We start from the raw sequence: 72,089 nt of genomic DNA on the forward strand, positions 1-72,089 counted from the left end.
AGCTTCCTGCCCATTCATCCCTCTGCTGCCTCGCATCACTCACGGTTTCACCGTTTCACAGCCGTGTGCGCAGAGAGTGATCCCACCCCCAAGAAGAACACCCCCCCTAGGAGGTGCAAGAGACCCTTTGCGGATGCTGACTCAGTCGTGTAGACCCCTTCACCGATGCCAGAGCAAGGTGCAGCTTCCCAGACAACATGCGGCCCCCAACAGGAAAGTCCGCTCGGAAAGGTATTGTGCTCCTCTTCCATGTCTGCTGCATGCACATATCCTTCTTACACATCTCCTCCATTGGCTTTTGTTTGCACATTTTTTCCCTGTCAATGCATGCTCCCCTTGAGAACTAACGTTTGCTTGTTCTCTTATTGATAGCGTCATCTGAGTACGTAAAGCTCTCCCGTTTTTGCCACTCAGCAGCTGAGTTGCATGCTGAGTACGGCTTGAGCATGGAGGGCAAGCTGCCCAAAGACCTTACTGTCGAGGATTTGACTGACTGTCTTCAAAGTTCCTGAAAAGAAGAAGACAAAGGTCTTCCTGCATATGGTGCAGGATCACCTATACGACGCTTGTCGTCTTTTGTATCAGAAAGTGTACCAGGCTGCCCCCTCTAATGGGGAACTAATGACAAAGTTTGCTAGGGGGTTTGCCTTTGAGAATTGTGCAGCTGCTAAAGCTCAACCCGAAAGTCACAAGATTGCATGGGCTGTGGTGGGTGGTATGGTCTTGGAGAATGTGAAGGCTCAACGGGGAGGTTTGAATCGCAAAGTCAGGAAGTTCATGTCCGATTACGGTGTTTCTGTCTTATATGGACAAACAGAGCATGCTGTTGACTCCTACACCTTGACAGTGTCTAATCACCCTGCAAAACCGACTGAGGTTGCATCCCAGCCTCTATACATAGAATGGTTAGGTAGAATTGCTGAAGATCTTGATGAGCAGGCCCATATTGCTGAAGCGAAGGTTGGTTCTGCTAAATTGGTCTTAGCAGAGAAGAGGGATTTGTGGCTACACAACGAAGGCACCTATTCGGCCTATGCCCCGATTATAGTAGAGATGGAGAGACTTAGAGCAGACATGGAGATATTAAAAGCATCTCTCCTAGAAAATGAAGCTCTCATTCTGAAGAAGGAAGCTGAGATAGGAGTGCTGGAGAGGGTGGTCTCAGTGGCTTCCGGTGCTGTGACGTCTCTGCAGAGATGAAGGAGGAGGTGTCCACTATGCAGGTACTTTTGAAAACTCAAGCATTTTTCTGTCCTTTAAGTAGTGGTCCAAGCACTTGAAAGTGATATATGCACTTGCAAGTGATTTAAGCACTTGCAAGTGGTTTAAGCACTTGAAAGTGATATATGCACTTGCAAGTGATTTAAGCACTTGAAAGTGCTCATACATTTACACCACTTGCAAGTGCTTGTTTCACTTGCAAGTGCTTAGAGGTCATCGAGTTCATAGACCACTCATAAGTATTGAGACCACTTGCAAGTGCTGTGACCACTTGCAAAGTGTTATACCACTGTAAGTGCCTACATCACTAGCAAGTGCATAGAAATCATGCAAGTGCTTAGACAACTTGAAGGTGCTAAGACCACTTGCAAGTGGTCATACCATTTGCAAGTGGTCATACCACTTGCAAGTGCTAAGGCCACTTGTAAGTGTTCATGCCTTTTGCAAGTGCTAAGACCACTTGCAAGTGGTCATACCACTTGCAAGTACTAAGGCCACTTATAAGTGTTCATGCCTTTTGCAAGTTCTAAGACCACTTGCAAGTGTTCATACCACTTGCAAGTGCCTAGGCCACTAGCGAAGTTCAAGACCACTTGCAAGTGTTCATACCGTTGTCAAGTGCTCATACCACTTGCAAGTGCATAGACCACTTGAAGGTGCTACTTGCAAGTGCTAAGGCCACTTATAAGTGTTCATGCCTTTTGCAAGTTCTAAGACCACTTGCAAGTGTTCATACCACTTGCAAGTGCCTAGGCCACTAGCGAAGTTCAAGACCACTTGCAAGTGTTCATACCGCTTTCAAGTGCTCATACCACTTGCAAGTACTTAGACCACTTGAAGGTGCTAAGACCACTTGCAAGTGGTCATACCACTTGCAAGTGCTAAGGCTGCTGACAGTCGGTTATATTCGCAAGTACTACCACCTCTCAACGTGGTCCTTGTTTACACATCTCCTCCATTGGCCTTTCATGCACGCATGGCAAAAGCAGGACAATGGTCTGCACTGTAGCCCGTGCATATCTAATTGATTGTAGCCGTTGACATAGTGGAAGGATCGCGACCCTTTGATTCGCATGCAATCCCACTCTCTATCTCTGTCTACATCACCGAGCTTGACCTCCCAGAATCTACGATCGACTTTCTTCCCTATCAATGGACATTCTTTCCAGAGGGTTGCGTTGAGGAATGCCACCACACTTGAAGCGTTATGTAACACCCATCCGTCAGATTTCAGCTGCTCCTATGTGAGAGCTCTTTTGAGCACCGCACCAGCCCCATCGTGCTCGTCCTTCCCATGGCCGGATGCGAAGAAACTGTGCATCATCTCAATACCTGTCATATTGAAGTATCGGGCTACAAAATAGAAAGGGCACCTTGCTTTGAATTGTGAAGTAGCGCCATCACACCCAGTGTCGCTTGGCACTACATCCTTGAGCTTTCAGCCACTCATTGTGCAAAATAAAGCAATGCTGCACAAACAAAGAGTCGTGGATTTTGTCATCAGAGATGTAGAAGTGGGTTGTCTTCCGAATGGTACCAAGCACATCACGCAGGTACGAAATGTGGACCAAGATTGTCACCTGAGTTGAATACCAATGCATTGACTGAATTTCATTCTGCACCTTGAAGGAGTAATTCTCTGCAAAATCCACTACCGACACCACTACATCATCTGGAAATTTATCCAAACACTCTTTGAATTGAAGGAGTAATTCTCTGCAAAATCCACTACCGACACCACTACATCATCTAGAAATTTATCCAAACACTCTTTGCATTGTTCAGCTTGCCATCTGTACTTATAATTGTGTTTGATGAAGTTTCCCAATTTGCTTTGAAGCAAGGAAGTGAAAGTCCTCGGGCTGACTTGGTGAACAACAAGATCTTTCCGAGTTTTTGATTGACCGTTCTCATCCACTTCCTGTGTAGGAACGTCATCAAAAAGCTTGACAGTCATCATAGAGATGTCATCGCTTTTTTCATGTGGACACAAGGAGATCTGTTTAATGCCACAATGTTTGCATGTACCCAAAAGACATTGTCTACGGTGATAAGCACAATCAATGGGTTTTGGGCACAATACAGACTCCCACAGGTCTGTTAAGCTTGGAAATGTGGCATTGGAGGCCGCGCACTGCGCTGTTCCATCATGAGAACTGCAAACAAGGCACCTGCAACAACTGCATGGCCGGCCATGTAGCCCATATCTTCCTTGGCGCATCTGATTTAAGAGCTTCCTTGAAGTAGACAAGATGCACATGGTATTCACAGCAACAAGTGTTGCGGTCCTTCAACTTGCGTACGAAGTATGGCTTTAGACCCTCAAAACATCTGAGGGACTTATGTTAGGATGAGCCACTTGGAACTGCATATAGAAGTCCCTCTGTGATGACAAAGAAGACAAATTTAGACACACTATCAAGCATTATAAATCATTCTGAAGCAACCTATAACATTGGTAAGCATTATGACACACTTTCAATCAGTGTAAAGCTATGACACTCATTGGGTAAAGCTCTTAGAAGCACTTAGTAGCACTTTCTGCACCTGGCAGCACTAGTAAATCGTTGTAAAGCACTATAAAGCACTCTTAGGCACCTGCAAGCACTTAGAAACCTGAGGATCCATTTAGATGAACTTGGAATAACATAACAACTCATTATTTGAATGGGGTGTCTTCACCTCACATAATGTATGACAAATGTTAGAGAAAATGAGTCTCTCAACTGTCTTTGACGTGTGCTGTAACATTGAGAATGTTGGATGACGGAGGAGCTGTTGTAAAATCTTTGTTTGAAGGCCCTCGGAAAGCCCGTTTGTTTGTTTGCGCCAGCACTCAGAAATTGCTCTGCAGATTTTCTTTGCCTCTCGCTCATCAATGTCACCATCTTTGCGCGTACGTGCCATCCTCTTCTCAATGCTTCTTTGTTTCCTCTTCTTTGCAACCCAGTAGTTTCGAAGACTTGGCAGAAGTTCTCTCGGGATGTGTTGTGTGATAGACAATGGGGGAAGATATACAGAGCCTGTATTGCCATTCTGTACACTATGAGACTCCATGTGGAGCCAGTTATGAGGGAGCTAGGAGGCTGAGGTTATTGCAAAGAAGACCATTAAAGCAGTTATGAGGGAGCTAGGAGGCTGAGGTTATTGCAAAGAAGACCATTACAGCACAACTGTAGTCTTCATGGAGAGAGAGAGAGAGGGAGAGAGGGAGATAGTACAGTTGAATACAGCTTGCGCTCAAGCGGGAAGAGAGGCCCTTTTGTGTAGGCAGGAAGCAAAGGCTATGCTATGGCAGAGAGAGAGAGAGAGGCGGAGAGTGAGAGAGAGAGAGTGATTGCAGGACGAGTGTAGACTGAGTGGAGGAGAGAGAATATTCAGAAGCGTTTAATGGGCACGCCATTCCCTTCATGAATGCTCAATTGCATTTTCAATCCCACCTCTATTTCAAATTTAAGCCTCTTTCTCCTCCCAAAGGGGTGGCTAAAAGGAGTGTCCAAGACACTCCTTTTTGGTACCACCTATACATGCTTTCACCCGGCAGCAATGACTTCCATTTGGCGGTAGATACAGGTGTAGATAACGAAGAGGCCATATGGAGATTAAGGGAGGGAGGGCGTGTGGAGAGCTCTGTAAGAATTGTAGATTGTTGTCCAGCTGGGTAGATCTAGGTAGGCGAGGGCACTAAGGGATTTAGAAGAGGCATAGGGGTACAAACAAAGCTTTGCCAGTGGGGGGGACTATAAAATTGATGGAGGGGTTGGTGTTTGTTGCTTGTCCATACGCAAGGAGGGTGTCCCAGTTAATGGTGAGTGTAAGACCCCTGCCCTCTCTGCACATCGATCTCCGGAGTGCTAGCAGCAGGCGGAAGTAGCAACCTCTTACGCAGGGCAGAGCTTCCCACTCGGGGCCTCGTCCATGAATGTCCGGGAAAGGGACTAGTCCGACGGTTCTTCCGAAACCGAGACCGAAAAAACGTTCCAAGCCTAGAAAGCACGAGCGACTCCTCTAGGAAAAGCTTCTAACGAGAATTTATCTAACGGGGTTAAGAGCCTTAACTATCCTTTGTAATTTGACCAAGCCCACGGGTCACATGGCCGAATCAAGGAAGGGACTTACAATTGGTTCATAGAGATCATCGCTTTTTTCCCCTCAAGCGAGGCACATCCGTTGATTCTTTCCCATAGAACAAGAATTACCCTGTGACTTACTTCAACTATCGTAACTTGAACATAATTGAACTTTATTGTAGGAATTTACCGATCCAATCCCAACCGGCCCATGGGTTAGCCAACCGCCCAACCACTGTATTGGTGGGATCCCTCTTTATAAAAATTAGTTGTGTTTTGTCCCGGCGGGTACAAGGGAAAAGAGTTCCCAGGCCTCCTAGCCGGCACTCATGCAAAAATATAAAATAGACACACCACTTACGCACCCAATATGAAATTTACCTTTTTCTTAGATTCAACTATTTTCAAGACAAAATTGCAATAAAACCACAGTGTTTCCATCATAATCCTCAGTATTACAGTTTCATTTTTTTACAATCAAGTGTTATTCGGAGTCTCCGTTAAAGACCAGCTAGTCAACACCAACGAGGTCCAATTTCAAAGTTCCCAGTTCACTTAAATGAATTTCTCACCAATCCATGAGGATCTCCCTCGACATACACATGGGTATCCTAGCAACCGCGAGCCCGTGCAGTGCCTGGTCAGAACCCTCTAGGATCCTCCTTAGGTGTCCTAGCACTTCACTCAGGGACTGCTTTGTTAGCCCTCACCCATCGTACTGGAAGCGCACCATTTTTAACCATACCGAGGCTGGTCAAGACCTTGGCAGGCTTTGCCGCGAGAGACGTCCTTCGATGACTCCCCGCCGTGTAAACTCTCCTTAGATTAAACAATAAACCAAATGCTTCCTCTAGCATTCTGGCGTAAGACAGCTGGTGTAAGACAGTCCTTTATAAAAAGCAGAGTTTCTATGCAAGTAAGATTTTCCCATTGAGTTTGATTTCCTCTCACAAAAAACTATTTCACGAGAAAACATCTCTAGTGTTGGTTTCACAAGACCCTTTTTTCAAACCCAGTCTTTCTCAATGAAAATCACAAATCTCGTACCTCGGTGATCCATCCATCAATTACAAACAATTTTCTAACTTATTTCTAGACGATTTTGGGTCTTAGGGAAAATTCTCTAAATCAGACAGTTATCCCTTCTTCGTACTGAAGAAATGGGAATGGTCACAAGTCTTGGTTTAATTTTTTATTCAAGAGATGGGCAAGCATCTTACTAACCCACCTTTCTCACGAGGTCATGGTCAACACATAATTTCTTGAATTTATTCCTAGATTTATTTCCTAAAGATATTTCTCTATTTATCTCATACAATAACTGTGATTTCTAGTCATAAGGATAAACATCCAATAATATGAAAATTTATTCTTCCTTGGACATATTAGAACTATAAATAACTCTACTGGTGGTGAATAATGAAATTTAACAAGGATATTTCTTTTTCTAAATAATCCTTTAATAAATATGCATACATCATTTTTTTTAAATTATTCACCTAGAAATATTCTTAAATATTCTCTTCTCCATTTGAGCCTAGGCATCAACATGCCATAATTATCTACATAGAAGTATAATGAAACTTTCTCTTTTTGATACCAAAATTAATTATGCATATTCCTATTTCAAGATACGATGAAAATTCCTTTTTTTAACAAATAAAAATATCCATGTATATACATACCATGAATATACCTATTTAAAATATAACAAAAAATCATCTTTTAATATTTAAAATATTTATGCATATAATATCATGAGAATTTCTCTTTTTGACATCTAGAAATTTATGCATGCATATACTATGAATGTATATTCAAAAATGTAACAAAAATCCTTCTTTTAGCATTAAAATGTTTATGCATAGAATATGATGAAAATTCCTCTTTTTGCATTATCAAATTTATGCATAAACATAAAAATATGGTGATACCTTCTCTTTTAATATAAAATTTCTTTATGCATAAACCTAAGCATAATTGCATCTAAGCATCTTGCTTATTAAAAAAAAATCCAAATATAACTTCCTTATAAAAATAATTATAAGAATGTTAGCATAAGCTCTCTTTCATCTTAAAATGAATAAATATAAAATTTATTAACATAAAAACAAGCTTAAATGAATTAACCTCATTTTTAAGTAGATTAAAAATCATAAAAATGTTTAATCTCCATCTCTAGCTTGTTAGGCCTAGAGTTTTGGGTAAGAAAATGAGATTAGAATTAAAGCTTATCCTTCCAAGAAGGATTTAACCATAAAGTGAGTATTCTTTCAAAAAGAGAGATTATAAATAAAAAACAATACATTTAAGCATAAGAGATTAACATTAATTCTACAAAATAACATTTAAGCATAAGAGATTAACATTAATTCTACAAAACAATATAAATCAATAAGGGCATAGTTTTAAAAAGAAACCATGAAATAGAATGCTTCCCAAGTATGTAGAGAGGTTGGGAAGAAGATTGCCATCCAAGAAGAGAGTAAAACACCATTGTTTTGGGCTTACCCTTGGTTTTTAGCTTGATTCTTTAGGGAGATGTGTAGCACTCAAAGAAGAAGCTTGGCCACCAAGAAGAAGAGAGTAATCTCCACCAAAAGAAGAAGACGATTAGTGAAGCTCCAAAGCTTCACAATGGAGAGGCAAGGTAGAGGGATAATAGAATTACACTAAAATAAAAATTACACTAGCATGTAAATACACTAAGATGAAAATACAAAGGAATGGGATTCTATTTATAGGTGAGGGAGGCCACCAACCAAGTCCAACTGGGATCTAGAGGCTTCTAGCTTTAGTTTGATCCAATTTGGAAGACAAGTTTTGGACCAGTTAGGTCCACTTTTCTGATCTAGTTAGGTCCAATTTGGAAGACAAGTTTTGGACCAGTTAGGTCCACTTTTCTGATCTAGTTTGAAAGAGGAGAGAGGAGAGATAAAATATCACTTTTTTATGAATTAAAAATTGGGGGAAATGATGAGATTCTAGGTGCCTCCTTTATGAGCTCCACTCACCCTCTTGAGGTATCAAAATTCCCATTTTCATACTAATAAATCCCAATACTAGTCAACTCTTCATCTTATGTGAGAATTTACTCTTTTTTTTATGGATTTTCTTTTATTCTTGCATTTTTCTTATTCAAACACTTGGATTAACCCCATTGGCCCTTTAGAACACTCTTTGGACCTTAATCCATAATTTTCTAAAAATGGGTACCCTTAGGCTAAGGTGTCCAATGCACATATTCAATTGATTTCTAATGCATATTGAAAAACTCTTTTTAAACTTCAGTTTCAGGGGAATTCATCTTAAATTTAAAGGTTAACTTTATATCCAAAAATATCTCAAAACTGTATTACCTCTCTCTAGAATATTTTATCTCTCTAGGTCAAAAACAAAGGAAAATAATGTTTTCTTGTATTCTGAAATGGGGGATGATTACAGGGGACTGAAAGGAGAACTTATACATCTTTAGGGGTTGAGGAGGAATCTTACATCCTCTCCTACTTGAAAAATGCGAGATGTCCTCATCTCGCAAAGTGGGGGTAGTCCTTTATCAGTTGATCTTTTTTTTCCCAAGTGGCGTTCTCTAAAGGATAGAACTTCCACTTGACCAAAAACTCTCTAAGGACTTTATTCCTGAGAGCCTTCTCCCAAACATCTAGGATTTCTTTGGGTTGTTGGAGTTTCATCTGGCCTTGAGTCGGAAAAGTCAACTGCTCATCATCTAGCACATGACTCAAGCTGGGTACATACTTTTCAAGCAAACTGACATGGAACACATTATGTACTGGTAGAAGAAGTTCATAGGCTAGATCTCCTATTTTCTTTGTAATGGTGTATGGTCCACCGTATCTAGGAGACAACTTTTGTACTTCCCTAGAGATAAAGAACTTCTCTTGGGTCGTACACGAATGAAGACCATATCTCATTCTTTAAACACTCTCTCGGTTCTCTTCTTATCAACATACTGCTTTTGTCTATCCTGGGTAGCCTTAATATCTTTGTGGATTGCCTGCATTTGCTGCTCCATATCATCAAGCATCTGTCTGGACATCTCGATCGTGATCAATGGGTTGGACCAAGTTAATGGTGTGAGGTAATCTTGCCCATATAGAGCTTTGAAAGGGCTCATCTCGATACTTCGGTGATAAGAGGCATTATAAGCAAACTCAACTAGATGTAAGTAGCTTAACCACTTCTTGGGTTCTCTACCACATCATGACCAAAGAATATATAAATCTATTACTTGGTTCACTCTTTCTGTCTGTCCATCTGTCTCGAGATGATAAGCAGTACTGAGATCTAAGGAAGTTTTCGCTGCTTCAAAGAATGCAGTCCAGAACCTTGATGTGAACTTAGGATCTCTATCGCTTACTATCCTTCTAGGTAAGCTATGCAACCTGAAAATCTCCTTGAGGAAGACTCTGGCAACATCCACTGCAGTGTAGGTTCCTTTTTTTGGAATCACATGGGCAACCCTGGCAGCCTGTTATGTTCCCATCTAGATTAAACTGAATATGGTCTGTCTCGTGGTGTGTGAAAAGAATCTTTCCACTGGCCAATTCTACTTGCACAGGTTTTCCTATTTAGCACAAAATTCATCTTCGATTCTTGAGTTTTCAACAAAGCTCTGATAAGAGCTTTGAGACCCCTACCCTCTCTGCGCATCGATCTTCAGAGTGCTAGCAGTGGAAGTAGCAAACTCTTGCACAGGGCAGAGCTTCCCACTCGAGGCCTCACCCACAAATGTCCGGGCAAGGGACTTCCAAAATTGAGATCGAAAAAACTTTCCTCGCCCAGAAAGCACGGGCGATTCCTCTAGTAGGAAAATCTTCTAACGAGAATTTATCTAACGGGGTCAAGAGCCTTAACTATCCTTTGTAATCCAACCAAACCCATAGGTCACATGGCCAAATCAAGGAAGGGACTTGCAATTGGTTCATAGAGATCATCGCTTTTTTCCCCTCAAGTGAGGCACAGCCATTGATTCTTTCCCATAGAACAAGAATTACCCTCTGACTTACTTCAACTATCATAACTTGAACATAAATGAACTTTATTGTAGGAATCCACTGATCCAGCCGCCGCCTAACCCCCAACCGGTCCATGGGTTAGCCAACCGCCCACCAACCATTGTATTGGTGGGATCCCTCTTTATAAAAATTAGATGTGTTTTGTCTCGGGTACCAGGGAAAAGAGTTCCCAGGCCCCCTAGCCGGCACTCATGCAAAAATATAAAATAGACACACCACTTACGCACCCAATATGAAATTTGCCTTTTTCTCATATTCAACTATTTTAAAGACAGAACTACAATAAAACCTCAGTGTTTCCATCATAATCCTTAGTATTATAGTTCCATTATTTTACAATCAAGTATTATCCGAACTCTCTGTTGAAGACTAGTTAGTCAACCAATGAGATCGAATTTCATAGTTCCCAGTTCACTTAAATAGATTTCTTACCAATCCATGAAGATCTCCCTCGACATACGCATAATCACCTAAGTAATCTTGTGAGGGCTTGTTGCTGATCCTACTCTTGATTTTGAAGCGGTGGCCAACCACATGAGGCATTCATAAGTCTCATTCATCAAAATGTCATCAAGCTTCCTCGTCATCTTCAAGTTCACAAAGCCTTCAAAGTGTGCTTATGAGCACTAATAGTATTGATTAACACTAATGAGGCTTCTAATCTAGCAAAGGGGAGTTATTCCAAAGTGTTTTTAAACACTAAGAGTGTTCTTAAGCACTAATGGTGAATCTAATCACCAATATAAGTGTCATTAGATGCTAAAAATATGCTTTTAAGCACATTTTTAGACGTTTAATCACCAATATAAGTATCATTAGACACTAAAAATGTGCTCTTAAGTACTAATCATGTTTTTAAACACTAATGGTGATCTTAATCACCAAACAAAGTGCTCCTTAACACTAATGAAGTTAATCTCCATCAAAATTACTGGCTGGGCACAAGCCCTAAGTGCTAAACCATAAAATTTACCATCTTAATCTCCTATTTATGCAACATCCTTGGCTTGATTAAGGGTTGTCGCACTCTCATAAGCCTTTCTCTTTCTAATTAAGCGTAAATATCATAAATTTCTAGTTTTTTCTTCTTCATAAATCAGCCCATTACTCTCTAATAACCTCCTTCAATACCAATGTCAAAGGAAAACACCCAAATCAAGAAGTTCTTGGGAGAGGGCTTCCACACTTAGCAAGTCCTTGTCAAGTACAAGATGATGTCCAAAGGTTTTTGGCCATTCATCTCCGGCACTAAGGCTATTGATCGAACTAAGGCTGAAGATATTGAAGATGATGAGAGGGCACAAGCCATTATCATGCTTCATCTTGATGAGGCTCTCATTCACCATGTGGACCAGCTTCCGACTCCAAAGGAGAAATGGGATGAGCTTGATAAGCTCTATGGAGCTCGTGGTGGTAAGAATTCCAAGATCTCACTCAAAATTGAATTTTTCATCTTGGAACTCAAAGAGGGAGATGGCATTGGAGCCTTCATCTCTCACTTGAAGGGCCTTATGGCTCAACTTGCATCAGTGAATGCGAGAATGGATGAAGATGATGCAGTGGCTGTTTTGCTAAAAGCAGTCAAGAAGGTGTACCCCACCTTAGTCACCACTCTGAAGAACATACCTAATCCCACCCTCGAAGGATTCATTCAATCTTGTCTTGATGAAGAAAAGAGGCCAAAGGGAGGAGCTGAATCTTCAAATGCAACCACTTCATCGAATATCAAACAAGCTTTGTCACATCAAGTGGTCAAAGTAAGATGTGCCCATTGCAAAAAGGTGGGTCATTTGGCAAATAATTGTTGGATCAAATATCCCAACAAAATGAAATGTAACAAGTGTAAACAAATGGGACATATCACTTCTAAATGTCCTAACAAAGAGTCAGAGGCTAACTTTGTATCAATCTCTAACTCCTCTGAGCACCTATTTTAAAATGTAACAACACCTATATTCCTAAACCTTGTATGCCTAATGTTATAAAGGCAACCTATGTCCAATACCACCTATTCCAATTCTTACATAGTTGGTATTGAGGGAGGGTATTAAAAGACTAAGGTCATGTAAAAGGGTGGGAGAAAGGTGTGTGTGTGAAGGGACTTAAGGTCCACTAGCTCACCTATTTAAAGGTGGAGCTATAAGGCTTTTATGTATTGAGCAAGAAGCCTAGTTGTATTTGAGCAACTTAACACTAGTTTGGTACCAAAAAAGGACACTTAAGTGTCCTTTTTTGGACGATGCAAATAAAATGCTACTTGCACTAGGAAAGACATATTCAAAATCCCTCTTGAGGAGTTTGAATATGTGATCTAGTGTGTCTTTAAAAAATGTAACCTTGCAATTTGGATGCTGGCACGATAAGGAATTACACCCATAAATAGGACTTGCATGAGACTGCAACTTAGGTTTGAGAAAACCGCCTTATAAGCTTAGAGAAAAAAATCACTAAGCCCCGTGAAAAATTCCAAGTAATTATTTCATATTTGTGTCAAAGATTTTACCAAGTTTCACATGAAATAAAATTCAATTGAGAGTGTCTAAAATAGTAGGAAGTTGTGTGTGTTTGATACACCACTTTTTAGCATCCATTTGTATCCAAACCAATACATGGTTTTAATGTGTTTGCAAGTTTTTTAAGGTGATACAATGCTTAATCTATCCATTGAGATCTTAAAGTTATATGTAAAAGCCCCTTAGTAAGCTACAAATATTAATTGTTTCAAAATGTCAAAACTGCACACAACAAAAATTCTGGATTTAGATTCTTGAGTCATACGCATTGCATTCCTTAGTAAACTTGCAACATTTTGTCTATATAGAATAATTTCGCTAAGGTACATTGTACAAACATAATTTGGGCACCTAAAACCTTTGTTTCATGGTTGTTGAGAGAGAATTTAGAAATTTTGAAAAATGTAGCACGATTGAAAAACTAAGGTAGCAAGATTTACTTGAGCTTGGGACCCCAAAAAATCTGTATTAACTTGGTTTGGAACTATATAATCATTTCCGATTACCAATTTGCACTAACATAACCCTAGTTTTATGGAAGTACCTTTGAAAGGCCAAAATTTTTCTCTTTTTCAGCATCTTGGTAATTATGAGATTTTTGTTATAGTTCACAAGTAGCTTAGGAACTAGGACCTAAAGGAGATTGTGTTGTTTTGAAACCCCAAGTTCTACCAATTGACTTTTACAAACATGAAAAACATGATTTATTCAAGAAGTTATAGGCATTTTATGGGATTTTTGACAAAACAGCTTCAAATTTCAATGAAAATTTCAAGTGAGTTTTTTTTGTCAAATTTTTAATATAGCTTGTGATTTGACATCATGAAAAATCCCCTTTATTTTTTGACTTTTAACCGACCTATGGTTGAAACAAGGTGTAGAAATGTTGTTTCTAGGTTCCCCAAAAAATTCCAAAGTTTTGGTGAGAAACAAGACACTAAAGTGTCCTCAAGACACTTTAGTGTCCAATTACAGAACTAGTGTTAATAAGCAAGATATTTTCTTGTATTTTGTGAGTCCCTCTCCTCCACATACTTGATCTATCATGAGCACCACGAATTCTAACACATACATGGCTTGGGAGGGACCTTACAGTCCGACTGATGGTGGCAGAAAGGGTTAAGGAGGAAGATGCGCTGTCTACATCATATGATGGCCTGACTGAAGTCAAGGAAGTTGATATTGCAAAACCAAGGGAGGAAGCCAGACCTGTATATATTGCTATAAGGACTTGACTTCCGCTGAAGAAAATGAGCTCGTTACCCTCCTTAAGGAATTTAAGAATTGTTTCACTTGGAATTATGTGTAGATAAAGGGTGTACCACCTGAGGTGGTGCAACATACGATCCCAATCATGGAAGGATGAAGACCAACCAGGCAAAAACCATACCAGATGAATCCTAAGTATGCGGCAAATGTAAAGGAGGAAATCGATAAACTCATTAACTGTGGATCTCATCTATGAGATAGAACATACAGATTGTCACCAATCATAATAGTGCCAAAAAAGAATGGAAAACTTAGGGTATGTGTTGATCTTAAAAAGGCCAACATAGCTACTAGGAAATACCATTATCCATTGCCCTATACGGAACATGTTTTAGAAAGAATGGCTGGTGAAGAAGCTTACAGCTTCTTGGATGGATTTTCATGCTATAATCAGGTGTCAATAGCACCAGAGGACCAGCATAAGACAACTTTAAACACAATGTGGAGGACGTTTGCATATAGAGTCATGCCCTTCGATCTCACTAATTCCCCAGCAACATTCCAACGCATAGCCTTCAAAGACTACTTGCAGAAGTGGTTGGAGGTATTCATTGATGATCTATGTGCACACTCTCGATGGGCAGACAATCTGGCTTGCTTAAGGAAGGTGTTTGAGCGATGTTCCCTTACTCTTCCCTCAGCATCTTCCTCTTCTAAGCCTATGGCAGCTCCAGGGCCAGAGCCATTGGCTACTGTCCTTAACTGCATGCAAGTTAAGCTACCAACCTTCAAAGGTACCATCACTAAAGATGTGGAAGACCATGTGCGGCGGTTCCTCACTATGTGTGGCTCAAGAGGTCTCAACTGAGATGATGCACACTTGGTCTTGTTCCCAACAATGCTAGAAGAAAGTGCCGATCGGTGGTACAGTCGATTTCTCATCAACCACTTCCCGGATTGGGCCACCCTCAGGCTACTTTTCTTGGTTACCTTTTGGCCAGGGAACTACTTCAACCTCATCACTCAAGAGCTCAACCAACTCTCCATGAATGCAGGGGAGTCAGTGGCCCAACTTGTCACAAGAGCTAAAGCTTTGGTCGCTCGGCTACCCCAAGATCCTGGAAACTACATGCTACAATAGTGGGTGCTTCGAGCACTCCCTACTCAAACGGCGATGAAGATGAGAGACTTTTCCACCCCAAGGCACCCTGCAAGACTTCCAAGACAGAGCTACACAATTGGAGAATGCTTGCCTCATGGCAGAGCATAGTACCTCTTGGTCCCCACTTATCCTCGGCATGTCTTTGGCTCCTCCAATCGTTCCTCTAGCCCCGACGATAGCGTCTACATCTGCTTCCATGGAAGAGCTAGCCAAGCTCAAGAAGGAGCTTGAAGATTTCAAAAGGTCACAACAAGAAGACGCGGCTATGGCAGTGCTTAGGAAGGAGATCGAGTAGCTCAAGGTCAAAGATCCCAAGACGAGTCCATGGTGCCCGGTATGTAGCTTGCAAGGCCATCTTCCAAATGATTGTCCATCCAAGAAATATTTCTCATTTTGCTCAAAGGCGGGCCATGAGGACAAGGAGTGTTACTACCTCAAGGGACTTTGCCTTATGTAACAACAACTTAAGCAAGGTGCCTCCCCGCTTAATCCCTTTGCCGAAGACTACATGCTGACCCCAACCAGTAGTGGTTCAACTTCTTCCCAGGCTCCTAACCACCAACAAACCCAACACCCTTCTTGAACCCTCAATCAACCCCCCAATCCCAAGCTTATATTAACCCTGCCCCGCTGGTCCCTCCTACTTAGCTACCCCACATACCCTTCCCTCCCCCATGGCTACTTTTGTACAAACCCGTCCACCGCCCCAAACCAATTCATCTTAGTAGTAGGGAGCTCAAGTAGCCATGGTAGCATACACCAATACCCCTCCTTCCTCCAGAGCAACCCTAACATACAACCCCCTACCTATGAAAATTCCATATCAAGCAAGCACTCTCCCAACCTATCAGCAGTACCTCCCATCGGTCCCACAAACACCTCAAGTCTATCAAAACCCACCTCCAGTGGTCTATGCGGCAGCCCCTCCAGTACCTCCAACGGCTAACAACACGTATGGCTAACCAAAGGTTCCCCAATCACCATCCTCCCAACAACCCCACCCGACCTCTTATATGCTACCATTGTGGGGGGAGCGGCCACATGCAAGCTCAATGCACTATACTAGAGGGCTCGCCCCCATGCCTCCATTGCCTGGAGAGCCAAGACCACTACACCCGAGAATGTCCTAGACCCCCACTGGTTAACATGGTGGAAGCTGTGGTGCCATCTCCTAAGGTTGACATTCCAATAGTGGTAGTGGTGCCACCTCCCACTACTGGCACTCCAATAGTGGCAGTCATCACACCACCCAGTCCCAAGGAGCCCCAAAGACACCAGCTCCTCTCCCTGATGGTGCAATCTACCCATCCATTGTGGAACCGAGCTTATAAGGAGGCCGTGGAGGAATTCATTCAAATGGAGAAGGAAGCGGCGCCTACCTTGGTCATTCCCCCAACCACCACACCTTCAAAGTCTACCCAACCCAAGGTTAGTAATTTAAGTTGGGAGGAAAAGTTGGCAGGAGTAAAGGTGAAAATCACCCTTCCTCAGTTATGTGGTTTGAACCAAGAAATAGGAGAGCAACTGTTAGGCTTGGTCCAGCATTGGATGGATCCGAAGGCAACTAGGGATAAAGCCACATCTAGTAGTAGTGGGCGACGGCCCAGGAGGCAGCAAAGCAAGGGTATGCCTCACTGTCCCAGGAGTGGCCGATCACCGAAGCCCAAGGGTGACAATCTCCGTGGGAGGAACTCAAATTACAAGAGCCATTGTGGATGGTGGTTCTGGTGTTAACATCATGCCCGAAGCTACTAGGAAAGTCTTGGGTCTCCACCTCCCACCAACTCAAGGGGCCTACAGCTTACTCATTGGAAGGCCTTGGTTGAGGGCAGCTCAAGTGATCCATGATTGGGGTCGGGACAACTTGCATAACCCTAACCCAAAGGGGACACCGGAAAAAGGTCCCGAAGATGAGAGTGCTTGGGGTACTGCCCTACATGACATGATTCTCATTCGGGAGAAAGGACCCAATGACGAGGAAGAACACCAGCAGATGAGGCCTAGGATCCATTCGGTTCAAAGGGCGAGGAGACAGAACCTCTATGAAATTGGTTAAATTCCTATGAGGGATTCCAGTAGTGCAACTTGGTGGACATAGTGGAGTTGGACCCATACCCTATTCAAGAGCTATCCCAAGAAGAAGAGCTCTCAAAAGAAGCAGGAGTACGGGATTGGACAGAATCTTTGCTCACTCTGGCCTCCTCCTCTGCAACACTATCTCAACAGGAAGCCATAAAGGTCATAGGTCTAGGGGAACCTGAGTTTTTTTGACAACCTCGCAAGAAGGTCTCTCAAGAGGAGTCATCAGAGAGGCACCTATAACCCCTCCCAGATGCACCTATAACCCCTCCCAGACGCATCTACAAGGTGAGGCGGGTAGAGCACCTCAAGGGTTGGGAAGAAGCCTTGCCAGTAGAAGAGATACCCCCTAACTGGACAGAGAAACGCATTGGTAATTTCCATCTGGACAACACCCCAACCCATGACCCCTTATGTCTCCATCAAGCAACACTCGGCACCGCTCCTCTTCCACCCACCACTTACCATGAGGAGGTGAGAGAGCTGAACCTGGGCACATCAGAGGAGCCACACCCCCTCTTAGTGGCAGCTTGGGTTGGGAGGACCTTTCCACTCTTCAGAGAATCACCAACTTTTTCAATGAACACCAAGAGGCATTTGCATGGACTCACAAGGATCTTCCAGGGATAGACCCAGCCATTTGCACTCATAAAGTTTCACAAAAAGAAGGCAGTTGGCCGATCAAGAAGGGCATCTACTGCGTGAATCTAAAATATTCTGAAGTGCAGAAGAAAGAGCTAGACAAGATGGAAGAGGCAGGTATCATCATTCCCATTGAGCACTCCGAGTGGTTGTCACCTATAGTGGTGATTCCAAAAAAGAAGACCAACAACATCAAGATCTGTGTAGACTTCAGATCCCTCAATCAAAGCACTTCAGAAGATGTGGCTGGCCAAGGGTGGTGGCTCAAGCGAAACACATGTCTCAACTCACTCTGGTGTTCGTGAAGTGCCAAGTATCGGGTCTCCGTCTCCAAAATAAAAAATAAAAAAAATCCCCCTCTTCGGTTTCTTTTTCCTTCTTCTTTTACAAGAGATGCAAAAAAAAAAATCTCTCTCACACAACCTCCTCACCGACCAATCTCTCACTCGTCTCACCCACCCTTTTCCTCTCTCTTCTCCCCTTCCCTCTCTCTTCTCCCCTCAACTCTCATCATCACTGACCAACCCAACCTCCCCTTCTCCCCAATCAAGCAAAAATTTAAAAAAAATAAAAAAATCCCCCCTTTGTAATTTTTTTCTTTCCCAAAAAAAACCCTCCCTCAATATTTATTTTATTTTATTTTTCCAAAAAAAATCATTTTTCCCCAAAAAAATGACTCCCCCCTCTTAGTTTTCTTTTTTCTATTAAAAAACAAAACAAAAAGCCCAAAAAAAAACAAAAACACCCGCCACCTCTCTCTTTCTCTCTTTTCCCCTTTACCTCACCCACCACTTAGGGCCCTCTCACTCATCCCACTGACCACCCGCTTCACACTCAACTCACCGACCAACCGATCGACTACCCCTCTCTCCCTCCCTCACCCCGCCGACCACCCCCTCTCTCCCTCCCTCACCCCACCGACCACCCCCTCCCTTCACTCCTCACCAACCACCCCCTCCCTTCACTCCTCACCGACCACACACTCCCTTCACTCCTCACCAACCACACACTCCTCACCCCCTTACCTACCTCTCACCCCACCGACCACCATCCCTCTCCTCTCCCCCTTCCCTCTGGCAACCCCACCACCCTCTCTTCCTCACCCTCACCTGACCGACCAACCTCGTCTCCCTCTCCCTTCACTCCCCACCGACCAACCTCACTCCTGAGTCCCCACCTTCTCATCTTGTACTCTCCCTCACTCTCACCCCACCGACCACCATCCCTCTCCTCTCCCCCTTCCCTCTAGCAACCCCACCACCCTTCTCTTCCTCACTGTCACCCTACCGTCTAGCGCCCCCCCTTGTTTGCTCACCCCCGGCCGCCCCACCCTCTCGCTCGACCCCCCTCGTCTTGCCCTTCCTCTATTGTGTACTCACCAACCGACCCTCCTCTCCTCTCCCCCTTCCTTCTACCGACCCCACTCTCCTCTCTTCCCCACTTTCCTCGCCCCCCCCCCCGGGCCCCCTCAACCTTGTGCGCAACGGTCCGTCACCCCCCCCCGACTTTCTTCACCGACACCCCCACCTCCTCTTCCTCACAAACCCCCTCTCACCAACTAGTCCCCCCCCCCCTCGCTTACCCATTGTGCGCCCAAGCCTCCCCCCTCTCTCACCTCACAACCCCCTCGCCTGCTCTTGGGTGTACACAGCAGCCCCCCCTTCGTTTACCCTTGTGCGCCCTCTCTCACCTCACCACCAGCAACCCCCCCTTCATTTACCCTTGTGCGCCCTTCTCTCCCCTCACGACCAGCCCCCCTCGCTGGCCCATTGTACGCCTAGGCCTTCCCCTTCTCTCACCTCATGACCCCCCACCCCTCCAGCGGTGCCTCCCCTGTGCAACAATCACCCCCCTTCGTCCTCCTCTCTTTCGCAGTTGTGCACCATTGTTGGAGCTCGTTTTGGCACTACATCCCGTCGCAACAGTGCTAATGAGCTATCCTCAACCTTCGTCCTCCTCTCTTTCGCAGTTGTGCACCATTGTTGGAGCTCGTTTTGGCACTACAGCCTGTTGCAACAGTGCTAACGAGCTATCCTCAACCTTCCACCCTCGACGATCATCATGGTTCTCTCTAATGACATTGACTTACTGCACCCTCCAGTAGAGGTGGGGAAAAAAACACAAATTGAAACCTCTTGTGCAGTCTCCAAATTCCTTCTTCATGGATGGGAAATGTCAGGATGTTTCAGCCTCACCATGGTGTTTAGTAACTCCCAGAGTGTTGTGCTATGTGGAAGCCATTCTACCGTCTTATGCCAGCCAACTGGAGGGTGTCGTGCTCGACTTATTGAGGGCAGTTCATTTAGAAAGAATCACATTGTCAAGCTGAGTCCTTTGACTAGCCTCTTGGATTTGTACTCTGGGCAAACCTTCCTGCCACCCCCACCACACCATTCCCCCCCTTTTAAAAAAAACACAAATATGATAATAATAGTTATTAAAAAAAAACAAACCAAATGGTTGCCCCCCCTCTTACTTCACCCCTCATCGACCATGCCTTTTCCCCCCACCCCAAAGACCAACCCCCCCCACCATGCCTTTTCCCCCCCCACCCCACAGACCAACCCCCCCTCTCTCACCTTACTCGTCTCATCAACTTACTTGACTCCCTCCCCCTCTCTCACTGCCCTCACTTCCCTTCGTGTGCGATCATCGTCCCCCTCCCGTCACTCCCCATTGGCACTCTCTCTCGCAGCCACCTCTCACCTTTGCATTATGCTGCCTCACATGGCCAAATCCTAGGTACTTTTGTTGCTGTTTTGGAGAAGGGTGTGTCGTTGAATGCAATGAATCATCGTAGACATATGCCTCTCATGCTTGCTTATAAAAATGGAAGGGTATTTTGCATTGAGCGGTTTGTGGCATGGGGAGCTGATATCCTCGTGTTTGATGCTCCCAATGGGAGGACATGCCTCCATTATGCAGTAAAGAGTGGCCACTTTGATTGTGTCCAACAAGTTTTGGATGTTGTCCAGATGCCCATAGTGGCAGGAACATGTGGAGCTACACCTCTACACTTGGTAGCCCGGTCCAGCCATTCTACAGTAGTTTGCTTGCTTTTAAGTAAGGCATCTCTCATGTGTGCAATGCCTACAAGATCTAGTGGAAGCGGCTGTGGTTTTGGCAGCACATCATTGCATTTTGTAGCACATAGAGGATCATCTAAATGTGTTAAAGAGCTCTTGGCATGGGGTGCAGCTAGGTTGCAGCAGCGAAACTCTCAAGGGCACACCCCTTCTTCATCGCTCTACAATACCATAACATAGCATGTACATGTGTAGCTTTCCCCTTTGGCTGTAGAGCCCTTGGTATGGCCATCTTCGTGGCAATTTATGAGCAGTATTGGCCCCCCTGAAGCATACGGTCTCTTGGAGGCTACCGTGGCACATGCTACTGATGCTTGGGAGCATCAAACCTTTTTTGTTAATGAAAAGCGGATCTCTTATATACTGGCCATGGCCAGATCTCATTTTGTATCTTGTATGCCTAGACTTCGTGCCAGAAGTTTTGCCCAGACAAAGTGGCCAGTGATGATTATTGTTTAGATTGGTTTTGTGCTTTTGTTGAGGTAGCCTTCTATCGGATGCTTTGCCCGGGGGATGATAGTTGTAATATAGTTAGTGATAGCTTGTTGGATGAAGTGCCTAGGAGCTCTCAGAAATAGCTTGCTAGATGAAGTGCCCATGAGCTCCATGTTCAATCATTTTTTTCTACAGCTTGCTGGATGAAGTTGCCCAGGAGCCTAGTTGATTCATTTTTATTTATTTTGTATCTCTCTAGAAGATTTTCCTGCAAGGATCGTTGTATGAGGTATGCCTGGCAGTCTCCTTTCCGGATGTTTTGCTCGAAGGCTCACCTGTGTTTTCTTGGCATTCACCGGGACGGCGGTGAGTTGAGTAGTAGTGGGGGACCTATGGACGGGAAGCCGGTTCCTCCACACCCCATCGACTAGCATCACTACCGGTGCCCTCCGATGACTCTGACCACCGTCACCGCTGGTGTGCTCCGACCACTCCGACCGTTAGTGCCGTCCGACTACTTCGACCACTCCGACTGCTCGACCTGTGGACGGGAATCCAAGTCCTCCCCACACTCCACCAAGAGTTTCCACCATCACCTCCAACATCTCTGACCATTGTCACCACCAGTGCCCTCCAATCGCCAATGCTCTTTGACCCCTCTAACCGCTGGTCCCCTTCGACATCTCATACGTGCATGGCCAACTTCGATGGCACTCATGGAGGCAACACCCCTCTCCCTTTCCCAAGGCAGGGAGAGATCCTCTTCGAGATCCTAAGCACCATCTTTCTTTCCCCTCTCCCTTTCCCAAGGCAGGGAGAGATCCTCTTGAGCATCACCCGAGGAGAAGGACACCCAAGGAGGAGTTAAGGGGAGCACTCTCTCGCGGCAGCATACAAACAGTCTAGAACACACTCTCACAGAAGAGGACACTCTCTCATGTATCACCTTGAGTTTTTCCACAGTCCTTCTACTATCGGAGAGCAAAGTCTCCCTTGTATCACTCTTTTTGGTATTGTGATAGTAGTGGTGCGCTCTGTTTGGTGTTTTGTCTATCTCTTTGTGTGAGCGAGGTGAGTGAGGTGTGTGTGGTGTGAGTGAGAGGCCTATATGTTGAGATATCGAGCTCATCTAGTGAGGTGTGTGTGGTCTGAGTGAGAGGCCTATATGTTGAGATATCGAGCTCATCTAGTGAGGCGGTGGACATTGGGGGATAGGCCCCACACTAACACCACTGGCATGGTTAGTGAGATCATGGGTGATATGCAGCCAGTGGGATGACAGGCTATGTGACAGTCATTCTAGAGACTGGCATAGTTATAACGCCAGCTCATTTAGTTGGGTTTACACTATAGAGAACCCGAGTATGTATTGGTTGAGTACCTTTCATATTAAGTGTACTCTTATCTTTGTATATGGTGTGTTGAGTGTTGTGAAGAAGACGAAGAAGATTTTCAACCTCTCACCTTGTGTGTTCTCTTTTAGGGTTTTGTGAGTGTGTGTGTGCTTGCAAGAGCTCAAGCTCTCTTCTCCCCTGCATCTTTTCATGGTATCAAAGCCTGGTTCATGCTAAGGGCTGAGCTGCAAGCAAGAGAAGCACAAGAAGCGGTACGAGGATAAGAGCTTCAACTACTCTTCCCTATTTGTGTTGGCGATGACTACACCCTTGTCAGGAGCTCTACGAGAGGAACCGGCAAACGATCTCTGATTGAGGAGCTTTCTTCGTGAGAGTAAAGCTATAGGGCAACTATTCTGTCCTATTGGACAAAATTGTCCTATCGAATAAAATTTTCTAGGTCGAAAATGCATTTCGGGCGCGTTACAACCTTCGTTTTTCAGAAAGCAGGCAATTTCGAGCACTGCGGGTAAGTCATCAATTCTCTGCAGAACTCTGTTTTAAGAACTGCAGGAAGACAGATTGGTTGTGCAGACACTGTGTGTGCTGCAAGGAGGTCAACAGTTTGCCATTGGGTGTATGTATGCTCATTGAGGTCATTGTTTGTGACGTTTGAGTGTATTACAGTACCGCTGTGCAGAAAATATAGCAGTTTGTGCAAGACAAACCAGAGTGCTGTTTCTGGTAAATTTGTGTGTCTAGCAAGATGTCAAATGATGGCATAAACCAAATTGTCGCTCATTGAGAAGCTTGATAAGAAAAACTTCCATTCTTGGAGGTTCATGTTGACAAATTTCCTAATGGGAAAGGGTTACTGGGACTATATAGAAGGTGAGCATGAAGAGGTACCGGAGATACCAGAGATCAATCTGACTACTGCAAGAGTTCAAGGATTGGAACCAAGGAGCCAGAAAAGTTATGTATTGGCTCTCAATCAGTATACAAGACACTATGATTGGGCACATACAGGATGCCAAGTCCCTCAAGGAGGCGTGGGACACCTTGGTAAAGCTCTATGAAACAAATACCAAGGCACGAAAGATACAGTTGAAGAATGAACTTCATACTGTGGAAAAAAAGAGCATGTCTGTGAATGACTATGCATTGAAGATCAAGGGTATTGTGGAATCCCTTGCATCTTTGGCATTTCAGTAGATGATGATAATAAGGTGGAAGTCTGTCTATGTGGTCTCGGGCCACAATATAAGGCGTTCAAGACGTCTATTCAGACTTGGGAAAACATTCCCAATTTCACAGATTTGGTGTCTATGTTGATTATAGAAGAGAAGAGCTTGGGTGAAGACCAACAGTCTTCACAAAACAAAAATAGTTCAGAGCAACAGGCCTTCTACACAAGTTCAGCAAGAGGACAAGGTAGAGGAGGCCATGGACGTGGCCAAGGAGGTGGCCGAACAGGTAATCAGAATTATGGCCAGCAGCAACAACAACAACAGTCCCAAAATTCACAACAACAACAACAACAACAACAACGCAGGTGGAAGAGGCCAATTCAGAGGCAGGGGGAGTCAAAGAGGTCGTGGAAATTAGCAAAGGCAGTATAATGATACATGTGGATGATTTGATTGTGGGTAAGCCTGGACATGTGCAAGCAGCTTGTTATATAAGAAGCAAGCTGACATGCAAAATGGAAAATTGCAGTAAAATAACTATGCATCCTCGAGCAGAAACAATGAGGATAATGAAAGGTTGTTTGTTATGCAGCATGTCGTTAATGCCATGTCTGAAAATGATAAAGTATCACATAAAGATGATGTATGGTACGTTGATTCAGGTGCTTCGAACCACATGACAAGTCATGGGGAGTGGTTCAAGGAGATGAAAAACCTTGAAAGACCAGGTTTTGTGGAAACAGGGGATGACACTGCTCATCCAATTGCCCAAGATGTGCCATTGTCTATGCAAGATGGCAAAGTGAAGTACCTTGCAGATGTACTTCATGTTCCGAACATAACAAAGAATCTGGTTTCAGTTGGCTAGATGATTGAGCAGGGTTTGTAGGTTCGGTTTAACCCTGATGGTTGTTATGTTGAAGACTTTAAAGACAAGTGCAGGTTGGTTGCAAAAGGCAATAGAGTGGGCAGAATGTTTACATTGGATGTAAACATGCCTGAAGTGAGTACTGCGATGTTTGCAAATAGTTCACGAATTGTTGCAGACACAGACATTTGGCATAAAAGAATTGGACATATGAATGTGCAGAGAATGAAGTCTATGCAGACTAAAGGAATTGTGATAGGGCTGCCAAAGTTTAAAGTTGAAGGTATGCAGAAAATATGTGAAGCATACCAATTTGGAAAGCAAACAAAGCATGTATTTTTTTCTCCCCTGCATCTTTTCACTATAGAAAGCCAGATCTAGCAATTATCCTTAAGTCTGAAGGAAGCAGAAAGTAGGGCTACTCACTATAGAAAGCCAGATCTAGCAATTATCCTTAAGTCTGAAGGAAGCAGAAAGCAGGGCTACTCACTTAATCTGTTGTTGGAAAGCTACTGGAAAGCTACTCGACTAAAATCTGTTGTTGGAAAGCTACTCGACTAATCCGGTCCACCCGTCCGCGTAAGGATGGTGCCATCGGGGCATTCCATCCTCCCACTTTCCACCCTACTCACGTGTCAATTTTATTTTCTAATTAATTCTACCACACTGTTTTGACATAAATAAACATGTTCCTTAATTAAGGCCCTTTTCACAAGGTTTGTTAAAACAGCCCTTTGCCATAGTACCCTAATGCCAAAGATAAGATTTATTAAAAACGTTTATACATGAATCAATCCCATACAAGCCAAACCGGCTCTCTTATTCTTTCCTTTATACTGCCGATGATCTAGAATTCGGCCTTCCAGCCTCTACATGCTGGGGAAAACACTCCGGGACCATACACCTCATCGTCGGCCGAAGTAGCACTTCATACGTGGGGCAGGGTCCCTCACTCGGGGCCTTGCCCATGGATATCCGGACAAGAGACTAATCCCTCGGTTCAACCCGAAAAAACTTCCCTGCTCGGAAAGCACGGGCGATTCCTCTAGGATAAATTTTACTCTAACGTAGTCAAAAGCCTTACCTAACTGAATTGATCTGACCAAACCTGTAAGTCCCATAGTCAGATCAAGGAAAAGATTGCACTTGGATCATAGAGACCAACGCTTTTTTCGTCATTGAGAGGCACAGCTATTGATTCTTTTCCATAGAATAATTTTTATCCGGGATTCACTTCATCTATCGTACCATAACAGAATTGAGTCTCATTTTAGGGATCCATCAGTCCAGCCTAACCCCATCTAGTCCAGTGGGTTAGCCAACCACTGTAGTGATGGGATCCAATTAAGAATTTGGTTAGGTATTGTCCTGGGTACCAGGAAAAAGAGTTCCCCGGCTCCCTAGCCGGATATTCATGCAAACTTAAAATTAGTCACACCACTTACACACCCAATATGAAATTACCTTTTTCACAAAATCAACTGTCTTTAAAACAATCATTTAATGAAACCATAGTGTCACTTATCATAATCCTCCAAAATATCCGGTTGAATCCTAATTTCCTATTTTTCCTTCATCGATGTACCTATGGCATCATTGGCAACCAAAACGCTCACCACCTGTCCACTCAGGGACCTTTTCGATAGTTCCTAGCTCATAGTAACCACCAATATATTCACATATCAAAATGGAATATCCGTTGAAGATCAGCAAGATCAAGCAACAGATCCATATAAAAGAGCCATGGACTCATCCGTTGAGCACCAGCAAGGTCAATCAACCAGATCCATGCCCGAATTCAGAAAACAACTCTTACTCCTTGTTCCAATATCTTCCTCAACGCACGCGTGGGTATTGTCGTCGACCTAGAGACCGAGCACCGTATGGTCAGCACCCTCTAGGATCCTTTGCACGTGACCTAGCGCTTCACTCATAGGCCGCTTCCTTGGTCCCTCATCCATCGTATCGAAAGCTCACCATTTTAATCGAACAACTGAGGCTGGTCAAGACCTCGACCAACCTTGCTACGCGAGTTGCTACGCGAGACGTCCTCCATTGACTCTCCGATTAGTTAAAAAAGAAGAGATATTTAGAGGAAATGATGCATTTTTGACACCTCAGTGTGGGCAATGCCCCTCATCAAGGAGGCACCTATTTCACATGTGTGGATGAGTTTTAAACTCAAAAATAATGAGATATTTTCATCTCTCCTCTCTCCTATTTCAACTAGATCCAAAAAGTGAGCTAAACTGACCCAAAAATGGTCAAAAATCGACCAAACTGATGTGGAAAATTCTAGAATCAATTTGCTTGGTTAGAGGCTCATTTTTTCCTATAAATATAGAAGCCTCTCCCTTTGTAAAAGGTTAATAGTGTTTATGCACCGCTACTCTACTCCTCCGAGAGTCAAATACATTGAATTCAATTGATAATTCAATTGTTTTTGACTAAATCCTCCCAAAAGAACTGGTGGCCACTTTTGTTGTTGCAAACAAGAGTAGAACCCTCAATCCCTCAAGCCAAAGGAAAGCTTACAAGTTCCTTGATTTAAATCTATGGTTTTCTTAAATTTTATGCCTTGATGGAAAGGCCACCCTTTCTCTTCTTTACAATTCATCCCTTCTTAATCCTAGAAAGTTCAATTAAAAGATTGATTAAACTCTTTTCATTATTTACTCTCTTGATTTTTGAAAATGGAAGGCTTTGTGAACTTGAAGATGACGAGGAAGCTTGATGACGTTTTGATGAATGAGACTTATGAATGCCTCATGTGGTTGGCCACCACTTCAAAATCAAGAGTAGGATTAGCAACAAGCCCTCACAAGATTACTTAGGTGATTAGAGCAAAGTGGAGAGGATTAGAGCAAGAAAAAGCATAATTATGAAGCTTTTATGCAAGCTTCCATGGAAAAAACCAATAGCCGCCTGGTCTTTTGCATCCCACGCACATTTTACGCCTCCATTGCAGCTCAAAATCAAGTTGTAGACCCGTGAGGCTTAGGGCTTCAAAAGCCCTAAGCTAATGTGGCTTAGGATGTACCACAGCAGGCGTATGCGCGTACAACCTCCAGCTCTGCAGAGAAAGTGTCATCATCTTCTTGCATAATCTTCGATTCTAGCTCTTGCTGAGATCTTTAATCTCAGCAAGAAAAACATTTATGTCATCATCTTCCTGCATAATCTTCGATTCTAGCTCTTTACGCAGGTAAGAGATTTTTGCCTCGTTATTACGACCTGCATACAAACCAGCTATACAAACCAGCTAGAATATCCCAAGCTTATTTTGCTGTTTTAGCTGAACGAATATGTGGAGTGATGTTACGTTTGACAAAAAGTGCAATCAAGGCATGAGCCTGCGCATCTTTACCATCCTAACGAGCTTGTTCAGCAGTGGGTAAAACAATAGCAATAGTAGAGCTGCTAGAACCTGCAACATCCTCAACAGATCCTACATCCACAGAACTTGGACGTACATCCATACCCTGCACAATGTTCCACACTCCTTTTGCAACCAAAACATGCTGCATCATGTATGCCCAAAGTGGGTAGTTGCTGTCTCCATCCAATTTGTCATCAGTAGAGCAGACAACATGCGAAATACATCATTGCTGTTATCAGCCATGGCCACTGACTGAAACTGATGCAAAAGCTACTTATAATGAAGCAAAGACTCAACAGAAAACAACTCGTGCTATGTAGCATGGTCCACAATAGAATACGTATGCCTGTTTTGCAAAAAATTACACTGTCAAAATTTCTGCACAAAATGACGAAAACACGTGTACAGAACTTGTAATGCATAAACGGAGACCGAAACGACCTCAGATGCAATTTCTCAGAACGCAAAGCCCTACGGGTGAATCTGCAGAGTATAGGAACCTGCAAGCGCTCGTGAAAGCTCACCTCAATCGGAGAACGTGAGTTGGAGGGTGCTAGCGGTGTAGCCCTGGGAGCCGATGCCTGCTCTGATACCAATTGTTGGAATTAGGGTTGCAGGAAAGCACACAAAGCTTAGAGAAGAAGAAGCAAGAATGCACACAACACAGTGTATTAGATTGTGTCGATGTACAAAGATAAGTTAGCCCTAGAATAATGGGCGTATATACAAGCCGGGGGAAAAAACCTCCTAAAGAGGGAAAAAGTACCTCGGTGGTTCTAAGTGTGTTCACACACATCACTGCCTATATAAATGGCAACATGGTGCTGGCTTTGGTGGGACCTTGACATCAAAGGCCTTGGAGAAATCCTTCGCCATCTACACCTTTTAATCAAACCGAGGCTGGTCAAGACCTCGGCTGACCTTGCTACGCGAGACATCCTCCATTGACTCTCCGTCAGCTGTTGCAACTTTATCAGCTAGGTCTCCACGACCTTAATCATAAGACGGTCAAAATATTTTCCCAGCATTCTTGACATAAAACAATCATTCAAAAATAGGCCATAAATACACTTTCTATAACAAACTCTCGTCTTTCCACAATAATCAACATTACTTAATCCACATTCATTTCATATAAATTTCCATTCTCATTCAATCGCATCATTTTCCATCTCATCACTTCTTTCCTCAAATATCCTCAGATCTCATCCACTCGCATCATTTAGCCATATCCACATCTCATCACATCATATTCATTCACATCTCATCCATTCATATTTACCCGATTCGCAATTCATCACATCTCGATTCACATGACATCACATCCATTCTCATCCCATATCATTCATTCACATCTCGATTCACATGACATCTCATCCATTCACATCCCATATCATTCATTCACATCCCGATTCACATGACATCACATCCATTCTCATCCCATATCATTCATTCACATCTCGATTCACATGACATCTCATCTATTCACATCCCATATCATTCATTCACATCCCGATTCACATGACATCACATCCATTCACATCTCATATCATTCATTCACATCCCGATTCATGTGACATCACATCCATTCACATCCCATATCATTCATTCACATCATCCCGATTCACATGACATCACATCCATTCACATCTCATATCGTTCATTCACATCCCGATTCACATGACATCACATCCATTCACATCTATCCATTTTACATCACATCACCTCCATACATTCACATCCATTGTTTAGGCTAGACCTTAGGAGGAATTACTTTTATCATATGTATGAATCCTTAGTCTATTTTGGGACTTTTCATTATCTTAGAAGTTAAAAAGTCGTTTGGCTCTTGAAAAGGGAGAAGGCTTTTCAGTTATGGACGTTCTTGATACTAGGCGGATTTTCAGTGTAGCTATGGGGGATTTCTGAACGCAAGATGCAGTTTGTCAGTCTATCTGTCTTATTCCTGTTTCGTGTACTTTGCATATTCAGTGTCTTGAGTGTAGATACAATGTAGTAGTGATCTGAGAGGGGAATGTGTGTGTTTTGAAACTGAAGTTCTATGTGTGTGAGGATTTTCTTGGTCTGACAAGAGTAGGAGTCATCTAAAATGACAGTTCCTGTGTGACAATTTCCTGTGCAAAAAACTGCTTGGCTATGAGCAAAAGTAAACACTGGCGATTCACGGTGGTTTCAACCACAATGGTTGATGGAGCCTACAATAGGAGCATGCAAAGCAAGTGCTGTAGATTCAGGCAGATTCAGGTGCTGTTTCAAAATCAGATTTAGGAGGCGAAATCAGATTCAGGTGCTATTTTGAAATCAGATTCAGGATGCCAAATCAGATTCAGGAGGCGAAATCAAATTTAGGAGGCAAAATCTAATTCAGACATAATCAGGCTGAGCAGAAGATTGAAGAAGAATCAGATTTAGGAGGCAAAATCTGATTCAGACATAATCAGGCTCTGCAGAAGATTGAAGAAGAATCAGTTTGTCTATTTTTAAGAAAGGGTGTAATTCGAATGATGGTGCTTATGAAGGGTGTTCAAGGTTGAGTATGCTTTCTTCTGTAAGGGGGATGAGTGCCAACAAGAAGATGCCAAGCAATAGTTATGGTGGCGATTACAATGGTAGTTATGGTTCTTGGAAGTCAGATGCTGAATGGTAATACATTCTAGGGAATTCACAATAGCCTTCATATTCTTATTTTGTAAGATCAGTAGTAGTAAGGCGGCAAGGTTCATAGTAAGGAGGATCATGGCAGATTTTGACAGTGCAGTTTGACAACACAATTTGACAGTTTTTTTGATTTGCAGAGACTGGATCTGCTTTGCAGCCAGAAGGTAACTTTTATGTGGTAATTTTTTCAAGGAGAAATCATAATATTATCAATTTAAAATATTTCAATCAATTTTAAGTAGCCAATTAAATGAACTTTGTGGATCTCGGTACAGCATCCGTGGCTCTCCGTTTAGCAAATTTAATGGGTCTCAGATTGGTGTGGTGCATCTTTCTTGAGGACTGAATATGATTGTTGTATTTTAATTATGTGAGTGTGTCATGGGCGGTAAGAAGAAGAAGAAAAAATGTGAGGTTTGCATGAGTCGGAAGCATGAGGTAGATGATTGTCCATGTGCAATGGATGAGTGCTCAAATAAAGATGCATGTAGGAAATGGTGTATGGTTGACCTATGCACAAAGTTTCATAAAATCATCCATAAAGTGCATAAAGCATCATCTTGGGAGGAAATGGAAACTACATTTGAAAGGCTGGCGGATTTTGAGGATGACTTAGAGAGTGCATATGAATGGTTAGCTGATCACAAAGGAGACAAGCGAAAGTCATGTTCCAGTAGGAAAAGCATTGGGAAGTTACAAAAAGCATGTGAGAAGTTGAGGGATGCACATGAGGATGAATTCAATGGGTAATTGAGTGATGATGATGACAGATGGGTTGGCATGGAGATTGAAATCCATCAAGTAGGGATACCAAAGATGGAGGAGAAGGAGGTGCAAAAGGAGGTTGGCCAAGAGAGCCTAGAAGAGCCCCTAGATACCCCTAACCTACCACTAGAGTATGCTCATGGAGTGGAAGAGGAAGATTCATTGCTCAACATTAGGTTACATATGTCACTTGCATCTGAGGAATGTTGTGAGGAGAAGCAGATCATACATAGCAATGATGTTGTTCATGTCATTCAAAGCGCAATTGAAGAGGCGGATACCAAGATGAATGAAGAGGAGGATGTGATTTAGTTGTTTTTAGGTTCCATGGATGATGTGTGTGGAATTACAGAGATAAAGAATCAAATCAGGAGGAATTCTCTGAAATCAGATTTGTTGAAGAGGAATTTTTGGCAAATATGTCAGTTCAAGAAGAATTTCCACCAGAAAGATCCGCACAGGAGGATTTGAAGCCAAAAGATATTGCAGAATTGATATTTGAACCCTATAAACAGATTTTGCAATCAAAAAACCAGTGGGAGGAATTTCCAGCAAGCAAGTGTATTTCAGAGGAATATGGCGGAACAAGAGCAAAATCCGTTCTTGTACATCAAAGCATGGTTGTTGCTGGTAATTGTTATGGTCACATTTCAGGTGCTGCAGGAATACCAGAGGAGTTTCCAAATGCTAATTTTGATAGTTGGTGGATTCAAGTGGATTTTTCGACTGATATAAGTGATATTGCGGATGATCAAGGAAATCACAATTTTGACTCTGAATGTTTTGAAGGACATATTTTGATGTCACAAGTTGATATTCAGCAAGGAGATGTTTCAGTTGCAAAGAATTTGAACAAGTGGATTGATTGACACATTTGGGGGATCAGTATATGATGCCTAAAATGCGGGCTGATGAAATTTTAAGCTTAAGTTTGATGGATGTGCATTCTAAAATGGATGTGGGAAAAGTTGTTCTCAATTCAAATATATTTTTGTTGAATGATGTGTGCTTTCAAGTTGATGACAGAATGGAGGTGAATTTGTGCAAAATGGGTTGTCAGATGTGGATGACAAATTCTAAAATACAGATGATGGCAGATTGTCAAAATTTAGATATTCATGTGTTGCAGATTTTGGAGTTGCTGATTGGGCAATGAAGAATGCATTATAGGATGCATAGTGATCAGTTTTTATGGTTTGTGGATCAGATCACATCTAAATAGGTTTAGAGGATTATATGTGGATTATTTTCTTGATTTTTATGGAATTTTCATATTTCAGAGCAAACTTGGTTTATATACATCTCAGTAGGTTTCTTGCATATTGGTGTCACACCAAATAAACCTACACAAGTTGATTGAGATTGATTTTGATCGCTGGAGGATTCAAACGGAATGTCAAAATCTTATGAGGGAAGTTGCAAAAGTTATCAAGGGTTAAAATTTTGGTTTTGAAGTATCTCAATCTCTGATGTTGATGAGAAATGTTCTGTCTAACTTTCAAAATGTTTTCATTGTGAACAAAGTTGGTGATCAGTTTGACTATTTGGTAGATTTGGGTTTAGATTTATTTGACAAAGGTAGTTTTGATAGCATTCAACTTGGAGGATGTCAAGTGCAGATATTTGATGAATGTGAAGCAGGTTTTACAAATTTGATTATGTCAAAACAGGTGTGGAGGATTAGATCAGATTCAAGGTAGAATTATGATGCAAAATTTTTAAGTATTCTGGAAGTGTTATCTAATTTGACAGTCAGGTTTCTTTCATTCTGTTTGACAAGGGAGTATGGTCCAATTTTCAAAATGTGGAGGAAGCATGATTTCAACGTCAAGGTAGGAAGTCATATCAGCAGTCGGCAGTGCAGCAAATTAGTCAAAAATCAGCAGTGGAGCATTATGTTTCAAATGGAAAGTCAGCGGATATGCAAAATTTCAAAGAGGAGGATGTTCTGATGGCGTTTATGCTTATCTTTGCAAGATTCTTTGCCTGTCTAGATTACGGATCAAGGGATTGTGGGTCCGATGTTAGCCTTTGGCTCAAGCCACCGAGTTGTGCCAGCTGTTTAGGCTAGACCCTAGGAGGAATTACTTTTATCATATGTATGAATCCTTAGTCTATTTTGGAGACTTTTCATATCCTAGAAGTTAAAAAGTCGTTTGGCTCTTGAAAAGGGAGAAGGCTTTTCAGTTATGGACGTTCTTGATACTAGGTGGATTTTGTGTGTAGCTATGGGGGATTTCTGAATGCAAGATGCAGTTTGTGAGTCTATCTGTCTTATTCCTGTTTCTTGTACTTTGCATATTCAGTGTCTTGAGTGTAGATACAATGTAGTAGTGATCTAAGAGGAATGTGTGTATTTTGAAACTGAAGTTTTGTGTGTGTGAGGATTTTCTTGGTCTGACAAGAGTAGGAGTCATCTAAAATGACAGTTCCTGTGTGACAATTTCCTGTGCAAAAAATTGCTTGGCTGTGAGCAAAAGTAAACATCCATCACATCACATTCAATTCATATCCATCACATTAAATTCATATCCATCACATCACATTCAATTCATATCCATCACATTCACATCCACATATATTCTTTCACATACACATCTATATCCGTTCTTTCACATACATCCACATCCATTCTTTCACATACTCACTCATATCCCATATCATTCATTTACATTCTGATTCATATGACATCACATCTCATCCATTCATTCACATTTATCTGATTCACGTCATATCTCATCACATCTATCCACATCACATTCTCATCACTTCTCTTCATATCACATCCATCCATCCATTCATTCACATCTATCTGATTCTCATCACATCTATTCTCATCACATCTATTCTCATCACATTTGTTTAAACATAGAATTTAAGAGAATTTTTAATTTTTGATATAAAGATTCTTTACGCATCTATTTATGCATAAAATCAACTTCAGTGGGAATAACACTTTTTACAAAATCCTTTTATGCATAAATTCAATTTTAAGGAAAATAACACTTTAAAAAAAATAAATCCTTTATGCATCTTTCTATGCATAAAATCAATTTTAATGAAATTAACACTTTTAGAATAAAAATAAATTCCCTTATGCATCTTTCTATGCATAAAATCAAAATTAATGAGAATAACTCTTTTGAAATAAAAATAAATTCCCTTATGCATCTTTCTATGCATAAATTCAAAATTAATGAGAATAACTCTTTTGCAATAAAAATAAATTCCCTTATGCATCTTTCTATGCATAAAATCAAAATTAATGAGAATAACTCTTTTGAAATAAAAATAAATTCCTTTATGCATCTTTCTATGCATAAAATCAAAATTAATGAGAATAACTCTTTTGAAATTAAAAAAAAAATCCTTATGCATCTTTCTATGCATGAATTTAATTTTAATGGGAATGACACTTTTGAAATAAAAACAAATCTTTTAGAATGCACAAATGGAAGGAATTACTCTTTTAGAATAACCTAATGATAAACTTTAGTTCCACAAAATTTAAGAAAATTTTGCCATAACCTCCTTTGTATGGCCGACCATTTCTCAATTTTAACATTTAATTTATGACTTGAATTAATCTAATTTGAATTCTAATATCTCTAATCTACTCCATTTTCTAAAAATCAAGAGAGTAAACAATGAAAAGAGTTTAATAAATCTTTTAATTAAACTTTCTAGGATTAAGAAGGGCTGAATTGTAAAGAAGAGAAGGGGGTGGCCTTTCCATCAAGGCATAGCATCAGATTTTTATTCAAACATTTACAAAGCATAAAATTTAAGAAAACCATAGATTTAAAATTCATAATAAGTAAGAAAAAAAATTTCCCGAGAAAAGATCCTTTCATTAGTTATATAAAAACGCCCGTAGGGCCACAATAAGTAAGAATTAAGCTTACATGGAACTTGTAAGCTTTCCTTTGGCTTGAGGGATTGAGGGTTCTACTCTTGTTTGCAACAAGAGTGGCCACCAGTTCTTTTGGAGAGGATTTAGTCAAAAACAATTGACTTATCAATTGAATTCAATGTATTTGACTCTGGCAGGAGTAGAGTAGCAGTGCATAAACACTATTAACCTTTTACAAAGGGGGAGGCTTCTATTTATAGGAAAAAATGAGCCTCTAACCAAGCAAACTGATTCTAGAATTTTTCATGTTTGTAAAAGTCAATTGGTAGAACTTGGGGTTTCAAAACAACACAATCTCCTTTAGGTCCTAGTTCCTAAGCTACTTGTGAACTATAACAAAAATCTCATAATTACCAAGATGCTGAAAAAGAGAAAAATTTTGGCCTTCCAAAGGTACTTCCATAAAACTAGGGTTATGTTAGTGCAAACTGGCAATCGAAAATGATTATATAGTTCAAAACCAAGTTAATACAGATTTTTTTGGGGTCCTAAGCTCAAGTAAATCTTGCTACTTGAGCGCTGTCTTAGTTTTTCAATCGTGCTACATTTTTCAAATTTTCTAAATTCTCTCTCAACAACCATGAAACAAAGGTTTTAGGTGCCCAAATTATGTTTGTACAATGTACCTTAGCGGAATTATTCTATACAGACAAAATGTTGCAAGTTTACTAAGGAATGTAATACGTATGACTCAAGAATCTAAATCTAGAAGTTTTGTTGTGTGCAGTTTTGACATTTTGAAACAATTAATATTTGTAGCTTACTAAGGGGCTTTTACATATAACTTTAAGATCTCAATGGATAGAGTAAGCATTGTATCACCTTAAAAAACTTGCAAACACATTAAAACCATGTATTGGTTTGGATACAAATGGAAGCTAAAAAGTGGTGTATCAAACACATACAACTTCCTACTATTTTAGACACTCTCAATTGAATTTTATTTCATGTGAAACTTGGTAAAATATTTGACACAAATATGAAATAATTACTTGGAATTTTTCACGGGGCTTAGTGATTTTTTTCTCTAAGCTTATAAGGCGGTTTTCTCAAACCTGAGTTGCAGTCTCATGCAAGTCCTATTTATGGGTGTAATTCCTTATCGTGCCAACATCCAAATTGCAAGGTTACATTTTTTAAAGACACACTAGGTCACATATTCAAACTCCTCAAGAGGGATTTTGAATATGTCTTTCCTAGTGCAAGTAGCATTTTATTTGCATCGTCCAAAAAAGGACACTTAAGTGTCCTTTTTTGGTACCAAACTAGTGTTAAGTTGCTCAAATACAACTAGGCTTCTTGCTCAATACATAAAAGCCTTCTAGCTCCACCTTTAAATAGGTGAGCTAGTGGACCTTAAGTCCCTTCACACACACACCTTTCTCCTACCCTTTTACATGACCTTAGTCTTTTAATACCCTCCCTCAATACCAACTATAAAAGAATTGGAATAGGTGGTATTGGACATAGGTTGCCTTTATAACATTAGGCGTACAAGGTTTAGGAATATAGGTGTTGTTACATTTTAAAATAGGTGCTCAGAGGAGTTAGATATTGATACAAAGTTAGCCTCTGACTCTTTGTTAGGACATTTAGAAGTGATATGTCCCGTTTGTTTACACTTGTTACATTTCATTTTGTTGGGATATTTGATCCAACAATTATTTGCCAAATGACCCACCTTTTTGCAATGGGCACATCTTACTTTGACCACTTGATGTGACAAAGCTTGTTCGATATTCGATGAAGTGTTGCATTTGAAGATTCAGCTCCTCCCTTTGGCCTCTTTTCTTCATCAAGACAAGATTGAATGAATCCTTCGAGGGTGGGATTAGGTATGTTCTTTAGAGTGGTGACTAAGGTGGGGTACACCTTCTTGACTGCTTTTAGCAAAACAGCCACTGCATCATCTTCATCCATTCTCGCATTCATTGATGCAAGTTGAGCCATAAGGCCCTTCAAGTGAGAGATGAAGGCTCCAATGCCATCTCCCTCTTTGAGTTCCAAGCTGAAAAATTCAATTTTGAGTGAGATCTTGGAATTCTTACCACCACGAGCTCCATAGAGCTTATCAAGCTCATCCCATTTCTCCTTTGGAGTCGAAAGCTGGTCCACATGGTGAGAGCCTCATCAAGATGAAGCATGATAATGGCTGTACTTGACAAGGACTTGCTAAGTGTGGAAGCCCTCTCCCGAGAACTTCTTGATTTGGGTGTGTTCCTTTGACATTGGTATTGAAGGAGGTTATTAGAGAGTAATGGGCTGATTTATGAAGAAAAAACTAGAAATTTATGATATTTACGCTTAATTAGAAAGAGAAAGGCTTATGAGAGTGCGACAACCCTTAATCAAGCCAAGGATGTTGCATAAATAGGAGATTATTAGAATTCAAATTGGATTAATTCAAGTCATAAATTGAATGTTAAAATTGAGAAATGGTCAGCCATACAAAGGAGGTTATGGCAAAATTTTCTTAAATTTTGTGGAACTAAAGTTTATCATTAGGTTATTCTAAAAGAGTAATTCCTTCCGTTTGTGCATTCTAAAAGATTTGTTTTTATTTCAAAAGTGTCATTCCCATTCAAATTGAATTTATGCATAGAAAGATGCATAAGGGAATATATTTTTATTTCAAAAGAGTTATTCTCATTAATTTTGATTTTATGCATAGAAAGATGCATAAAGGAAATTTTTTTATTTCAAAAGAGTTATTCTCATTAATTTTGATTTTATGCATAGAAAGATGCATAAGGGAATGTATTTTTATTTCAAAAGAGTTATTCTCAATAATTTTGATTTTATGCATAGAAAGATGCATAAGGGAATTTATTTTTATTTCAAAAGATTTATTCTCATTAATTTTGATTTTATGCATAGAAAGATGCATAAGGGAATTTATTTTTATTTCAAAAGAGTTATTCTCATTATTTTTGATTTTATGCATAGAAAGATGCATAAGGAAATTTATTTTTATTTCAAAAGATTTATTCTTATTAATTTTGATTTTATGCATAGAAAGATGCATAAGGGAATTTATTTTTAATCTAAAAGCGTTAATTTCATTAAAATTGATTTTATGCTTGCATAGAAAGATGCATAAAGGATTTTCTTTAAAGTGTTATTTTCCTTAAAATTGAATTTATGCATAAATAGATGCATAAAAGGATTTTGTAAAAAGTGTTATTCCCACCACTGAAGTTGATTTTATGCATAAATAGATGCGTAAAGAATCTTTATATCAAAAATTAGAAATTCTCTTAAATTCTATGTTTAAACGAATGTGATGAGAATAGATGTGATGAGAATCAGATAGATGTGAATGAATGGATGGATGGATGAGAATAGATGCGATGAGAATCAGATAGATGTGAATGGATGGATGGATGGATGTGATATGAATAGAAGTGATGAGAATGTGATGTGGATAGATGTGATGAGATGCGACGTGAATCAGATAAATGTGAATGAATGGATAAGATGTGATGTCATGTGAATCAGAATTTAAATAAATGATATGGGATATGAATGAATGTATGTGATGATATGGGATATGAATGAATGTATGTGATGATATGGGATATGAGTGAATGTATGTGATGATAATGGATGTGAATGTGTATGAGAAGAATGGATGTGAAAGAATGGATAAGGATATGTATGAGAAGAATGGATGTGAATGTGTATGTGAAGAATGGATGTGAATGAGTATGTGAAAGAATGGATGTGGATGTATGTGAAAGAACGGATATAGATGTGTATGTGAAAGAATATATGTGGATGTGAATGTGATGGATATGAATGGAATGTGATGGATATGAATTGAATGTGATGTGATGGATGTGAATGTGATGTGATGGATGTGAATGGATGGAGGTGATGTGAATGTGATGTGATGGATGGAGGTGATGTGAATGTGATGTGATGGATGTGAATGGATGGAGGTGATGTGATGTAAAATGGGTAGATGTGAATGGATATAATGTCATGTGAATCGGGATGTGAATGAATGATATGAGATGTGAATGGATGTGATGTCATGTGAATCAGGATGTGAATGAATGATATGAGATGTGAATGGATGTGATATCATGTGAATCGAGATGTGAATGAATGATATGAGATGTGAATGGATGTGATGTCATGTGAATCGGGATGTGAATGAATGATATGGGATGTGAATGGATGAGATGTCATGTGAATCGAGATGTGAATGAATGATATGGGATGAGAATGGATGTGATGTCATGTGAATTAAGATGTGATGAATGTTATGTGATGTGATGTGAATCGGGGAAATATGAATGGATGAGATGTGAAAGAATATGATGTGATGAGATGTGGATATGGGAAAATTCGAGTGGATATGGGTAAATGCGAGTGGATGAGATCTGATGAGGATATTTGAGGAAAGAAGTGATGAGATGGAAAATGATGTGATTGAATGAGAATGGGAAGTTATATGAAATGAATGTGGATTAAGTAATGTTGATTATTGTGGAAAGACGGAAGTTCGTTATAGAAACTGTATTTATCGCCAATTTTTGAATGACTATTTTATGTCAAGAATGCTGGGAAAGCATTTTGACCATCTTGTGATTAAGGTCATAGTGGAGACCTAGCTGATAAAGTTGCAACAGCTGACGGAGAGTCAACGGAGGACGTCTCGCGTAGCAAGGTTGACCAGCCTCCGTTTGATTAAAATTATGAGCTTCCAGTATGGTGGATGAGGGACCAAGGAAGCGGCCTATGAGTGAAGCGCTAGGTCACCTGCAAAGGATCCTAGAGGGTGCTGACCATACGGTGCTGGGGCTCTGGGTCACCAACGATACCCACACGTGCGTCGTGGAAGATATTGGATTAAGGAGTAAGAGTTGTTTTCTGAATTCGGGCATGGATCTGGTTGATTGACCTTGCTGGTCCTCAACGGATGAGTCCATGGCCCTTTTATATGGATCCGTTGGTTGATCTTGCTGATTCTCAACGGAGTTTCCATTTTGATATGTGAATATATTGCCGATTACTATGAGCTAGGAACTATCGAAAAGGCCCCTGAGTGGTCAGGTTGTGAGCGTTCTGGTTGCCAATGATGCCATAGATACACTGATGAAGGAATGACTCGAATTAAGGATTCAACTGGAGATTTTGAGGATTATGATCAGTGAGACAATAGTTTCAGTAAATGATTGTTTTTAAAGATAGATGATACTGAGACAAAGGCAATTTCATTTTGGGTGTGTAAGTGGTGTGACTAGTTTTAAGTTTGCATGAATATCCGGCTAGGGGAGAATATCTCCACACTTCCTAAATCTTCTCATGCTACCCTTTATTCTCTCCTAGTATATTCTTCTCACCTTTTCATAGGTTCTTTCACATTTACACATCCTCTTTTATAGCCTCTAACCAAGGGCTTGTTCCCGCACACACCCTATTCACTTGTATATTTCAACACCTCCCCTCAAGTGAATACTCTCTAGCACACTTGGACCCTATACCAAGTTTCCCTCTTGATAGTCCGCGACCAGTGTCTAGCACACCTCCCCTCAAGTTAACTTAGCACACCTGGACCCTATACCAAGTTTCTCTCTTACTTGATAGCCCGCGACCAGTGCCTCAAGTCCCTAAACTCATAGTCCTTGACACTCTCTCTCTCTCTATGTATCCAAGGCTTATTATAGTTGCCGGCGACCTTGACTAAAGTGCTCACACATACATCTACCATGTGGCCTACATCATCGGTGGCTCAGAGATGGTTTTACTTTATTGGGGCAGGTTACATTGGGGCAGGTTACATTGGGTTGTGGGGTCTCTCTCTCTCTCTCTCTCTTTCTCAGAGATTTTCACATGGCTCCTCACTCTTTGGAGCCTCACATCTTCTCTTTTCTTCAGTCTTCTTGTCGTGGCAGCTTCTCTCCACGCGTCCATGTCTTCTTTCAGTCTTCTTGGGGCAGCTTCTCTTCTCGTGTCCGTGTCTTTCTTTATATCTTCTTGGTGTGGATCTTCTTCTTAGAAGGAGATGTTCTTCTTCTTTCATGGCTGGGACCATGAGCTTGTCCGTCAGGTCTTCTTGCTCCATGTGAGCAACATGTTCAAATGTTTTGCTGACAGTTTCTTTGGGTTTTTGATGTTTATCTTGTATCATTATGCAATGCAAACCCAAATCTATGCGGGAGGTCTTACCTCTTGCCTTATTCTAGACAAGGGCAGTGTCTGATCCCATATTTACACTGATGTAATGTGCCCAATACATAATGCATATAGCATGAATTCTTATGCACATTCCCAAATGCAACTGTGGCTGTGAATAATCTTGAATTTGAGTGAGATTTACAAGCATTAACCAAGGGTTAAATGCAAAATGATGATTATCACAATTTTATCAGCACAATTTTAGCAGAAATTACATTAAATCAAGGGTAACCAATTTGTACGGAATGGTTGGAGTATCAAACCAACTCCGAATTACAATTTGAAGTTATAGGGATCTGTATCAGATACCTAATGGTTAATTTGAACCCTCAATTGCACCAAAATATAGTGATCAGCATTGATTGTAAATTAATCACTGATTAGTAAATTAATCCATTATTTTGTGTGCAGAAAACAGAGTATGCGGGGAGTCCAGATCTGATGCCTTAGACTTCAAATGAGCTCAAATTCTTTCAAGGCCATCAATAGCAATGAGTCTAGTAGAGGATTAAGCCAAGAAACACAAGATTTGACCAAATATTGAAAGCTTAATCTCTGTTTTACCAAAGTCACCTGCAGATTTGATGAAGAGCTTGGAACTCACCGTAGACTTCATCAAATTGAATTCTGTCTTCACCAGCTTGTAGAGCATGCTTGAAAACCCCTGGAGCTATGAGGAATTAGACCAATTTGATTTGGAGCAGCTGCAATGTCAAATTTTCTCAGAAAAAAACATGCCTTCAATCCGGGCTGTCGCGCCGGCGTTCTGCACTGATTTGCTTCAATTCCTTTGAGGTGTGTAGCCCCTTGAGTCTAGTTTGAGTACCTAAAAGGGCTTGGGCTAATTTGATGTGTGCAAGGAGAGGGAGCTCCTCCACTGGCTGGGGGTGCAGAGGTGAGGTGAAAAATAACTAAAATTTTGATTAATTTCTAATTATCTACTAATCTTAATTAATTAGATAATGGGCTCATAAACCTAATGGATTCTAGGCATGGCTCTGATACCATGTTGAAATTAGAGCAATGTGATGAGCTATGGTGGATCAAATACTAGAATCAACATCATTAATAAAATGATTAGCAAATAATTAAGACGTAAGACATAATTAGTGAGTAATTAGTAAATAATTAAGATATAATTAGTGAGTAATTAGTAAATAATTAAGACATAATTAGTGAGTAATTAGTAAATAATTAAGATATAATTAGTGAGTAATTATCAAATAATTAAGATGTAATTAGCAAATAATTAAGATGTAATTAGTGAGTAATTAGCAAATAGCTTAATGTAGGCGTGGATAATAAAAAACCTGAAAATTCTCATTAGGCCAATGCCTCAATTTATAGTTTACAACATCAAAGCATCTAATCCCATTGATTTCTCCTTGATTCACTCCACCTCTCCCAGAATATCTCCACCTCTTTTGCTTGATTCTCTGCACCTCTTCACTTTTCCCATAATATCTCCACACTTCCTAAATCTTCTCATGCTACCCTTTATTCTCTCCCAGTAGATTCTTCTCACCTGTTCACAGGTTCTTTCACATTTACACATCCTCTTTACAGCCTCTAACCAAGGGCTTGTTCCTGCACACACCCTATTCACTTGTATATTTCAACATTTGATACATTGTTGCCTCTGTTTATAGGTGGGAATTCAAATGTAAGTCCTAATGAGGCAAATATTCAGCCTATGCAGATTTCAAACGACATCATAGATCAGCCTATTTGTGATGCAGATTTATAGGATGTAATTTATGAGGATAAGGCTGAAAATGAGCAGGCTAGAGGTATGCCTAAATGGCTGGTGCAAACCTTGCCTAATAGTAAAATTGATGCACCTATGTCTAGTCGTACTCGTTCAGGTTTTCAGCATGCCTCTTATGCATCAGATTGTTATGCTTTGGCTGTGTCTAGTATGTGTGAAGAGGAAGAACCTCTTTCATTTGATGAGGCACAAAAATCAAATAATTGGTTGGCTATAATGCAAAGTGAATATGATGCTATAATGAAGAATGATACATGGTCTTTGTGTGATTTGCCTATTGGTAAAAAGGGCATTGGATGTAAGTGGGTTTTTAAGTTGAAACGAAAGCCATATGGCAGTGTTGATCGCTATAAGGCTAGACTTGTTGCAAAGGGTTATGCTCAAGAAAAGGGCATTGATTTTGATGAGACCTTTGCTCCCACTTGTCGTATGACTACCATTCGTAGCATTTGTGCATTGGCAGCTCATAATGGTTGGCATGTACATCAGTTGGACATAAAGACTGCATTCTTGAATGGAGATTTGCATGAGGAGGTGTATGTATCGCAGCCTTGTGGTTTTGTTCAAAGAGGGCAGGAAAACAAAGTGTGTAGGTTGAAAAAGGCTTTATGCAAGCTCCACGAGCTTGGTATGAAAAGATACATGCCTATTTGACTGCACATGGTTTTCAGAATAGTCCAATAGAAAGCACTTTGTATGTTAAACGTGTGGATGATGTACATCTAATCATTGCTCTCTATGTCGATGACATGCTGCTCACAGGACCAAATGAAAGTCATATTGCTGATTTTAAGGCTGATTTGAATGCCTCTTTTGAGATGTCAGATTTGGGGCATTTGCATCATTATTTGGAGATACAATTTAAGCAGTGTGATGGAGGTATTGCTTTGTGTCAGACAAAGTATTTTGAGCCATTGTTGTTTAGATTTGGCCTTGAAGACTGCAAGCCTATTGCTACTCCAATGGAGACAGGTTTGAAGTTGAGTCTTCATGATGCTGGAGATCACTTTGATGTCACACTCTATCATACAGCTGTTGGTTGCCTCATTTATGTATGCATTACAAGGTCGGACATTCAGTTTGCAGTCTCACAGGTGAGCATGTTTATGCATAGCCCAGGGTCTCAGCATTGGAAGCGCATCTTTCGTCGCTACTTGAGTGGCACCATACATCTTGGGCTGTTTTATCCCAAGGGGGGATCGTTACCGTGCCAGATTTACGTGCTTTTTGGGCTGGTTGCTATGACACAAGAGTGTCCACAAGTGGTTTGTGTTTCATGCTCGGTAGCTCATGCATATCTTGGTTGAGCAAGAAGCAACCTACTTTGGCCACTTCTAGTTGTGAAGCTGAGTATAGGGTAGCTTTCACAGCAACGGTTGAGTGTGTGTAGCTCAGACAGCTTATGGTTGACTTGGGTGGTGTTGGACAAGAGTCTGCCACCTCTATCTACACTGACAGTCAGAGCGCATTGACAGTTGCGAGAAACCCAGTTTTTCATGCTCGCACAAAGCACATTGAGGTGCATTATCACTATGTCAGGGAGAGACTCTCAGCAGGAGAGATTAGCTTGGCCTATGTGGCAACAAAGGGCAACCTCGCCGATCTTTTCACAAAGGCGCTTCCTCGTGAGAAGTTCAAAGCTTTCTGCAAAGCTTTGGGCTTGCTCCCCTTTGTGGACTGATCTACTTTGGGCATGGCACTTCCCTATACATGAGTGCTAGCTCTCATTCACACCATCACTTCAGGGGGGATTTGTTGCCATATATAGGCAATGATGTGTATGAACACACTTAGGACTGCTGGGGCACTTTTTCCCTCTTTAGGGGGTTTTTTCCCCCGGCTTGTATATACGCCCATTATTCTAGGGCTAACTTATCTTTTATACATTGACACAATCTAATACACTGTGTGTTGTATGCATTTTCTTGCTTCTTCTTCTCTAAGCTTTGTGTGCTTTCCTGCAACCCTAATTCCAACATTAAAAGTCTATAAAATTGAAATCCCCCATGGAGTACTGTTTAGATGGACATTTTGGTCTAATAGACCATTTTTCTGTGAAAGATATGAATGATATGTTCTGAATGAATTGTTATCTAATAATGCGAGTATCTTTATCCCACGATTCTGTGGGGAGCCGACCTATCTAAAGAACCCCAGAATCAAATGAATCAAAAATCGGATTTGAATCATAAATAAGAGACTTAACAAGATTTTTCGTATTGATAGGAACATGGATCAAGGTTGTCGTGGTAGAGATGATAACCCCCAACTCAATGAGGAAGAGCTTGACTTGGATGTTTATAAAACTCTTCATAGTTCGCAGCTTGGACCTTTCAAGGGTGAAGGGGAAAACTTGGGCGAGGTTGTGGAGAAGTGGATCGAAGCAATGGAAGAGTACTTTGATGTCACCGGGTACAATAAGAAGAGCAAAATGGCTCTTGCAAGGCTGAAGATAGTAGAAATAGCCAGAGTGGCATGGAGAAACCACTGCGAGACAAACCGTCTGGATCGGAATACCCAGACATGGAATGATCTCAAAATTTACCTAAGGACGAGGTTCTGTCCTCCTAGCTTTTTGGAAACAAAAATGAACGAATTTCTAGAGTTAACCCAGGGGAGCATAACTATTGAAGTATATCACCAAGCAATCGCTCTCCTCCTCAAATACTCGCCACCCACCGCTGAATGAAGAACAACTGATGGCCAGGTTCATTCAGGGACTGAACGAACCTTTGAATATTTTGGTGAAGAAAGCCAAGCCAGTTTCCATGGCCTAAGCAGTGCAGATGGCGAAGGATTTCTCCAAGGCCTTTGATGTCAAGGTCCCACCAAAGCCAGCACCATCACCTTTCAAGAAGGTGATTCCAACCTTCCACCGCCTAAGAGATATCAGGATCAAGCCCAGGATATGGGAAGTTTCAGAATGGAAGAAATGTCCTTTTCCCGAAACTCAATCCCCTGGAGTTCAACTTCAAAAGTTCCACCCTTGAACAAGGGAGTGAAATGCTATAACTGTCAAGGATTTGGACATCGCAGTATGGATTGTCCAACTCCTTTTGGATCAAGGTTTTCGGGGGTAGGGAAATCAGGGATCAAGATTCCAGACTCCAGCTCCTTCCTTCCAAAGTAATCAAGTTTCTATCCGGCAAAATCAGGGATCAAGATTCTAGACTCCAGCTCCTTCCTTCCAAAGTAATCAGGTTTCTATCCGACAAAATGCAAAATTAGGGAAATCCTAGAGGTAGACCCTCTAACCAACCCGCAGTTTCAAACCAAAATAATGCAAGACCTCTACCTCAGAATAGGGGAAGTCAAAGAGAGTTGTTCCCAAATCGGCCGTCCACTTCCAAGGCAGTAACCCTAGAAGTGATTGAAGAAGAAGAAGAAGATGATGATGAAAGAGATCATACTCCACCTGCGAGATGAGGACATCTCGCGTTTTTTAAGTGGGGTAAGATGTAAGATTCCTCCCCTAGTCCCTCAAGATGTCAAGTTTCTCCCCTATAATCAATCCCCTTTTCAGAATAATAACAGATCTTGTTTCTATCTATTTTGGCCTAGAGAGAGAAAATATTCTAGAGAGAGATAATTCAGTTTCTAGATATCTTTGGATGGAAAAATATCCCTTCTTATTAAATTGATTTCCCCTGAAACAGAAATTCAAAAAGAACTTTCCAGTGTGCAATTGGAATAAATTTAAAATAGGTAAAAAGGACCTTAGGGTCCAGACTTTTTAAAAATTTTGGATTAAGGTTTTTATGGACCAATAAGATTAAACCAAATGTAGGGAGGAGATAAATTGAAGAATAAAAGAAAAATCCCCCAAAAATGAGTAAATACTCACATAAGATGAAGAGTTGACTACTAAGGACAAGGTTTATTAGTTAAAAAAGAAGAGATATTTAGAGGAAATGATTTCAACCTTCCACCGCCTAAGAGATATCAGGGTCAATCCGAGGATATGGGAAGTTTCAGAATGGAAGAAATGTCCTTTTTTCGAAACTCAATCCCCTGGAATTCAACTTCAGAAGTTCCACCCTTGAACAAGGGATTGAAATGCTATAACTGTCAAGGATTTGGACATCGCAGTATGGATTGTCCAACTCCTTTTGGATCAAGGATTTCAGGGCAAGAAAATCAGGGATCAAGATTCCAGACTCCAGCTCCTTCCTTCCAGAGTAATCAGGTTTCTATCCGTCAATATCAGGGAAATCCCAGAGGTAGACCCTCCAACCAACCCGCAATTTCAAACCAAAGTAATGCAAGACCTCTGCCTCAGAATAGGGGAGGTCAAAGAGAGTTGTTCCCAAATCGGCCGTCCACTTCCAAGGCAGTAACGCTCGAAGTGATTGAGATGAGGACATCTCACGTTTTTTAAGTGGGGTAGGATGTAAGATTCCTCCCCCAGTCCCTCAAGATGTCCAGCTTCTCCCCTGTAATCAATCCCCTTTTGAGAATAATAACAGATCTTGTTTTTATCTGGCCTAGAGAGAGAAAATGTTCTAGAGAGAGGTAATTCAGTTTCTAGATATCTTTGGATGGAAAAATATCCCTTCTTATTAAAATGATTTTCCTTGAAACAGAAATTCAAAAAGAACTTTCCAGTGTGCAATTAGAAGAATAAATTTAAAATAGGTAAAAAGGACCTTAGCCTGAGGGTCTAGATTTTTTGAAAATTTTAGATTAAGGTTCCTATGGACCAATAAGATTAATCCAAATGTAGGGAGGAGATAAATTGAAGAATAAAAGAAAAATCCCCCAAAAATGAGTAAATACTCACATAAGATGAAGAGTTGACTAAGGACAAGGTTAAAAAAGAAGAGATATTTATAGGAAATGATGCATTTTTGACACCTTAGTCTGGGGAATTCCCCTCATGAAGGAGGCGCCTATTTCACATGTGTGGATGAGTTTTAAACTCACAAATAATGAGATATTTTTATCTCTCCTCTCTCTTGTTTAACTAGATCCAAAAAGTGAGCTAAACTGACCCACAAATGGTCAAAAATTGACCAAACTGATGTGGAAAATTCTAGAATCAGTTTGCTTGGTTAGAGGCTAATTTTTTCCTGTAAATAGAAGCCTCCCCCTTTGTAAAAGGTATATAGTGTTTATGCACTGTTACTCTACTCCTCCCCAAAGTCAAATACATTGAATTCAATTGATAATTCAATTGTTTTTGGCTAAATCTCTCCAAAAGAACTGGTGGCCACCCTTGTTGCAAACAAGAGTAGAACCCTCAATCCCTCAAGCCAAAGGAAAGCTTACAAGTTCCATGTAAGCTTAATTCTTACTTATTTGTGAATTTTAAATCTATGGTTTTCTTAAATTTTATGCTTTGTAAATGTTTGAATAAAAATCTGATGCTATGCCTTGATGGAAAGGTCACCCCCTTCTTTTCTTTACAATTCAGCCCTCTTAATCCTAGAAAGTTTAATTAAAAGATTGATTAAACTCTTTTCATTGTTTACTCTCTTGATTTTTAGAAAATGGAGTAGATTAGAGATACTAGAATTCAAATTGGATTAATTCAAGTCATAAATTCAATGTTAAAATTGACAAATGGTCAGCCATACAAAGGAGGTTATGGCAAAATTTTCTTAAATTTTGTGGAACTAAAGTTTATCATTAGGTTATTCTAAAAGAGTAATTCCTTCTATTTGTGCATTCTAAAAGATTTGTTTTTATATCAAAAGTGTCATTCCCATTCAAATTGAATTTATGCATAGAAAGATGCATAAGGGAATTTATTTTTATTTCAAAAGAGTTATTCTCATTAATTTTGATTTTATGCATAGAAAGATGCATAAAGGAATTTATTTTTATTTCAAAAGAGTTATTCTCATTAACTTTGATTTTATGCATAGAAAGATACGTATAGGAATTTTTTTTATTTCAAAAGAGTTATTCTCATTAATTTTGATTTTATGCATAGAAAGATGCATAAGAAAATTTATTTTTATTTCAAAAGATTTATTCTCATTAATTTTGCTTTTATGCATAGAAAGATGCGTATAGGAACTTATTTTTATTTCAAAAGAGTTATTCTGATTAATTTTGATTTTATGCATAGAAAGATGCATAAGGAAATTTATTTTTATTTCAAAAGAGTTATTCTCATTAATTTTGATTTTATGCATATAAAGATGTATAAGGGAATTTATTTTTATTTCAAAAGTGTTAATTTCATTAAAATTGATTTTATGCATAGAAAGATGCATAAAGGATTTATTTTTGTTTTAAAAGTTTATTTTTCTTAAAATTGAATTTATGCATAAATAGATGCATAAAAGGATTTTGTTAAAAGTGTTATTCCCACTGAAGTTGATTTTATGCATAAATAGATGCTTAAAGAATCTTTATATCAAAAATTAAAAATTCTCTTAAATTCTATGTTTAAACGAATGTGATGAGAATAGAGGTGATGAGATGTGATGAGAATCAGATAGATGTGAATGAATGGATGGATGTGATATGAATAGATGTGATGAGAGTCAGCTAGATGTGAAGAATGAATGGATGGATGTGATATGAATAGAAGTGATGAGATGAATGTGATGTGGATAGATGTGATGAGATGCGGTGTGAATCAGATAAATGTGAATGAATGGATGAGATGTGATGTCATGTGAATCATAATGTAAATGAATGATATGGGATATGAGTGAATGTATGTGATGATAATGGATGTGAATGTGTATGAGAAGAATGGATGTGATTGAGTATGTGAAAGAATGGATAAGGATGTGTATGAGAAGAATGGATGTGAATGTATATGTGAAGAATGGATGTGAATGAGTATGTGAAAGAATGGATGTGGATGTATGAGAAAGAAAGGATATAGATGTGTATGTGAAAGAATATATGTGGATGTGAATGTGATGGATATGAATTGAATGTGATGTGATGGATGTGAATGGATGGAGGTGATGTGATGTAGAATGGATGGAGGTGATGTGATGTAGAATGGATAGATGTGAATGGATGTGATGTCATGTGAATCGGGATGTGAATAAATGATATGAGATGTGAATGGATGTGATGTCATGTGAATCGAGATGTGAATGAATGATATGGGATGTGAATGGATGTGATGTCATGTGAATCGGGATGTGAATGAATGATATAGGATGTGAATGGATGAGATGTCATGTGAATCAGGATGTGAATGAATGATATGGGATGAGAATGGATGTGATGTCATGTGAATCAAGATGTGATGAATGTGATGTGATGTGATGCGAATCGGGTAAATATGAATGCATGAGATGTGAATGCATATGATGTGATGAGATGTGGATATGGGTAAATGCGATTGAGGAAAGAAGTGATGAGATGGAAAATGATGCGATTGAATGAGAATGGGAATTTATATGAAATGAATGTGGATTAAGAAATGTTGATTGTTGTGGTGGAAAGACGAGAGTTCGTTATAGAAACTGTATTTATGGCCTATTTTTGAATGACTGTTTTATGTCAAGAATGCTGAGAAAGCGTTTTGACCATCTTGTGATTAAGGTCACCAGACCTAGCTGATAAAGTTGCAACAGCTGACGGAGAGTCAGTGGAGGACGTCTCGCATAGCAAGGTCAGCTGAGGTCTTGACCGGCCTCGGTTCGATTAAAATGGTGAGCTTCCGGTATGGTGGATGAGGGACCAAAGCAGCGGCCTATGAGTGAAGCGCTAGGTCACCTGCTGTGAAGGATCCTAGAGGGTGCTGACCATACGGTGCTCGGACTCTGGGTCATCGACGATACCCACACGTGCGTCCCTGAAGATATTGGAACAAGGAGTAAGAGTTGTTTTCAGAATTTGGGCATGGATTTGGTTGATTGACCTTGCTGGTCCTCAACGGATGAGTCCATGGCCCTTTTATATGGATCCGTTGGTTGATCTTGCTGATTCTCAACGAAGTTTCCATTTTGATATGTGAATATATTGCCGGTTACTATGAGCTAGGAACTATCGAAAAGGCCCCTGAGTGGTCAAGTGGTGAGCGTTCTGGTTGCCAATGATGCCATAGAGACACATTGATGAAGGAATGATTGGAATTAAGGATTCAACCAGAGATTTTGAGGATTATGATCAGTGAGACAATGGTTTCATTAAATGATTGTTTTTAAAGATAGATGATGCTGAGACAAAGGCAATTTCATATTGGGTGTGTAAGTGGAGTGACTAGTTTTAAGTTTGCATGAATATCCGGCTAGAGGGCCTGGGAACTCTTTTCCCTGGTACCCGGAACAAAACCTAACCAAATTCTTAATTGGATCCCATCACTACAGTGGCTGGGCGGTTAGCTAACCCATGGATTGGATGGGATGGATCCCTAATTTGGATGGGATTGGATGGGATGGCTCCCTAATTTGAGACTCAATTCTGTTATGGTACGATAGATGAAGTAAATCCCGGACAAAAATTGTTCTATGAAAAAGAATCAACGGCTGTGCCTCTCAATGAGGAAAAAAGCGTTGGTATCTATGATCCAAGTGCAACCTTTTCCCTGATCTGACTAGGGGACTTACAGGTTCGGTCAGATCAGTTCTGTTAGATAAGGCTTTTGACTACATTAGAGAAAAGTTATCCTGAAGGAATCGCCTGTGCTTTTCGGGCAAGGGAAGTTTTTTTGGGTTCGGTTTTGAATGAACTGATGGATTAGTCTCTTGTCTGGATATCCGTGGGTGAGGCTCTGGTGTGGGACCCGGCCCCATGCAAGAAGTGCTACTTCCGTTGCTAGCACCTGCACTAGCAAAGCTAGCAGTGAAATTTTGCTACTTAGCTCAGCGACCTGCTGCGAAACTGGGACTCCCACCTAAATCATCTCCGATGGGTGTCAATACCTACCTTCTTCCCTATTGCTGCACATGCAAAGCTATGCTTACAATGCGAGTTTTTCTCCCACCTCTGCTCATCCCTCAAGGGTCTTCAATAAATCAAGTCTCCCTCTCCAAGGTACGCTCTTCTTGCTTTCTTCCCTCTTTCATGGTTTTATGTCTTCTTCCAAGCTTTCATGGAAAGCTTGGAAATAGGGTTTAGGTGAGCTTCTCTCCCTTCCCCTCTCTCCTTTTCTCCCTTCCCCTCTCTTTTCTCTCTTTCCCTAACCCTAGCCTAATGCATAAAGCTCTAATAGAGAGATTTGATGGAGAGCTCTCCATCAAAGCTTTCTATTAAAGCATTATATGCATTATGCATAGGTTTAGGCTTAACATAAACTAGTGTTTCCATTCACTTATGCATTAAGAGTAGGGTTTAGGGCACTTACCTCTTTTTTATCTTGTTCTTATTGCTTACTAATGTGTTAATGAGGACTAACTTTTTTATTTATTATGGTTCTTTTTGTAGGATTATTTAAGTGAGCAAGGTTTTGGGCATAGTCTCTCATACGGTAAGCCCTCTTTCTTTGTGCTTTGTGCTTTTTGTCTTTGTGTTTTTACACCCTTGGGGGTGCTGGGGATTAGGGTTAGGTCAATAGGCTAGGGCTATGCATAAGGGCTAGGCTATACATAGCCCTATTTATGCATAGGGCTTATGCATAGGGCTATGCATAAGGGCTGGGCTATGCATAGCCCTCTTTAGACATAGCCCTCTTTAGGCATAGCACTCTTTATGTATAGGGCTATGCATAAGGGCTAGGCTATACATAACCCTCTTTATGCATAGGGCTTATGCATAAGGGCTAGTGGCTATGTATAGCCCTCTTATGCATAGGGCTATGCATAAGGGCTAGTAGGCTATGCATAGTCCTCTTTATGCATAGCCCTCTTATGCAATAGGGCTTATACATAGCCTTATGCAATAGGGCTTATGCATAGTCTTATACATAGGCTATGCATAGCCCTCTTATGCATAGACCTTATGCATAGGCCTTATGCATATGGCCTATACATAGGCCGTATGCATAGGCTATATGTAGTATGCATAGACCTATGCATACGGCCTATGCATAGAGATATGGGGCATTGTTATATGCTATCTAGAATGCTGCTTATGTCAAGTTAGGAGTGGTAATCCGCGAGTAGGTGGTTATAGTGGAGGGGGAGCCCTCGATCTTCTCACTATCATTCTCTTGCAAAAGAGGAGTTACCATTGGCTTTAATAGTGGGGAGCATGTGGAAAGTCCTCAGAAGTTATCATCCGAAAGGGGCACTGTCCATCCTGCTTATCTAAGCAGTATTGTAGAAGGTCGTAACAATGTCCTAATATTACAGGTTGTATTTTTTGTCTAAGCTTATGTTGTTGTTTTCTCTTGGTTGGCTTGACATATGCTAGGTAAGTGGCCTTATTCATTCAACCTCATATGTATTGCACCCTTGGGTGCCGGGTTTAGGAAATGCACTTCTACATAGAGATATGGGGCATTGTTATATGCCATCTAGAATGCTGCTTATGTCAGGTAGTCTGCGAGTAGGTGGTTATAGTGGAGGGGGAGCCCTCGATCACTATCCTTATCTTACAAAAGAGGAGTTGCCTTTGGCTTTAATAGTGGGGAGCATGTGGAAAGTCCTCAGAAAACTATCATCCCAAAGGGGGCACTATCCACCCTACTTGTCTAAGCAGTATTGTAGGAGGTCTTAACAATGTTCTAATATCACATGTTGTATTCTTTGTCTAAGCTTTAAGTATGGCTTGGGTTAGCGCCATCATATTTTTTTGGAACTGTGAAAACATGCAAGGAGGAAGAAAGCTGTCTAAGATATATCATGTCAGCATCCTACCCAACACGCTAGTGATAAAAGTGACAGAAATAGTCACCCAGGCATATCATAAGTGTCAGCTAGTGTTGAGCTTGACATCTCAGCACTTCCCCTCAATCTCAACTCCATCTCTAAGAGTCCAAGCATAGTTCGGAATTTGCAAAGCTTCTCTGCTCCTAGGGATTTTGTGAAAATGTCACCAAATTGCTCCTCTATTTGGTAACATACATGAGATTAATGTCTCTTGCTAAGACCCTCTCTGTGATGAAGTGATAGTGGACCTCTTTCTGTTTGGTCCGCACATGAAAATTTGGGTTCCTCCACCAACTATATACTACTAAGGTTGTCACAATAGATGACAACCTGCTGTCAACCTACAGCCCCTAATCGCTAAGTAGCTTGAGCTGTGAAAAGTGAAGCGAAAAAACTACAACAATAGTTTGATTAGTGGGCAAGAAGAAAAGTGAGAAAAATGAATGGTGGTGGACTCTTATATAGATTTGCAGGGGAGGTATGGTGGTGGCTTCATAGAGGAACATGCATGGCTTCACGCAAGAACAACCATGGACGCAAGAACGACCATGGATGAAAGGTCATGGGTTGGCATCGGGCTACATCTTCAAGTCCCTCTAGGAATTGACTAATTAGTCTTTCGCTTGTCCTTATTATTACAGTGGGAGTGAAGATATCTCACCCGGTTGATATAGTCCCGCATGGATTCTCCCTCTTTCTGTTTTACATTATGCAACTATTCAATTGGACTCCATCACATTCATTGTCTTGAATATCCTACTTTGAAAGCCTCTTTCATGGTGTCAAAGGTAGACTTGTCTTCTACTTTTAGTGATTGAAACCACTGTCCTTCTTTTCCATCAAGGGGTGAGGCCAAAGGCACTCAACTTAACTTGATCTTGCACATGGCAAAATGCCTCATAAATCTAGTTCAACACCTCCAAATGAGGTACAGAGTCTTTGGATCTATAAAACTTAGTGATAATTTTGGATATGTGGGCCGATTTATTCCTTTCTGGTCTTGGCCTTTGTACTAGCTATACAGGTGCTAATCTTGGTCCTTGAATTGGGTATGCGGGTGTTGGTGGTACAATTCCTGAAGCTACCCCTCCCTATTTCCATGGCTATCCACAACATTTCTGGCACCAGCCTTCTCATGGTTAGGGCTGGTGTAGGTTGGGGTATGAGAAATGGAGGAGCTAGGCCTAGAGGATAGTATCCCATCTGCGGGGGTGGATCGTGCCTTAGTGGTGGGATTATGTGCACTTCATAAGGATCCATATGGTGTCCACAATACACTCCATGAGGCAGGTAATGGTTGTATGTGTGTGCCATGTGCTAGCTTGGAAAGTTTTGGGTGGACTCTTGCTCTTTGGTAGGCAGTCTCTGGACATTGGTGAACTAGTTCTTGACCTAGGTTTGGTGCTGGCCTATGATCCTGGAATGAATCTATCAACACGACAGTTGGCATGGCTCCCTAGACCGTTGGATCAATCTGGATTGGGTTATCTGGGCCGTACCACCCCATCTCAGGTTCTAGCAGAGGTGTGACAGTTCTCACTAACTGACAATCCATTATCATTTCCTTGGGATGAGTGCTTATGATCGTGTGTTTCCCAGGATAAATGTCTTGACATTCTATTATACATGCATAAAATCTTTTAAACTTTGTAATATTGTCTCTTCCTCCTAGTGGTGGGTGGTGCGAGATTGCAGACTCTTTATTTAAACTCCTCTCAAATGGTTGACCTAAGCACTTTCATTCAATAAGTTAAGGCCATTCAACATCTCAAATTTAACTTGAGTGAGTTTCATCCATTTAACTAGTTTTATTCAACAAAGTGATGCAAGCTTACCTAACTTAATTAAAAAAGCTCTATTTAACCTAGTTGAGTAAGCCACCGTTTAGCTATTATACCAACTTTATGATGGGATTAATGTTAACTATGATTAACATGGTTTTGCCATCATAGGTGCTTCACCATCTTACCTTTACGTAATGGAAGCCTATCTTACCCGTACATAATGAAAGCCTATCTTATCTATATCTATAGGGAAAGCCTACTATCTTTTGTAAGACAATGCTTACCAACTCATAAGCTAGCATGTGAAGCAAGTCATAGATTTCCATATTAAAATAATACCATACATGGTGTGGAGCATGTGTAATGCTAGCTACAAGGGATCAAGTGGCCTCATACTCTAGTGCTTCACCCATCTAAATCTTCCATGGCTAAATGTGGTCTAGAGAAGCAAAACTACAGCTTGCTTGAATAGGTTTCTTCCTTGCATAAGCTTTCCTCTTCTATCCATGTCTTATGGAGAGAAGAAAACCATCTTCATTTCTCTACCTAGGTAAATAGAGCTTTTTGTCCACACCACGGCTATGAAATCTCTTTGGTGTTAGGTGAATGGTAGGCTCTACACACCCACATCCCAAAATTTTCTTCTTGCGGCTCTAAGGCAAAGCTCAACAACACTTTCAGAGAAGGCAAGTAAGATCTTGACTTGAAGATATTTGGCACCAGTCCTAGCAACAAGGAGTAGCCTAAGGACTTAGATCTAATTCCCATTTATTCCAATCTATTGGTTCCCAATATCACTCGGTGTTGAATAGGAGGTCACACTTTGAAATACATATGATTTTCAAGTCTCTGATGTGTTGGTTTTGAATCTTGTTTGCATAAGGTTTAGGACCTTTAATTTGTAGGCCTTGGAAGGGAAAAATCTTAATTATTTTTCCATTTGCATGAGGTTTTGGCCAAAAGGCTTGATAATCATTTCATTAAGCCAAGGGATTGCTTAGCCTTGTGATTAAGAATGACATCCACCCTAAAACATTTGGTAGAATCTCCAATCTTTGGATTAGTTGTGGAAACTTCTCTCTCTCTCTCTCTCTCTCTCTCTCTCTCTCTCTCTCTCTCTCTCTCTCATTCATTCATGCATTATTTGCATTGTTCATGCTCCTAACCACTTTAATAGTCACAACAAGGCAACAACGTCAAAGGGAGAAAATCTGTGTAGGGATCAATGAAGGAAGTTTGAGAGTTTGGAAAAAAGATAAAACAATGCAAGGGCCATAATAACACGTTATACTGATTAAAACATAGATACATGTCGGCCCATGATTATTGGTAACAGCTATGGTATTTTCATCTATATGAGACTTAAGGCATACACTTATGTATTCTAGGATGTCAACGTCCATCAAGGCATCAACTTTACGTTCGGTGTCTACCTCAGAGTTGCATGCTACGCGTGAGTTGCGCATCCTTTTGCCACCATAGAGTTTTCTCGATGATGGCCTTGTAGGAGTCAAAGGAGGCACGGATCTGCTCGTTGCAGCCATCCTCAATGGTTTGGGCCACCCACGACACATCTCTTGGGCTTCCCTCTGGACTAGGGGGGGCGGACATTGTAGGTGGTTTGGGAGTCCCCCTAGGCCATGTGGAGTTACTCCTGGAGGTGGGTGATTTTGTGCAGGGCTTCGGGGAGGGTTTGCTCGCAGTCCTCCAGGGAGGCTTGCGGTTGTGTGTTGGTGAGGATGGCGGACCGAAGATCTTGTTGGCTTTGGATTAAATTTATGTGCAACTTCCTCTCCCCATTCAGGAATCAAGAATAATTCAAACACGGGGGCATCTGGCAAGTCATCATCAACACCCACATACGGCTCTTGCCCCGTTAGGAATGCGTGACATTTGGTTGACCAATACATGTTGGGAGCCTTTATGTACCGTGATAATAAAATCAAACTCTAGTAGAATTATGAGCCATCTGGTGATCCTACCCGTGGTGCAAGGTTTATTTACCAAATAAAGAATAGCTTGATGGTCTACAAAGAAAACAAATTTGGTGCCAAAGGGTAATAATGAAACTTTTTTTACTGTATAGACCATGGCCAATCCTTATCTTTCTGTCATGGCATAATTTCGTTCTACTTTGCAAAACTAACAGGGAAGTCCTTCTTGTATTCTATAGTTTAAGCCAACATAAAACCAATTGCGAAAGCAAAGGTGTCTATGTGAACATAGAATATGATTTCCCAATTAGGGAATCTCAAAATGGGAGTGCTTGCCCCCAATGCTTTTTTGAAGGTATCATACACTGTTGGCACTCCTCTGTCCATTCAAAAATCACAAGGAGTCTGTAAAGGAGATGAGCTATGTTAGCATACATACAGATAAAACACTTGTAATAAGCTACATGCCCCATAAATTGTTGGACTCCCTTGAAGTTGGTAGGGGGTGGTAGCTTAAGAATGAGTCGCACCTTGCTGTCGTCTCTGGAGATATCGTGCTTCGAGACAATGTGTCCTAGGATCACTTCATGCTAAAACCAAAATTGGCATTTTAGACAGTTAAGAGAGATCCTATAGAGCTGACATCTAAATGGCATGACTCGGTATGCATACGTGCCCCAGTCAATGGGGCGAAAGCCGTTTTGTGTTAATCTTTTAGGTTGATTAGCACTTGGTTGTAGCCGGAAAACCCATCAAGAAAGCTATAGGCTTCCTTTTCTACAACCCGCTCAAGCACATGTTTTGTGAAGGGAAATGTATAGTGATCTTGTATCATTGACAGCATTGATCTTTTTGAGGTCCACTCATGTTTTTGTTTTTTTAAGGTACTATCATAATGGGTGAGACCCATTTGGCGTGCTCTATCTTGTAGATGAATCCAACATTTATGAGCCGATTGATTTTTTTCGAACCATCTTAGAATACTTGGAGTTCATCGGATTTGCTCTCTGGTTCACTGGCCTTGCTCCCTCTACCATGGGGATGGTATGTTTAACCACTTCAGGAGAGTTGAAAACTCCATGCTATCCCATTCATCGTACAACATTTTATGGTACTTTTGGCATAACTGTAATGTAGTAGATCTTAGAGTAGTCTCATTGAAACTTCTGCCAAGGGTCCCCTCTCATTGGATGGATCTTCCAAGTGCGTAGTCTCATTGAAACTTCTGCCAAGGGTCCCCACTCATTGGATGGATCTTCCAAGTGCGTAGGCTAACCTTTAGTGTTTGGTATTTTTTTTAATGTAAATGTGATCCATGTCCCAGTCTTGGATCACCCTGGTTTCTCTCATAAAGGGTCGTCCTAAGATGAAATCGTAGGAAATAGCCTATTGGCCAAAGTTCATTGCCACAAAGGTGTGTCGGAATCGGTCCCAAGAATCTTAATCCTCAAATCCTGCAAAAGGCCTATGGGCTTCGCATTGGCTCCATCTTCAAAATAGGGCAATGCTACGTTCTTCAAAATAATACCCTAACTTGTTCACTTGGATTATAGGAACGCTAGTAATTCTATCTAGTTCTATGGATCCTTCCTCATCAATCTTGTTGGATTTTCCTAGTTCCCCTTGTTCTTCCATTCTTGCTCCAAGCCTTCCTTCCATCCAATCCTTCCATAGACGTTGGCTACTTTGAAGTAAGGTGCCAATGGGAATCTGGACTTTTGAAAGTAGAAAGGAGGAAAGACCTACAATATTTCTCGGAATGAGTGTAGATTTGTGAATCTAGTCATACTTATTCATGCTTAGAATTTTCAAGGTATAGGGTATAGGGATATGAGCTTCAGTGTGTTTAATAATCCCTCAGATTCTTCAGATACGTAGCAATAGAGTTCACATGGTGAGGGAATGTCGTGGCTTTTGAGTCTACCTCTTGGGAGAGATTCTAAAGAAGTTCTTAGTTGTTGGGACTTTTGTTAAGCTCCTAGGTATCCTCAGTTGGTTTTAAGTTGGGCATAGAGGAACTTCGTGTAGTTTCAAGTGCTTAAGGTTTCTTCTCCATTTAAGCTTGACTAACTCCTGATGAGCAGCCTTTGGTCTTCCCTCCTCGATCATGTTGGGATATTTGGCTAACTTTCTGGGTAGACGAGGACTGGGGTCTATTTGCTCTCTTTCTTGAGGGGGATAGTCGATGTGCTAGCCGGGGGGGGGAGCCGCGGCTGCTTTTGTTTTAGTAAAAGTAGCACTAGGTCTCCCAATGTGTCTCCCCAACAGGGGGGCTCATCATCTACACATTATGAGCCAGCCCCTAGGAGACCCATTCCACCGTTTGATCCACGCCTCCTACCATACACCGTGGATGTGGATGGTGCCTTGGAGTTTGTAAACTCCTTCAGAAAGTGGAAAGAACAAGATGAACTTTCTAAGAAATATGTTATCGATGTGCTTAAGTCGGAGTTCCTCGTGCCACATGCGGGCCTGTGCTTCTCTGAGGAGTGGATGAAGCGGCACCACATCAAGCTTTTACTCTCTAATAGGAGAGCAAATATCAAGAGAGCAACAAAAAATAATTTGGAGAAGCCTACCGTGTGTACAGCCGAGGAGTGGAAAGCACCCAGGTTTTTTCAACAACAGACGGGGTCAAGGCAAGTCAGCGGGTCTAGGGGGGTGGGTCAAGGCAGGTCAGCGGGCTGGGATTATTGAGGTGCAAGAGTGTTAGAGGTGGAGGGTTTGTTCCGAGTGAGGCATCGAAGATAGGATGTGAGCGTGCCGATGCAAAAGGGAGATGTTTAGGTAGCAATGATGGGCCCAATCCAAGATGGAGGGAGGAAGGGGGTGACGGTGGTGTTAGGGAAGGGGTGGCAAGGGAACATGAGATGGTGTGCTATGGAGTGAGGGAAAGGATTGCTATGGAGTGAGGGAAAGGATTGCGGGTGAAGAGGTTGAAGTGGGGAAGTTGGTGCCTAATAGGATTTTGGCATGGAGTGTGGGTGGTTTGAGGTAGTGTTGGTGGGCACTAGTGGGGGGGTGGGTTGGGTGGCAGTTGAGAGCTAGAGCTTGGGTGGGATGGGGGGTGTGGGTTAGGAGGCTATTGCTAGAGTCAAGGTGGCGGGGCACGGTTGTCTCCACTAGTGCAATTGTACTCACCCTTATTGTCGTCATCGTCCTCGATGGGGTCTCCTTCAGGGGGGGCAGCTACTATCGGGAATTTGGAGAAGAAGAAGAAGGCCTTAGCCTCTTATGCCTCTTTGACAATGATGTTCCTCGAAAGGCGATGTGGGATTCGTTGAACTGGAGGATGGAAGTGGAAGCAATGACTTCCATTTGGTGATCGATGTGGGTGTAGATAACAAAGAGCCCATATGGAGATTAAGGGAGGAGGGTGCGTGGAGGGCTCTGTAAGCGTAGTATATTATTGTCAAGATGGATAGATCTAGGTAGGTGAGGACACTAAGGGATTTAGAAGAGACATAGGGGTACAGACAAAGGCCAATGGGGACTATAAAATTGATGGAGGGGTTGATGACTGTTGCTTGTCCTCCGTACGCCAAGAGGGTGTCCCGATTAGCGGTGAGAGTTTGAATGGGAAGGGCGAGGAGGATGGTGGGGTTGTTGAAATAAAGTTGGTTTTGAAAGAAGAGGGTGACGTGAGGAGGGGGGTGAGGGATTTTCCTCATGAGGCAGGAGAGGGTGGAGACGGGGATAGGGTCGTTGAAAATGTTATGTTGAAGGAGGATTAGCTCGAGGGTGCAGAAGTAGAGTTCTAGAAGTTGGGCAGGGTTTTGGGGCGCGATGGAGAGGTTGAGAACCTCAATGTCAACGTCCATCAAGTCAACAACTTTACGTTTGGTGGTGGTGGACGTCTGCTTCAGAGTTGCGTGCTACACGTGAGTTGCGCATTCTTTTGCCACCACAAAGTTTACTCGATGATGGCCTTGTAGGAGTCAAAGGAGGCACGGATTTGGTTGTGGCCATCCTCAATCATTTGGGCTAAGTGCGACAAATCTCTTGGGCTTCCCTCTCGACTAGGGGGCGGACATCGTATGTGATTTGGGCGTCCTCCTAGTAGGCAGTGTGGAGTTGCTCCTTGAGGTGGGTGATTTTGTGCAAGGCTTTGGGGAGCGTACGCTCCTAGTTCTCCAGGGAGGCTTGCAGATGTGTGTTGGCGAGGATGACAGACCAAAGATCTTGTTGGCTTTGGATTAATTTTGGCCATGCCAAGAGGCACGGTTAATTGGGTTGTTGTGACTTGGTCATGCTTGTGCTACATATATTCTGTCATGGACACGAGGAGCTCTTGGGCAAGGTTAGAGAATCCTTCTGCAAAGTTGGGGAGGGAACTGTGAAAACATGCAAGGAGGAAGAAAGCTGGCAAGGATATATCATGTCAGCATCCTACCCAACACGCTAGTGATAAATAGATTTGCAGGGGAGGTATGGTGGTGGCTTCATAGAGGAACATGCATGGCTTCACGCAAGAACAACCATGGACGTAAGAACGACCATGGATGAAAGGTCATGGGTTGGCGTCGGGCTACATCTTCAAGTCCCTCTAGGAGTTGACTAATTAGTCTTTCGCTTGTCCTTATTATTACAGTGGGAGTGAAGATATCTCACCCGGTTGATATAGTCCCTCATGGATTCTCCCTCTTTCTGTTTTACATTATGCAACTATTCAATTGGACTCCATCACATTCATTGTCTTGAATATCCTACTTTGAAAGCCTCTTTCATGGTGTCAAAGGTAGACTTGTCTTCTACTTTTAGTGATTGAAACCTCTGTCCTTCTTTTCCATCAAGGGGTGAGGCCAAAGGCACTCAACTTAACTTGATCTTGCACATGGCAAAATGCCTCATAAATCTAGTTCAACACCTCCAAATGAGGTACAGAGTCTTTGGATCTATAAAACTTAGTGATAATTTTGGATATGTGGGCCGATTTATTCCTTTCTGGTCTTGGCCTTTGTACTAGCTATATAGGTGCTAATCTTGGTCCTTGAATTGGGTATGCGGGTGTTGGTGGTACAATTCCTGAAGCTACCCCTCCCTATTTCCATGGCTATCCACAACATTTCTGGCACCAGCCTTCTCATGGTTAGGGCTGGTGTAGGTTGGGGTATGAGAAATGGAGGAGCTAGGCCTAGAGGATAGTATCCCATCTGCGGGGGTGGATCGTGCCTTAGTGGTGGGATTATGTGCACTTCATAAGGATCCATATGGTGTCCACAATACACTCCATGAGGTAGGTAATGGCTGTATGTATGTGCCATGTGCTAGCTTGGAAAGTTCTGGGTGGACTCTTGCTCTTTGGTAGGCAGTCTCTGGACATTGGTGAACTAGTTCTTGACCTAGGTTTGGTGCTGGCCTATGATCCTGGAATGAATCTATCAACACGACAGTTGGCATGGCTCCCTAGACCGTTGGATCAATCTGGATTGGGTTATCTGGGCCATACCACCCCATCTCAGGTTCTAGCAGAGGTGTGACAGTTCTCACTAACTGACAATCCATTATCATTTCCTTGGGATGAGGTGCTTATGATCGTGTGTTTCCCAGGATAAATGTCTTGACATTCTATTATACATGCATAAAATCTTTTAAACTTTGTAATATTGTCTCTTCCTCCTAGTGGTGGGTGGTGCGAGATTGCAGACTCTTTATTTAAACTCCTCTCAAATGGTTGATCTAAGCACTTTCATTCAATAAGTTAAGGCCATTCAACATCTCAAATTTAACTTGAGTGAGTTTCATCCATTTAACTAGTTTTATTCAACAAAGTGATGCAAGCTTACCTAACTTAATTAAAAAAGCTCTATTTAACCTAGTTGAGTAAGCCACCGTTTAGCTATTATACCAACTTTATGATGGGATTAATGTTAACTATGATTAACATGGTTTTGCCATCATAGGTGCTTCACCATCTTACCTTTACGTAATGGAAGCCTATCTTACCCGTACATAATGAAAGCCTATCTTATCTATATCTATAGGGAAAGCCTACTATCTTTTGTAAGACAATGCTTACCAACTCATAAGCTAGCATGTGAAGCAAGTCATAGATTTCCATATTAAAATAATACCATACATGGTGTGGAGCATGTGTAATGCTAGCTACAAGGGATCAAGTGGCCTCATACTCTAGTGCTTCACCCATCTAAATCTTCCATGGCTAAATGTGGTCTAGAGAAGCAAAACTACAGCTTGCTTGAATAGGTTTCTTCCTTGCATAAGCTTTCCTCTTCTATCCATGTCTTATGGAGAGAAGAAAACCATCTTCATTTCTCTACCTAGGTAAATAGAGCTTTTTGTCCACACCACGGCTATGAAATCTCTTTGGTGTTAGGTGAATGGTAGGCTCTACACACCCACATCCCAAAATTTTCTTCTTGCGGCTCTAAGGCAAAGCTCAACAACACTTTCAGAGAAGGCAAGTAAGATCTTGACATGAAGATATTTGGCACCAGTCCTAGCAACAAGGAGTAGCCTAAGGACTTAGATCTAATTCCCATTTATTCCAATCTATTGGTTCCCAATATCACTCGGTGTTGAATAGGAGGTCACACTTTGAAATACATATGATTTTCAAGTCTCTGATGTGTTGGTTTTGAATCTTGTTTGCATAAGGTTTAGGACCTTTAATTTGTAGGCCTTGGAAGGGAAAAATCTTAATTATTTTTCCATTTGCATGAGGTTTTGGCCAAAAGGCTTGATAATCATTTCATTAAGCCAAGGGATTGCTTAGCCTTGTGATTAAGAATGACATCCACCCTAAAACATTTGGTAGAATCTCCAATCTTTGGATTAGTTGTGGAAACTTCTCTCTCTCTCTCTCTCTCTCTCTCTCTCTCTCTCTCTCTCTCTCTCTCTCTCTTGTACTTCCCTAAGGATAAGGAACTTCTTTTTGGTCGTACTCGATTGAAGACCATATCTGATTCTTCGAACTCTCTCTTAAATCTCTTTTTATCTGCATAATGCTTTTGTCTATCTTGGGCTGCCTTTATATCTTTACGGATTGATTGCATCTGCTGGTCCATGTCGTCAAGCATTTCTGGACATTTCGACTCTGATGAATGGATCAGACCAAGTCAATGGTGTAAGGCAATCTTGTCCATACAAAGATTTCATCCCAACGCTCCGATGATAAGAAGCATTGTAAAGATTTAAGAGGACTCATCCCAATGCTCTGATGATAAGAAGCATTTAATAGAATTCAGCCAAATGCAGATGACTTAACCACTTCTTGGGTTCCCCTGCAGCATGACCGAAGGATATCTTTAATTACTTGATTCACCCTTTCCGTCTGGCCATCAATTTTGGGGTGATAGGCTGTGCTGAGATCCAAAAAAGTTCCTACTGCTTCAAAGAACGTAGTCAAGAATTTCGATGTGAATTTGGGATCTCTGTCACTTACTATCCTCCTGGGTAATCCATGCAATTTGAAGATCTCCTTAAGGAAAACTCTGGCAACATCCACTGCAGAGTATGTTTCTTTCACTAGAATCAGATGGGCAACTTTGGTTAGCCTATCAACTACCATAAAAATGGAGTTGTAACCTGATTGCACTGAAGGTAATCCAGTGACAAAGTCCATACTAATGCATTCCCACTTCATCTGCTGTGGAATGTCTAGAGGCTACAGTTTCCCTGGCATCTTGACTCTCTCTGCCCCTTGACTCTTTGGCACATCAAGCATTTTCGCACATGATCAAGTACATCCTTTTTGAGTCCTAATTAGAAGAAGCTTTTCTTTACAGGCATATAGGTTTTTATAAAGCCTGGATGTCCAGCTATCAGGCTATCATAAGCTTCTCTGAGAATTCTTCCCTTTATTTCCTCATCATTGGGGATACATAGCCGATTATTATAATACATGCATCCCTCATCAGAAGGGTAGCAATAGGGGCAAAGAATTTGTCCTGCATGATTTTCTCCTTTGCTTCATTGATCAATGGATTTGACACCACTGTAATTGCAAGCAAGGAGGTTTTTCTGCTGAGCACATCTGCAACTACATTTTCTTTCCCCGATCAATACTTTATTTCAAAATCAAATTCCTGTAGGGTCTGCATCCATCTCCTTTGACGCATGTTGAGATCCCTTTGGGTGAAGATCCACTTCAAACTTTGATGATTTGTCATCAAGGTGAACCTTTGTCCCAAAAGATAATGTCTCCACAACTTCAGAGCATACACTACTGAGAGTAACTCCAAGTCATGAACGGCATAATTCCTCTCATGTGTTTTGAGTTTTCTGGATTCATAGGCCACTGCATGACCTTCCTGTATTAGAGCACCATCTAAGGCGAATCCACTGGCATCAGTAACTACCTCAAAGGGTTTGGTAAAATCTGGCAATTTAAGAACAGGGTTGGTTACTAAGGCTGTCTTTAGCTTGTCAAAGGCACTCTGACACATTGCACTCCACTGAAAAAGTGTACTTTTCTTGAGAAGGTTAGTCAAAGGGGGGGTGCTATTTGAGCATACCTAGGTATACAGATCCTATACCATCCGGTTAGGCCATAGCCATGCCCTGATACAAACGTTCACTTACTACCAAGGGAGCTGTTATCTTCTCCTTAGGAATAAAGCGACTAAGGAGTCTATAGATTTGGCATGAGAGTCTAAAATTCCGAGGTGTTGAATGATATAGAATGACACCATGTACCACTTTCAACTTTATCAGAATCATGGCCAATGAGAGGTTTTGCCTCAGCATTGCACACCGGTCGCAAGAGGCAAGGACATACTGCCCTACAAACCACTTATGCTGTCGTCTCTCCACTGGATCCAAAAAATATAAATCCTCGAAATGGCGTGCGAGTCTGACTCGGCTTATTTGAGGAGTTGCAGTGGAAGAGATGAGATGCTCAAAGGCGAACGCAGCCATGTCTTGTGACTGGGTGAGGTCGGGAATACCAAATAAGTACGAAACTTCCATCTATAAAAATAATTTCTTTCATTAAAAATTCTTCATTAAAGAAGCTTACGGAATGAAAATACATTATGAAAATGCTTTTTTCTGAGTTTTTATTATTATCAATTACTGATAATAATTCGTTTATCCTTATTAGCTTTCAACAAAGCTCTGATACCAACTATGAAGTCCCCCACCTGCTCTGGGGCTCCTGTCGGCAGGCAGAAGCGGCGTCGGTCTCCCGCGCAGGGCGGGGTCCACACACTCAGGGCCTCGCCCGTGGATGTCAAGGACGAGAGGCTAGCCCAGGCGGCCCCTCCCAAACCGGCGGGCCCCAAAGATTCCCCTCGCATGAAAGGCATGGGCGATTCCGCCAATTGGGAAAAATCTTCTAACGGGAAAATTACTTTAATGAGTCAAGTCTTAACTTGAAAAATTAATATGACCAAACCTGAAGTCACATGATCAGATCAAGAAGAGACTTGCACTTGATCCATGCAATCACCGCTTTTTTCCTCATTTACCAAGGCACAGCCAATGATCCCCTCCCATAGAACAAGGTCTTGTCAGGATTTAAAACTAAATAACATAACTAATCGTATCTAGTTGTTTCTTAGGAATCCTCCGATCTAGCCTAACCCCATCCGGCCCATGGGTTAGCCAACCACCAGACCACTAAATTGGCAGGATTCCTTTATAAAGCTTTGGTTGGGTTTTTGCCCGGGTACCGAGGAAAAGAGTTCCCAGGCCCCCTAGCCGGCGATTCATGCAAAAATCAAGGTAGGCATACCACGTACACACCCAATATGAACTTGCCATTTATAACAGATTTGACTGGCTTTAAAAACAATCCTTCAATAGAAATCATAATATTTCTGATCATCATTCTCCAAAATTCCGAGTCCATTGTATTACAAAATGTATCCTCTGAAGACCAGCAGAGCTGGCCAACCAACGAGATCCAGTATCAAAATTTGATTCCCAAAAATCTTTCCTTTTTGTCCATTCGAAATCTTCTTCGACGTACACATGGGTGCCAAAGCAACCGCGAGCCCGTGCATCGCCTGGTCAGAACCCTCTAGGATCCTCCTTAGGTGTCCTAGCACTCCACTCAGGGACCACTTCGTCGATCCTCGCCCATCGTACCGCAAGCCCACCATTTTAACCGTACCGAGGTTGGTCAAGACCTCGACAGGCTTTGCCGTGACCACCGTACCTTGACGACTCCTCGCCAGCTGTTCCAACGAACCTCCTCTTAGAAAAACATAAGCCAAATACTTCCTCCAGCATTTTGGTGTAAAACAGTCCTTTGAATGAAAAAAAACAGAGGTTCCAATGTAAGTAAAATTGCAGTTTGAGATCGGTTTCGAAAACCCTTTTTCCATAATTCCCAGTTTCAATAATGAGGATCCTTCATCTCTCATGAGGGTAATCTACCCATCATTTTGTCAACTAGATTCTTGGTGAGTTTGGTCAAGGAAAAGCTAGATTAGTTTCGGTAGTCTATTCTTTGGATTTAGTAACTGGAATTGGTCACGAAGTTTTTGTTTGATTCAAATTGAGAGAAGGACAATTAGGTTTACTGTCCGTCCCTCACGTAGTCTAACCAAATTCATTCGGTTTAGTTCTTCAAGGATTCCCTTCAGATAAACATCTAGTTTTGGGTAAATATACATTTAGTGATTTTACCAATTAAAATATCCAAAGATATTCTTTATGCCACATAATTTCTCAGCCTTAATTCATTAGGTAGAATTATGGTGGAAATTCGTCTTTTGACACTAAAATTTAATTCAAATCCATCTTTTCTTAAATATCATAAAAATTCTTCTTTTAACTAAAACATCAATACCTGTTTTTTTTAATAAACTTGAAATCCTCCTTTTTCTCATTTCAATGAGTGCAATTGGGAATTCCTCTTTTACCATAAATTAAACCTACTTAAAATTTTTCTTAAAAATTACATAAAATATCTATTAATTCCATTAAGCGAAGAATTCCACTTTTCTCATTTAAACATTTGAATTCCAATATGGTTGGAATTCCTCTTTCATCATTTAATCTTATCTATACAAAAAGATAAATTTAACTAATTTTTTTCCTAAAAATTTAAATAAAAATCTTCATTAATTCCATTACACTAGGAATAACACTTTCCTCATTTAAATATTTGGATTCCATTATAGTGGGAATTCCTCTTTCATCATTTAAAATTTATCTATGCAAAAAGATATATTTAACTAAATTTTCTCATAAAAATTTAAATAAAAATCTTCATTAATTCCTTTACACTAGGAATTACACTTTCCTCATTTAAATATTTGGATTCCAATATAGTGGGAATTCCTGTTTCATCATTTAAATTTTATCTATGTAAAAAGATAAATTTAACTAAAATCCTTCTTTAATTTTTAAATAAAATATACATAATTTTAGCGTCACAATTTTTCTCCTACTTCATTTAAATACATGGATTTCCATTGTCATGGGAATTACTCTTTTAACAAAAAAATGGATTACTAGAAATTCCTCTTTTTCATAATTAACTATTTATGCATAAACATAAAAATCAATTTTCCATGATCATAATGAGAATCATTCAATTAATCTAGGATGATTAATCCTAGAATATGGTAAGAAGTCCTCTTTTCATAATATAAATGAAAATGATTTATGTGTTAATTTTATAGAAATTTTACCATAGCTCCGCTGCTGCTATTACTGATAATTCTCAATAAATTTGAAAGAATAAAGTTTAGTATTATTCATGTGATTAGAAAAACCACTAATTGGATCATTATCCAATTATGGATTGATTCTTAATTTTACCATAAGTTAAATAGCATAAAAGTATAAAAAGCCATTATTTTGGCCTCCAATTAGACAAGCATAGAAATTACTTTTAAATTAGAGAAATGCTTCATGAGAAGCTTCATTCGAATTGAGAATAGGTCATAGGAATGACCATTCTTTTGGGGGAGAGAGAGAAATGCTTAAAAACCATTATAAATTAAGCATAAATGGAAATTTATGTGTTTCTTCATTACAATACATTAAAGAACTTCAATAGTACTCAAAAGCCATTCAAATTAATGCTTCTCAAGCTTGAGAGGGGTTGAGAAGAGAAACATTTGGAGTTTTAAGAAAAAGAAGATAATAATCCACACTTTACCTCCTAAATTACTTGATTCTTTGATCACAGTAGAGGCCCCCAACCAATCAATTTATTTGGTATGTTGTTGGAGTCTCCAAGGAAGATTGAAGAGAGAGAGAGAAGCTCCAATCTCTTCAATTTGTAGAGGGTTTTTAGAGGATAATAGAAAATAAGCTTAACTTAGAGTAATACCAGCATAGTTTAGTTCAAAGATGAGAATACAAAGGAATGAGGATCTATTTATAGGTGAGGGAGGCCACTAATTGAGTCCAACTGAGTTCTATAATTTTTCAGCTTCAGTTTGGCTACCCTTAGGCTAAGGTCTTCTAAACCATTTTTAATTAATTCCAATTGCACCTTGGAAAATCTATTTTGATTTTCTCTTTCAGGGAAACATTTTTTTGATAGCTGTAGAATTTATTTATCCAAAAATATCCCAATATTAATTTACCACTCTCTAGAAATTTTTATCTCACTAGGCCAAACAAGGAAAAATAATATTTTCTTGTATTCAAAAACATAGAATGATTACAAGGGATTGAAGTAGAGGCTTAATCAATATTCAGCCCGAGGAGGAATCTTACAAAGGGAGTTAAGGTGGGAGCACTTAGAGAAAGTACTAGTTATCCCTTTCTTGACTGGACACTCAGCTATTTGATGAGGTCCAACATAGTGATAGCATTGCATAGCCATCCAACCTATAGAATTTTCCTTTCCTTTTCCCATTCTCACTTTCAAGAAGTGCATTCCTTCAGAACTGGGTAAGGGGTACATATGCTCACCCTCCATCACGTAGTGACTTAGGACTTGCATGGGTGGGTTGCTTGGCTTAGGGGATTCAAAGATGGTGTTGTGAATAGCTCCTCCTTACCTTCTTCAAAGATTTTGGTCAGGGTCAACTGCTCATGAACAGGGGTCACTCGAGGTAAGGGTGGTTTTGGTGGGAGGACTAGGGGTGGCAAGAGTACTTCATGCACCCTGAGGATTCCTCTCCGGGCCACTTCATGGCCTGATTGAGGTGCATTGTGTTTTGCTTTGGCCGGCAAGGCCTCGAGTTAGGTGGTAAGGCCTGTAGGGTAGAGCGCTTGTGCTTCAGTAGCTCTTGGTGGTAGGAGTTTGAGGTTTTTGTGCTTGCCCCATCTTTGGTAGTAAGCGTAGTATAGAGTGTGTCTAGGTTGCAGATGTGGACATTCCCTACTAGTGTGGTTCTCTGGACAAATTGGGCACCACACTAGTTCTCTCTTGGGGTAAAGACGAGGTTGCCCAACTTGGTCACAACTTCTCCTACTCTCCATTGTTGGGTCATCTGCTACATTAATGCAGCTACTAGCCACTCCAACTGTTGTCTCCTAAATAGGACTCTTTTCCCTTTCCTTCCGATTTCGTGCTTGTGGTTTTGAAGGAAGCTTTAGACGTGCCCTCATGCAATTATCGAGAATGAGTTCCCTTGAAATTGTCTTCGAAATCCATGGCACTTGTGCAACATTTCTCAAAGGAGGTATGGCCCAGAGTATATCATTAGGAACTCAATGGAGTCTTTTTGGGCCCTTTAATTTGCCATGAGGTTATGGAAACGTTTAACTTTTTGACAAATAGGAGCCCGCCATGTAAGCAAAAACCAATGGTTTGTAAGAGAGGTATAAGAGTGGTCAAAGGGTGCACTTTTTCCCCCAAAAAGGGGAGGGGGCAATTTTACAATTTTCGGACCTCCATAACTTCTACATACAAGCTCCGATTTGAGCGGAGATTACAGATCCGTGATCTACGCATCAAGAGCTTTCCATAGATATGTTACATGATATGGTTTTATCCGCTAGATTTTAAATTCCATTTTCCCCCCAAAATTTAAATTCGAATAAAGTAGCCGTTTTGAAGCTTCAAATTAGAAAACGTTTCTTCTTAAGAGAAAAGGTTTGACTCCCTTAAACTGCCAAATAAAAGGGCCCAAGAAGACTCCATTGAGTTCCTAATGAGGGATTTATGTCGAGCTACATATTCAAGTCCCTCTAGGAATTGACCGATCAATCTTTCGCTTGTCCCTGTTATTA

The 72,089-nt window shown here is 41.0% G+C and overlaps 2 pseudogenes; both read left to right on the forward strand.

The window, feature by feature from the left end:
• Positions 1-19,993: 19,993 nt before the first annotated feature.
• Positions 19,994-31,242, forward strand: LOC147622149 (small ribosomal subunit protein eS27w pseudogene; annotated as a pseudogene).
• Positions 31,243-31,473: 231 nt separating this feature from the next.
• On the forward strand, positions 31,474-32,537 carry LOC147622150 (uncharacterized; annotated as a pseudogene).
• Positions 32,538-72,089: the final 39,552 nt, after the last annotated feature.

Source organism: Cibotium barometz, chromosome 29 (assembly GCF_041138505.1).
Source record: "Cibotium barometz isolate CiBa-2024 chromosome 29, ASM4113850v1, whole genome shotgun sequence".
Taxonomy (NCBI): Eukaryota; Viridiplantae; Streptophyta; class Polypodiopsida; order Cyatheales; family Cibotiaceae; genus Cibotium; species Cibotium barometz.